This window comes from Rattus rattus, chromosome X, assembly GCF_011064425.1.
Source record: "Rattus rattus isolate New Zealand chromosome X, Rrattus_CSIRO_v1, whole genome shotgun sequence".
NCBI classification, from domain to species: domain Eukaryota; kingdom Metazoa; phylum Chordata; class Mammalia; order Rodentia; family Muridae; genus Rattus; species Rattus rattus.
The window spans coordinates 51,977,483-52,049,571 of NC_046172.1; the positions used below are offsets into that span (position 1 = coordinate 51,977,483).

The following is a 72,089-nucleotide window of genomic DNA, read 5'->3' on the forward strand; positions in this document are numbered from 1 at the left end:
GGGCGGGAAGTGTGGAATGTCTGCCACTTCCTGGCTCTAAAGCTTAAGGCAAGAAGAACTCATGGTGAATTCAGTCAGGCTCAGCAGGAACTCCAGGATAGAAAAATAAATAAACAAATCTTTAAGCTCACCCCAGAGAAAACAAGATGGGGACTCAACTGAGATGAAGAACTTTCTAGGTGCTGCTATAGAATACTGGAATTGTACTTAGAGAGACTTTCAAAAACTTCCTTGGAAAAGTGTAAGTGAGGGAAATCTATTATGAATGGTCACGGCCTTCTCCCTCATGGCATTCAGTTTCTAAAGGAAAAACATTCTTCCTGCTACAGCTCCTGGGTTTCCTTTATTGTAGAGAATACACAGGAAAATCGACCAAAGAGGAGAGTTAAAAAAAAAATCTCTGCAGATTCCAATTGGAAGGAAATGGATGAGGGGGCCGGGGTGGGGTTGCTGCACAGATGAGATTTCTGAGGGGCCTTCAGGAGGGTTCCAAAGTAATGAATGTGGGAGAGACTTTTCAGAGAGAGAAAAAGAGAGAGTATCAGTGGTAGGAGACTTTTGAAAAGGTGGCAGGGGAGGAAGGGACACTGGAAAAATTAGTTAGAATTAAAAATGCATTTCTTCTTAGTTCTTCTCAAGAGATTAAAATAAAGCTAGAAAGACCTGTTAAGAATTTTAGCCGCTGACCTAGATTTCTTTGGCTGAATGCCTTGCAATAAATGAAACACATAAGGTCCCGACTTTTATGAATGTTCTAAAGAGTAAATGTAGCAAGTAAAAGATGAGTTAGAATTAATTATAACTAAGATATGGAGAAAGATTAGAGAGGCTATCTCATCCACAAAGCAGGAATCAACTGTTAAGGACAAACCTATTAAGACAGAAAATAAAGTTTTGATTATCACAAACTCTAGCTGAGGAAGAGTTTTTCTGAGTCACTTTCTTGGAACATCATGCAAACAGGAAACAAAGGGGATTAAGACGTGAGAAAAGTTGAGGGAGCAAGCAGAGACTGAGCACTGCCAGAACCTCACTAATGCTACTTCCAGGAAAGCTAGAGAAAATAAAGGGGAAAAATAATGTTTAAGTGAGATGAACAAACATACCCCAATTTTCCTATTCTGGAGTCACTCAGGGGTGCTAGACAGACACATGTTCAGCAGGTAAGAGTGATCTTTACTCTTGTGTAAGACTCAGGTTTGGTTCCCAGCACCCATGTCTGGTCACAGTCAACTTCGTGGGATATCTGATGCCCTCTTCTAGCCTCCTTGAACCTGTACAACACACACACACATGTACACACACACACACACACACACACACACACACATACATGTATACACAGCACTTGTACAATAGTAAATCTTTAAAAAGTCAACACACTAAACACACAAATACATCTATAAAAGTAAAAGTCTAATTCAAGGATTAAAATATAGGGCCAATGAGATGGGTAAAATGCTTGCTGACATTAGTTTGATTCCCAGAACCTGCATAAAAGCAGCAGAAGAGAACTAAGTCCAAAAAGCTGTTCTCTTAACAAATACATGTAGGTAAGGCATGTGCCCCACACACACATACATTACCCATACACACGATAGTAAATTTTAAAACTTAAAAATATAAATACGTGCTTCCAGTTTCCATCTGCGCCTGGAGCTGACCCTGTGCCACAGCAATCCATATTCAAATGCCACCAGGAGAGAGCTGGGCATCCAGGAGTGCTAGCACACTTAAGAGCACAGGTGAAATCACCACTTCTGCTCACATTTCTGGTCCAAGAGGAGCCTCAGGACACAGAACCGAGGAGCAAAGTTCGGCCAGGATCCTGAGCTGACCTCCCCTGGGTCACAGCCCCTGTACCAAGATCCCACTAGAGAGAACTGGTCTCCCAGGAGTGCTGACACATAGTCTTACAAGAGGGTCAAGCCACTGTCAGAGACAGCAAGACCAGCTAACACCAGAGACAACCTGATGGTGACAGGCAAGTGCAAAAACCTAAGCAACAGAAACCAAGGCCATTTGACGTCATCAGAACCCAGTTCCCCTACAACAGTAAGCTCTGGATACTCCAACACACCGGAAAAGCAAGATTCTGATTTGAAATCATATCTCATAACGATAATAAGAGGACTTTTAAGGAGGACATAAATAAATCCCTTAAAGAAATAAAGGACAACACAGGTAAATAAGTAGAAGGTCTTACAGAGGAAACATAAAAATTCCTTAAAGAATTACAAGAAAGCACAACCAAACAGATGAAGGAATAGAACAAAACAATCCACCATAAAAAAATGAAAAAAAAAAATAAAAAAAAAAAGAAATACAGGACGGGCTGAGAGATGGCCTTTCAAGTAGTTAAGAGCACTGACTGCTCTTCCAGAGGTCCTGAGTTCAAATCCTAAGCAACCACATGGGGCTCACAACCATCTGTAATGAGATCTGATGCCCTCTTCTGGTGTGTCTGAAGACAGCTACAGTGTACTTACATATAATAAATAAATAAATCTTTAAAAAGAAATACAGGACAACACAGGTAAACAGGTAGAAGTCCTTGAAGAGGAAACACAAAAATCCCTTAAAGAATTACAGGAAAACATAACCAAACAGGTGAAGGAATTGAAGAAAACCATCCAGGATTTAAAAATAGAAATAGAAACAATAAAGAAAGCACAAAAGGAGACAATCCTGAAGATAGAAAACCTAGGAAAGAGATCAGGAGTCATAGGCATAAATATTACCAACAGAATACAAGAGGTAGAAGAGAGAATCTCAGGGGCAGAAGATACTATAGAAAAAACATTGACACAACAGTCAAAGATAATGTAAAACACAAAAAGCTCCTAACCCAAAACATCCAGGAAATCCAGGGACAAATGAGAAGATCAAACCTAAGGATATGGTGTATAGAAGAGATGAAGGCTCCCCAGCTCAAAAAGGACCAGTAAATATCTTCAACAAAATCATAGAAAAAACTAACCTAAAGAAAGAGATGCCTATAAACACAGGAAGCCTACAGAACTCAAATAGATTGGACCAGAAAAAAACTCCTCCTGTCACATAATAGTCAAAACACCAAATGCACAAAACAAAGAAGGAATATTAAAAGCAGGAAGGGAAAAGGTCAAGTGACATATAAACAGACCTATCAGAATCACACCAGACTTCTATCACAGACTATGAAAGCCAGAAGATCCTGGACAGATGTCATCACAGACCCTAAGAGAACACAAATGCGCCAGGTTACTGTATCCCTGCAAAACTCTCAATTAACATAGATGGAGAAACCAAGATATTCCATGACAAAACAAAACTTACACAATATCTTTCTACAAATCCAGCGCTACAAAGGATAATAAATGGTAAAGCCCAACATAAGGAGGCAAGCTATACCCTAGAAGAAGCAAGAAACTAATGGTCTTGGCAAGAAAACAAAGAGAAGACGAGCACACAAACATAATCTCATATTCAAATATGAATATAACAGGAAGCAATAATCACTATTCCTTAATATCTCTCAACAACAATGAGCTCAACTCCCCAATAAAAAGACATTAGATTAACAATCTGATACTCAGTGAGGACCCTGCATTCTGCTGCTTACAGGAAACACACCTCAGAGACAAAGACAGACACTACCTCAGAGTGAAAGGCTGGAAAACCACTTTCCAAGCAAATGGTGTGAAGAAGCAAGCTGGAGTGGCCATTCTAATAACGAATAAAATCGACTTTCAACCAAAAGTTATCAAAAAAGATAAGGAAGGACACTTCATATTCATCAAAGGAAAAATCCACCAAGATGAACTCTGAATTCTGAATATGAATACCCATGACACAACTCACAGACCACATGAAGCTCAAGAGGATAGAAGACCAAAGAGTGGATGCTTCAGTCCTACTTAGAAGGGGGAAGAAAATAATCAAGGGAAGTAAAGGGTGGGAGGGACTTGGGGGGAAGAGAATAGGGGGAGGGGAAAAGAGGGGCAGGATTAGGTATGGGTGGAGATGGGGAGATGTACAGAGTTAGGAAATTGAACAGAGGTGTATAGGAATGGGGGTGGGGAACTGGGGTTAGCAACCAGAAAGTCCCAGATGTCAGGAAAGCAAGAGCCTCCCAGGATCCCATGGGGATGAGATTAGCTGAAATATCCCAAATAGGGAAGGGACAACCCATTTAGACCATATCCAGAGGTTAGGCATGCCCCACCCCCATTTGAGGGATGAGACCACCCATTCATCTCCAAAATTTTAACCCAGAATTACTCCTGTCTAAAGGAAATACAGGGACAAAGAGTGGAACAGAGACTGAAGGAAAGACTATCAAGAGACTGCCCCACCTGGGGATCCATCCCATCTGCAGACACCAAACCCAGACACTGTTGCTGATGCCAAGTAGTGCATGCTGACAGGAGCCTGATACAGCTGTCTCCTGAGAGGCTCTGCCCAATCCTGACCAATACAGATGTGGATGCTCAAAGCCAACCAACCATCAGACTGAACACAGGGGCCCCAACGGAGGAGTTAGGGGAAAAACTAAAGGAGCTGAAGGGGCCTTGTCTGGCATCAATGGGAGAGAGGTCCTTGGTCCTGTGAAGGCCCGATGCCCCAATGTAGGGGACTGCCAGGGTGGGGAGGCAGGAGAGAATGGGTAGGTGGGGAAGGCAGCACCCTCAAAGAAGCAGGGGAAGGGGGAATGGGATAGGGGGTTTGCAGAGGGGAAATCGGGAAAGAGGATAACATTTGAAATGTAAATAAAGAAAACATCCAATTAAAAAATATATAAATACTTGAACCTACATAAGTTGAACATCAAAATGCCAAAAATAAACAATAATCAAGTATCCGAAGAAGAAAAACACATTAATTGTTTCAAAAGAAGAAAATTATCCATAGATTTTCCCTCAGTATTTCCAAATGCTGTAGGAGAACTGGGATAATGTATCAAGGGTGGGAACAGTGCAAAGACATTTTCAGACATGAAAGGGATTAAAATTTACCTCCCCAAACCCTTTTCAGGAATTTAAAGGATCTGCTCCAGAATGTGATGGGACATGTAACCTAGAAAGAGAAAGGTGTAACAGGACAGAAACAGTCCGTGCAACCAGGAAACAAGAATTCAAGGAGAGCAGCTGCAGAGAGGAACTTGGAAAGATATCAAGATGGTTGGAACAGGAGAACGAGAAGGGGGGTAGGGGGAGCTTTGTGAGCAAAATCCACCCAACCAAATATTGAATCACAATAAGGAGCCAAAAAATGAAACAAACAAACAAAAGTTGCAGTGACCAGGGATGAACATTTTACCCGTATAAATTTAGAACTCCCACCATATGACTGTGGAAATTAGGACCACAGCAGGAAATGCAACAAGAAAAACAAAACAAAACAAAACAAAAAACCCAAACGTTGCTTTTTCTATTTGCTGCAAGAGTGAACTGAATTCTTGCATACCAGCTCTCCTGCTAAGCACAACCAGAACAAACAGCCAAGCAAGTGTTTTAAAATGTCTCGAGGAGTATGAAGCAGGCTATCAATCCAAAGAAGCCGTGAGAGCCAAGATGGGACCTGAATCTGCTGCTGCTTTTCTCTCCATTTAGTGGATGTTAAAATGCAGCTGAGAAGCTGGGAGCTTAGGAGCCGGTGGTGACTCATACACAGGAACTGTGCAGCACTTCCAATGGTCTCAAAGGGACTGGGAGGTGCTGTGGTCTGATGTTCCCTCCAAAATTCATGTTGAACTGAATTGCTTTCATAACCATATTAAGGAGTGGGGCCTTTGAGGGGTGGTTACATCACGAGGGCTCTGTCTTTAGAATATCCAGACAAAGTCCTGATAGCACAGAAGTAGATTGGTTAGTTCTTGTGAATCTGAGCTTCAGGATTCTGTCTCTCTCACTCACTTGTACTCCCCCCTCTTTCCCTTTACCCTGCCCCTCCTTTTCTCTCTCTGTCTCCAACTCTCTTTCATGTGATACTCTCCACATTATAACAGCAAGTGTGGCCCCTCTATCTTGTACTTCCGAGGACAAGTCAAATAAAGGCCTATTGTTTATAAACGACCTAGTCTGCTATTCTGTTGCAGCAGTGAAAAACAGGCTGAAAACAGAAAAATGGTGCCAAGAACTGGGCTTGTTACGGTAGCAACTATTTTCTTTTTTTATTTTCAAATATTAAAAACTTGGCCAGGTTTGGTGGCTGCCTTTAATTCCAGCAGCAGGGAAACAGAAGCAGGTGGGTCTCTGTGAGTTTGGAGCGGGTCTGGTCTACATAACAAGTTCCTAGACCAGTCAGGGTAACAATGAGACCCTTTCTCAAAATGGTTTTTTTTTTTGGGGGGGGGGAGGGTTACTTAGTGAGACCCTGTCTCAAAAAAATGTAGAAAACAGAACAAGATCATCAGTAACACAGAAATGTTTGTCAGTCAAGATTGTTTCCGGACAAAAAGGGGGGTGAAAATATCCTATTTTAACATTTTTAAGATTTATTTATCTTGATTTACTGTGTGTCGGTGTTTTGCCTGAATATATGTCTGTGCACTGAGTATATGCTGTACCAATGGAGGCCAGAAGAAGGTTTAAGATTCCCCGGAAGTAGAGTTACCGGAAGCTAATAGCTCCATGTTGGTGCTGACTATTGAATTCAAGTCCTCTGGAAGAGAAGTAGCAAGTGCTTCTAACCAGTGGGCCATCTCTCCAGCCCCTTTAACATTTAATGTTTCCAATTATTGGGGGGGGTGAGTAATGTGCACATGATCGCAGGTCCAGGAGGAGGCCAGAGGCTTTGGATGCCCTAGAGCTTGCTTATGTTACACATGGTAGAGCTGCAAGACATGGGTGCTGGAAAACTGCACCTTGGTCCTCCCTCTGGAGGAGCAGGAAGTGCTCTTGAAAACTGAACAGTTCTCCCTAACTCATATCCACACTGAAATTCGAAAGGCTTCTAGTCTAAAGGCACAATTGAAATTGATGATACTATGGTAAAAATAAGTAGGTATGTGGAAATATGAAATTATAAATAAATCAGGGCTGGTGAAATGGTTCAGATGGTAAATACTTGCAGCCAAGACTGACAAACTGAGTTTGATTCCCAGGACCCACATGCTGGGGAGGGGACTGACTGCCATAAGCTATCCTCTGACCTCCACATGCATGCTGTGGCACACATTCACATGTACCAAATAAATGTAATATACATGAGATATAGCAGTAGCTTTTCTCTATACTCTAGCAGTAGATAGCTCTAAAAGTTATCATGAACTTGTGAGGAGGATATGATCTACACAACTAAGCATTAATATTTTATGAAATAAAACTGAACTGAACTAAATGGAGAAGCAGATGTGAGGACAATATGATGAACATGTCAGGCTCGATTTAATACTAAAAATTCCCAATGGCCTTTTAAGGGAACCAGTTAAACTATTTTAATGTTCCTTTGGAAGAATGTCAAGAAAATGATGAAAGAAATGATAGAACTGAAGGTGGTTGTCTTCTAGACATGAAAATCCACCATAAAATACCGAGGGTAAAGCACTATGACATAAGCATAGAAAAACAATCAGACTCTTGCTCCTGCTTCTCTTGCTCTCTTTCCCCCTTTGTCCCTTCTCTACCCATTCCCCCCACTTCTGCCCAAGTGACCAGAATTCGGTCTCCTCCTCCTCCTCCTCCTCCTCCTCCTCCTCCTCCTCCTCCTCCTCCTCCCTCCCTCCTGATCCTCCTCCTGATCCTCCCTCCTCCTGCTCCTCCTCCTCCTTTCTCTATTAACTTCCTAACTCCCCTCCCCATGCCCTAAATAAGCTCTATTCTATACTAAGAAAAGAAAAATGAAAAATCAATCAGAAAAATAAGTGTTAAAAAATACAAGTTTGTATATGGACTCACAAGAGCGTTGTTTCAACTCATGGGTAAGGAATGGCTTGCTCTTGCACAGCATTGTAATGGTCAGCTCTTTGTCAAAAAAGAGACAAGACCTCTATGGTGGGGGTAAGGGGTGGGGTACAAATAAATGAAGCTGGAGAGAAGACTTAGTGGTTAATCAATTATACTGTTTTGCAACGGGACTACAGTTCCTTCCCCAGCACCCATTCTGTGAGACTCCATGTCAGCTGTAACTCCAGCCCCAGGGCAACCAATGTACTCTTCTGGCTTCTGTGGGCATCAGCATTTATGCATACACAGCCACACACAGACAATACATATAATTTTAAAAGATCACAATAACTTTATATTAAGTTAAAATAATAAAAAATATTAAAAGCCAGGCATGGTGGTATATCCTACAGAGGAGAGTCATGGAGTTCAAGGTTATTTCTGGCTAAAATTTCAGGCCACCCCTGGAATATGGATCCAGTGTGGCAAGGGTGAACCATATCACCAGACAGAAAACTTGGTAAGGTTGAGCAGATTAAGGAACCCCAGCAATTCTCATCATTGAAAAGGCAAGCATTTCAATCTACTCCTGACCATGTTCCTGTCCTGGAGCACACGATCATGACAGCCCAATAAGAGGACCATGACAACTGATCACATAGCGTAGAAACCCAGAGTTCTCCATGCTAATGAGGTATCTAGATGGGCCCTGAGGGTTTAGCCAATAAGCTTCGCTTCCACAGCATTCTTTCCTGAGTAAGTCCTATGCATCTTTTTCCACCATGAATAAACAGTTGGGGGGTTGGGGATTTAGCTCAGTGGTAGAGCGGTTGCCTAGTAAGCGCAAGGCCCTGGGTTCCGTTCTCAGCTCCGAAAAAAAGAAAAAAAAAACAGTTGGGATAAGCAAGGACTGTCTCCTTCCTCCTTCCTCGTGAAGGGAAGCCTTTATCAGACAGATCCTCATCTAAGTCTCTGGCAGAAGGCACTCCTGGCACTCGGTCTGAGCTAAGCCAGATTCCCCCAGCCCAGGCTCATCCCAGGCCCTCAGTCCCCTATCCTCAACTCTTCCAAGGTTCCTAGCAACATCTGGGTTCCCAGGAGTTTGAGAGCCAAGCCTCCATCCCAGCCCCCACCATTTCTCACTCAGAGAAACACGGGCTGGGGCCCCTATCATAGGCTGCATTTTATCTTCCCTGAGTGGGTGTCAGCATCCAATGAACCAGTCACCCCAACAGGGAGAATGGAATGTAACCCAATGCCTCTGTGTGACCTTCTGACACTCCAGTGGTGAGTCGGAAACAGAGAACCACAAGACCCAGTCTAAAAAAAAACTAGAAATAGAATAAAATAAGAAGAAAATCTTAAGGATATATTTGTAGAACTTTGAAAACAGAAAAGAACCTTTTAAAGCAGGACAAAACCCCAAAGAAATCATAAAAGAAAACCATAAATATAGTTGAAGACATAAGTAGTGTGTGTGTGTGTGTGTGTGTGTGTGTGTGTGTGTGTGCGCGTGTGTGTGTATGTGTATCTTGTTTCTATTTGATATATATGCTGGCCTGGTTTACAATGTGAATACAATGTGTTTCTATAGAATAGAAACAAGATAAACTAGACAATAAAAATGTGCAACAAGGGGAGACCAGTGAGATGGCTCAGTGTGTAAAGGGACTCCCTGCTGAGCCTGATGCTATTGACTTTGATGTCTGGGACCTACCTGATAGAAGAAGAGAACCCACTTCCAAAAGCTGTCCTCTGACCTACACACACACACACACACACTCATACACACACACACACACACACACCTGTACACATGTACACAAGCACACACAAATAAGGAAATGTAATAAAAAAGTTTTCAGGGGGTTGGGGATTTAGCTCAGTGGTAGAGCGCTTGCCTAGGAAGCACAAGGCCCTGGGTTCGATCCCCAGCTCCGAAAAAAAGAACCAAAAAAAAAAAAAGTTTTCAGATGTGGTCTCACTATGTAGCCCTGGCTATCCTGGGATTAACTTTATAAACTGAGCCAGCTATGTACTCCGAGTAATCTCACTTGCCCCTGCTTCCCAAGTAGCATTGAGATTAAAGGTATGAGGAGGCACCATGTCCAGTTTCTTAAAAAGAAACAATGTACAACAAATACACTAGAAAATCAATAGGCCATACAAAGGATACTCAAGATCCCAAATAGAAAATGAGACTCGGGATTTAAACAGGCAGTTTATCAGAGAGACAATGCAAAAGATAATCAGATATGTAAAGGTATTAAACTCTATGCAGTCGCACCAAAGGGCAGTTTGCTGGCTGACTGATTGGCTAGAGTACTCTCTAAGTTTAAAGGAAACGGGCTCTCCTATACATGGCCATGGTAGGGTGAACTGCTCTAAGCCTGGAAACTTCAGCTAACAGGTTTCCAGCCCCTTCTCTCCACTGCTCTATCCTATGTGAACAGAAACAATCAAAACAACACACATCTCCGTATTCATTTTTACCTTCTAGAAGAAAATAGTTTGACAATATCTAGTACCATCTGGCAGCCCCATCTTGGGGGAAGTGCTCAAGAATGCACAGTTCATATACACAAGGGTAGTTTTTCATTATCCCTGCTCGCATGTGTGGACGCTCACACTCACGCACATGTATGGAGAGGCCAGAGGAGGATATCAAGTATCTTTATCACCCACCACCTTATTTTTTTCAAGACGGTATGGCCAGTGAGCTACCAGGATCCACCTATTTTTGCTTCCCCGGTGCTGCGATTACAGGCACGTGTCCATGTCCCGACTTTCCTGGGTACTCTGAACCTGAACTCGGGTACTCTTGCTTTCACAGCAAATGCTGTTACCTACTGAGACATCTCCACAACTCAAGGGGGACAAACTGAAGACAAATGTCTATCAAAGAGGACCTGCTTGATTAAATTCTGGTTGACTCCATGTATGAAGTTCCTCAGCTGTTAATGAAGTTAAGCCTGGCCCACTGCCCCAGAAAGAGTGGACCCGATATGTTAAATAATATGTAAAGATGCATAATTTCTAACCATTTTTGTCAAAAAGCAAACCCTTGAACTAACTGGGTGCAGTGGTATGTCAGTTCGAGGTCTACAAAGCAAGACTGTCTAAACAAATTCAATAAACCTTAAAACCAACAGGAACTCAGCAGATGTGAATACAAGCTAAGAAAGACCTGTGCCAGACAAAACCCCAGGGTGGATGTGGGAGGAGCTCCCAAGGTCCTAGCTCCTGACCTCCATGGTTTGGGGGAGAGGGAGAATAAAGTTTTTCCAGGTCCCTGAGAGGCTGCCCAGGCTGTAGCAATTGCCCTGCACTTATGAACATACTGGCAGCCCTAAGTGGACTCCGTGGGTTTAAAGAAAAAGAGCCAAGCACAGTGGTACACACTTAATCCCTGCATTCAGGAGACAAAGGCTGAATCTCTACGAATTCATGGCCAGACTGGTCTTCACAGCAAATCCAGCCACGGCTACATAGCAAGAAGGCTTTGTCTCAAAAACCCCTAATAATAATTAAATAATAATATATTTTGGTTGTGAGCCTAGCCTTTAACGGCTGAGCCATCTCTCCAGCCCAATTAAATAATAATAATTAATAATAGTAAGTACTAGTAGTAGTAACAACAACACAAGAAATTGTGGGGGTAACAACAACACAATAATTGTGGCAAGAGAGTAGGGAAGGGTTCAGAAGAGAGGGGGTGAGGGCAGATCTGATTAAAATACATTGTTCAAGGAAATCAGTTTGCTGGGGGCATAGGAGTAAGATCATTAAGCTATTTTTAATACTTGTTCTGTATTGTGTAATAATTGTTCCAATAACATTTAAACATTCTTTTGGAAAGGCCCCATGCAACTTGGGCTGGCCTTAAACTCCCCATGTAGCCAAGAATGACCTTGGACTCCTGATCCTCCTGCCTTTCTCTCCATGGATTAAAGTGGAGCTCTCTCTGTGGGGGCTGGGGGCGGACATGACACCATGGCATGCATTTGGAGCTCAGAGGGCAAGCTTTTTGGTAGTTCTCCCTTTCCACCCTTCCACCGTACTGAGCCTCTAATGTTTCTGCTGCCCTGTGTCCGTACTCCGGGCTAGCGGGCCCACAGGCTTCACCGTGTGTGTAAGGGTTTCTCCTGTCTTCATTCTCATTTTGCTTTAAGAGCTGGGATTACAGGTACATGTCACTGTGTCCAGATTTTCAAAATGTGGGTCCAGGGGGTCAAACTCAGGCTGCTAGGCTTACACGGCATGTGCTTTTACCTGCTGAGCCATCTACCCAGAACAACAGAGACTTCGTAAAGGACAATTGTGTTCTCGGTGGAACTGGCACTGAGGGGACAAAGTTGTTGTTGTTCTGTTGTGTTGTTGCATCGTTCTGTTATTTTCCATATTTTCTCCAAAAGTATGTGCATTTTGTAAGTGTCTAAAGGCAATCAATGGTTGTAGAAAGACAATGTTTGATGTTAAAAAAAAAATCACTGAGTCAGGAAAGGTCACACTCGTGCACAATCCTGACATTTGGGGGACTGAGGTGAGAATGAGGGGGTTTCTGTTGTTTGGTTTTTCAAGACAGGGTTTCTCTGTGTAGCTCTGTCTGCCCTGTATTTGCTCTGTGGACCGGGCTGGCCTTGAACTCAGAGATCCATCTGTCTCTGACTCTCAAGTGCTGGCACTGAAGGCATGTGCTGTCACCGCCCACTTTAGGGTCGAGTTTGAGGCAAGTCTGAACTACAGTGGTTTGAAGGCTAGTCTGGGTTCAAGACCTTAAGGATGTAGCTCAGTGATGGCACTTTCAGTGAGCATGGGCAAGACCCTCAGCTCTTGGCAAGTGCTTGAAGGTCAAAACAGAAAAATAAGGAGTCAGCCATTATGCTCAGGCTCACACGGTTAAACAAACTGTGGTGGTGGTAGTGGTGGTGGAGGACCCTAGGTTTGAGGCCTTAAATTCAATCCCCACCTCAGAAAATAAGGAAGCAGGGATGGGGAGGGGAAAGGGGGCGTGAGAAGGGGGGAAGGGAAGAGGAAACGAAGGGGAGGGAATGAAGGAAAGGAAAAACGGGAGGGGAGAAGGAGGAAGAGAAAAGAAGGAAAGGGAAAAACAGGAAGGGGGAAGGGAAGAAGTTACTGAACATAAAACAGAACCAAGGCTGTCATGAGAAGTTGGACAGGAGATTTATGTCACGGTCTAAGATGGGAAGGTGGCTGGGCTGACAGGTCTAGACAGGAGAGTATTTGCTTAGCACGTATGGAAATGGAGCTCTGTTTGACCCCCAGCACTGCATAAAGCTGGAAGTGGTGGTCTGAAGTGGAAACTGGAGGGTTTTTTGGAAAGTCAGTTGGATGGTGTTTTGCTGTGGCAAACACCTGAAGGAACATTTCGTTGAGGTAGACACAGACATGAAAGGCTAAGGAAGGTTTGGCTGAAGCAGATACCGCTTCATGTGAAAGGACACATGATGAAAGATTCTGTTATTGACAAGCATGTATTGGTGTGCCTTATATTATGTGGTTGTATTAGACTTGTCAGGACACTACAGAGAAAAACATACCAAGAAGCTTTTGCTGGTGCACTATAGCTTCTTGTCACTTTCTCAGACTGACTGGATACATGTGCTGAGACAAGACACACGCTGCGGCAAGGCACCTGGAGGACATGTGATGTGTGGAGGGTATAAATAAGACCTCACAGAGATGGTGTTTGGCTTGTTTTGAGTCTTTGTTGATCTTCACCTTCCTGACAGAGGCAGAGCTGAGAAGTTTGCCTGGTGTTGTTAGTCTCTCTTATTGATTTACTGAGGCTGAGGCCGGGCTGTGTCTGCTAGGTCATGTCACCACTGTTGCTAACCCCGACTCTACCAACCTGAACTGCTAGTGTGTCCATGAAGTGTTTGTGAGTGGATCGAGCTGCCGCTGCCCGCTAACCTATGAACTGAACTGATGATTTCAAGACAAAACAGACATAAGTGTTCTAAAGAACCTTTTAAAACAGGTCCACTTCTCCGTATCTTTTCTTTTCCACTATCTCTGGAGGGTGGTGGTTTACAAGAAAAGTTACAGTGGTCCATATCAGTAATTTCAGCACTCAGGGAGTAGAGACAGGTGAATCAATTCAGTGTCATCCTCAACTGGACAGTGAATGAATCTGAGACCAGTCTTAAGAGATGGGGAGAGAGGGGAAGGAGGAAGAGGGGGGAGAATACACACTGGCTATGTAGACCAGGCTGGCCTTAACTCAGGCAATCCTACTCCAGCCTCCAAATGTTAAAGGTGTGCACATTTAGGTCTGTCTTATTTATACCTGCCCATGGTGTGTGTGTGTGTGTGTGTGTGTGTGTGTGTGTGTGTGTGTGTGTGTGTGTGTGTGTGTGTGTGTGTGTTTTACTGCTAGGATAAGTCCCCAGCCCTAAATTTGCTCTTTGTGGTTATTTTTCTGCCAACTGTATGTCTGTAATCCCAGCGCTTAGCAAGCAGAGACAATGTGTTCTTAAATTTGAAGCCAACCTTGGGCTCAATGGATAAGGCATTTGCTGCTAGATCTGACGTTGAGTTTGATCCCTAGGACCTACCAGGTGTGAAAGAGACAATTTCTAAAAGTATATGATCTCCACATATACAACGTGTTATGCACATACATGGCCACCAATAAAACGAAATAAGTTTGTATTTAAATTGAAGCCAACCTACGTGATATATTATATAAATCCCTCTGTCAATGATTAAAAAAACAAAATATCTGATGAACTATCAAAATATGCTGCTTACGAGAAATAGGAACTAAACCTTTTAACCCACCACAACCACTAAGAGTAGACACAAACACACTTGGCCAAAAGGGAAAACCCTGCAGCTATTCATATGCTAATGCCAGGGGAAGAACTAGAATACTGGGATGGCACAAGGGAACCCTCTCCATCTTTCTGTCTTAGTCAAGGTGGCTAGAGCATGCTGTTTCTACAGGAGGTGACAGCCAGTCTTTGACTCAGTGTGGAGGGTGGGTTCCATGCCTCCAAGTGACTGGCCACAATTAGGGTTTCCAATGGGTAGAAAAGCTCTGAGTCTCCCAACTCAGCATCACTACACTGTATCTTTTATTTTTATGTATGTATATGTATGTATATCTGTGTGAGTAGATGTCATGTATGTGTTAAGAGCCCTTGGAGGCCAGAAACAGGTATCAGATCCCTGGGAGCCAGTTACAGCTGCTGGACATGGGGACCTGAACTCAGGTCATCTAGAAGCACTCCAAGTGTGCTTAACCACTGCGTCCCGTTCTCCGGCCCCAACATGTGATTTCTTGTGCATGTTCCCAACACAATTAGAACTTAAGAAGGGAGGACAGATGTAGCAGAACTTCCAAAACCTCAACATAGATCTCTATTTCCAAGAACCTCAGGTAAAAGAAATGGGCTCTGCATTAAGTCAAACACAAACATGAAACAATGAAACTGCCTCCTTCTAGAAAGTGAATTCACACAAGCCTAGTACCACACTACTGTGTAATCTTTGCCAAAGTTCAGAGATTTCTGTGGAAGCCACATAGCTCTATGTCGTCTAGAACTCATGCAAAGGGTCTTGGGAACAAGGAACCCTAGTGGCCTTACAGTCTCAGAAGGTCATTAGTGGCAAATCCTTGGTCTTTTCCAAAACCAGCAAGACAAATAAAATAGGAAGGGAAAACCAAGCAAAAGAAAATAATTCTTGATTTGTACCCTCAATTTGACCAAATATTTCCATCAGAGGTCTGAAAACTATTTTAAAACCCAAATATGGATAGGGAGAGGGCCGCCAGTAAAGTGCTGCTGTGCGTTCGTGAAGCCAGGCGCCCAATCACCAGCACCTATGTAAAAATCCCACAATGCCACATGCTTGTGATGTCAGTATGGGAGAGGCGGAGTCAGGAGCATCCCTGGGGTTTGCTGGCCAGTCAATCTAGCCAAATAAAATGCAAGTCGGCACAGGTACTGTACCTAAAGCATCAGTGGTCCCCTTGACGGTGAGAAGTGCTGAACTGAAGGGGTCACAGCACACCGGGCTTGTAAGAGGGTAGGGATTGGTTTGTGACCCAAGTCATTTCTGTGTGCATGTATGTGATGTGTGCTCAAGTGTTCACGTATGCCTTGTCTATAGCCAACACTCCACTAGGGTAACTTAAAAACAAAATAGGAATTTATTTACAATAGCAAAGATGTCAAAAATAACAGGAACAATATATAACAAATCCAAGAATTATTTTTATGAAAAAGGCAAACAATATATACATGAAACAAAAGATAAAAACAAAATTCATAGGGCAAACTTAACTTTGACCTCCTAAAAAGTTGTAAAATGCAGCAAAATGTCCTTTTAATATGAATTACCTTAGTAACTCTGGGCCAATTAAACACACACAAGAACACACAATTTTCAGTCCTTCTCTTTACTTATCAAGTCTTCCTGCGTTTGAGGAATGCAACATTGGGGGCTACGTAAGAGTAGGAGGTACAAGCTGTTCAGATGTGCACTGAAGGATGTACTTAGTGACTGACAGGACTCAAGACTTTTACAAAAACGGTAAAGCCAAAGTCTCTGGATTCTAACTTACTCTCACTGTGCCATCGCTAGCTGCTTTTGGTGAGCTTCCTGACTACTACACGAACCATCACCTGAGTAATCTTTAGGCTCCTCAAGTGCTCTAAGATCACTGTCACTGAAGTTGAGCAGGCAGCAGAATCACAGGCTGCCGGGGCTCATGCCTTGTCCCAGTTCCCTGAGGACTGGACTAAGAGGGCAGACTACCTTGCTGACAGGCATTATTCTGTCATGGATTCTCTTTAAGATGCTGACTGATCTTGCATTTCCTTACACAAACGTAAGATTTTTGCAGGAAATTAATACAGAGATCCCCAGCGACAATAGGGCAGCACATTTTAGCAGAATGGGTGAGATCAGGTTTTCTCAGACTCGTGACTGACTGACTTGACTGACGTCCACCACATTCTCATGGACATGTACCTCAAGTTTTGGCTACTTGTCATCTCAGCTCTCTTAGACCAACACTAGTTTCTGGATTACAGAATCTCATAGTTAAAATTGAAGTGCTGCACATCTCTCAGGATTCCTGACTTTCACTACCACAGTGACCATCCTCCAAGATTTGAGTCTACTAGAGGCATCTAACCTGGGCACAAATGGGGAACTTAAGGTAGGACCTCAGACTAAATGTGTTATGAATTGATAATAAAACAAATCTTAAGTGCTTTCAAAACCCACTTTATGGATGGGCAATTTATAACAGGAATCAGATGCTAATAAAACGAACCATTTACAGAGATAAAGGAAAAAATGAATTTCAAGGACATGCTCATCAAAGGACTCACCAATCACCTCTTAACTTCTCAATGTTACTTGCAAATTCACAGGACTGAAATATCAGTATTTGCATCCAAGTCACAAAATTCAAAGCAACCAAGCACTTTGCATTCCACTGCTGCATAAAAGGAATTAAGAAATAGGGGATGAAAATAATCCACTGCTTTTGATGTTTATTAGGTTTACAAAAACTGTACATTTTCTTTCTTAAGAAAAAGCTTTAACTTAGTACTGGTATCAAATAGACTGAACATTCGGTAACAGGAAAATATTCTGATTTTTATTTTTGCACGTTATTCTCAAGTACACAATTACAATAATGTCACACATCCCCTATATGATTTTCTTTTTATGTATTTTACTTTTTTTACAAAGTATACAGAGGGAGGGACATACAATATTTAATAGGATATTTCTACAGAACAATAACTTATATTATGTCCTTGTAAAAATCTGTACCTCTTTAAAACATTTAACTGAAACATCCTTTTTTAGCTTTGCTAATCAAAATTGTTTTAAGAATTAAAACTAGGTTGTAACTAATGTCAGTACATAACAGTGACTACTTCATTTTCTTTTTATACAGACACATTTTCTATTCACTTGACCAAACCCTTAAATACCTTTTAAAGGCTTCAATATTGTGCTTTAAAAAGAAAAGAACTGCGTGTGGTTCCAGATTATGTAAAGAGAAATATAAAGTATGTAAAGTGTTGTGTTCCTTATTTTTCAGTTTATTTAAAAAAATATATGTTAAATAGTCCAATCATTTGTTCTGTACTGATTGTAGATGATTTTTAAATTTCATAAATTTCAATGTTAGGTGTTTTACGTTACTTCTGGGGAAAATAATAAAGTAGATTTTAAAAGTTCTCACAAGAAAAGGACAGCTTTCAAGAATAACAGGGCAATAAAACAAATCATAGTTATGATGTATTTTTTAAAGCACATTGCAGAGGCTACAAAGGCAAAATGATTCCCTTATCAGATGGAAAGTCTAGGGAATCCATGCCTTGGCATTGACTGGCATTGAGAATGGAGTTCATACCAGCCGTAAGAATTTGATTTAGAACTAGACTAAATCAATCTAGCACTTCAGAGGTTTGCCAAACACCAAATACTCAAGACATCTAACCCCAAAAATATAACTTTTGAATACAAATCTTGATGACAGAGAGAAGGATGGAAGGTAAAAACTAACGGCACGAAAGGGATGGAGCACCATAATGAGGCAGCAAGGCAGCTATCGAGTGGGAAGAAACGTCTAAGTTTCCCGTGATGTGCCAGACCCGTGTGCCAACAGCCAATTCCAGGGACTCTAGAAACTGTTTTCCAAAAAGACATCTTAACAAAACTCTTAATGTCCAACTTATCTTTACAAATTTCATCAGCGATCAGACCTGTATGTTACAAATTGCCAGCTCTCAAAAGCAAAACTGTGAAAGACTTAGTGAGGATCCGAGTGAGGCCTCAGACTGTTCACGCACTTGGACTACACCTCTATCATGTAATCCAAGACAAGCGAGTGTTAAGTTTTTCAAGTTAACTAAGAACTAACAGAGCAGGCTCAATTAGCCAAGTCTAAGTCCTTACTAGCACCCGTTCTCTGGTCCATGGAGCCATCACTCCCTTTCTGTCTCCCTCGCTTGGTCAGACAAGAGCTCTCTCTCCGGCTTATCAGAGAGAACTGGGGGATTCATGTCTGGATACCCATTAGCTTTTCAGAAAAATATAAAGGCATGGAGTTGAAACTGTATGAAAACATTGTATCTATAAACATCTTAACCTCTATTTTTCAATTATTTTTCAATTACCAAAGATATTTAAAAGAAAATACCTTTACTCTTTAAAAATACTAGTGTCCTTATTTTCCTTCTAATTCTTCACCTGAGTAGTCTCTCTGAAGAGCAAGACTTACAAAATGCTCTCTCGTGCATCCCTGGATCTTTCACGTTTCTGTAAATTTAATACTTTTCATTATAGATTTTAAAGAACTACTACTGGGGGTTGTGTGTATAAGTATGTAAAATAAGCAATACACACAGATACATGTTACATATATATGTGTATATATAGATAGATATATATAATTCAGGGTACATTTACATATATAAAGTTGCAAAAGATCCTATGAGCCACAAGTTACCCCTAGGAGATTCCAAAATGCAGTCTTCAGTTAAATTTCATTTGGAGCACACAACCATTCCAAGACAAAGCAGCACAGATAAAATAATCAAAATACAACAAGATCAAGCAAAAATTTCCAACAAGGTTTTCTAAAAGTTTACTACACTGACAAAAGATGTAAAGAATCTAAAGAAAAAAAAGTATATTTTCTCCACTAAAAAGAAAAAAAAATCAGAAAGAAAAGTAAACACAAACCCAGCCACTGCTCTTTTACGCAGCGATGCTGGGGACACAAAAGTTCATATGAAAACTTTCATTGTCATACAGTCTACAATACTAAACAAGACAAGTAAATGACTTCCATGTTACTATCATGAGACCTCACCATACAAAAATCTCCCATTCCATTAAATGTCTCTGACGATTTAATTGTGAGAAATTTGTGAGACAAAAAGTCCACATGAATCCTTTCAGTTACCACTGCAGAGTTACCATGAGTTAACTGGTCTTACAAGAGTACCATCAAGGTAAGCAAGGTAAATATTTTAAAATAAATATAAAACTTCTAAGATAGAAAACTTCAGTATAGAATCAGGGATTACTTTAGTAAAAGCAACTAACTTGTTGCTGCTTTTTCCCATGTATTAAACAAACTGAATAGAATTCAGAACACACTATTGAACAAAACGTAAAAACGAAGTCAACTAGAAGCAATAATCCTATTTGTACACAGCATAAATCAATATACAGTATTGTAAGTGAACAAGACTGATTGGCTTTTAAATGAATTTTCTGTTTCAAGGCCAGTTTCTCTACAAACAGCTGTGAAGAGTACTGTTAGGGCAGGCCAACTTCTTTATGATGTCGCATTATGTGCTGGTTCTTTTCCGAGGGTCTTCGGAATCCTTTCTTGCAGTACTCACAGCGGTGAGGATAGTCTTTCGTATGAATGGAGATAACGTGCCGCTTAAAGCCTGACGCATCTGTAGTGCTATATTCACAGTACTCACACTGATATACCTTCCGCCACTGTAGGTCTTCATATGCTTTTTAAGCTCACTTTTGTTGCCGAAATCCTTTCTACATCTCTTACACCTAAATGGAAGGTCCTTTGTATGAACCGAGAGAATATGGCGACTTAGTACAAACGGATCTGCAATCTTAAAGTCACAATGTCTACACTGGTGCATTTTTTTACCCTTGTGGGCAGCCACATGTTTCTTGAGTTCTGAAGGCCTGTGAAAGCCTTTATCGCACATGTCACACTTATGAGGATAGTCCTTAGTATGAACTGAAATGATGTGTCGCTTCAAATCACTTGAGTTTGAACTCTTGTGGTCACAATGCAAACACTGGTGAGTTTTGCTCTCTTGATGGATAAGAGCATGTTGTTGCACCTCTTTGGTATCTGAGAAAGTCAGAAGACAAATGTCACACTTGAATGGCATCTCTTTACTATGCTTAGTTTTTACATGTGTTTTCAAGTTAGAAGAATCTGCGGACCTGTATTCGCAGTACTGGCATTCATAGGGCTTTTCTCCAGTATGGATTCGCATGTGCTTTTTGAGCTCTGATGGATGACGGAAACCTTTGCCACACTCTACACAAATATGAGGAAAATTCTTGCTGTGGACTGCCAAAAGGTGGCGATTCAATAGGCCTTGTTCAGCTGTTTCATATTCACAGAACTTACACTTGTGCATCTTGTTGGCTCCTTTTTCCTTATGCACCATTTTATGAGTAAACAAAGCCCCAGCATGAGAGAAATGCTTTCCACACTCATCGCATTCTATGGCTTTCTCTGCCTTGCTGGTTAGCTTGTGGCTCTCCAGGTGATTGTGTAAACTTATCTTCTTGTTGGTAGTGTAATCACAGTCAGTACAGCGGTACTTTTTCTTGGCAAGGTGTTCAGGATGGTTTTTCATGTGTCTTTTTAAGAAACCTCTCGATTTAAACTTCTTGCCACAAATCATGCAAGGGTAGACAGTCAGAGGATGTCCATCTGGGCCAATAATTATTGCTAAGAAAGGAAAGGAGCATAAGTGATCAGAACATGCTGACTTACTGTCTTCAAAAGTCTGAATGCGTGCATGCTCTGAACACTACCGTCAAGGGCTTATTTGCCTACATGCTATACATTCTTTTCTCATTTTCAATCTAAGATACACAACAACCTGGCCCTAAGAACTTGGACTACACAACTAGCCTTTGCCGCTTTAACAAAATTAATAAATATGTAATTTCTATTGAAAAGTGAGTAAGCCGTAATTTAGAAACCTGTGGGAATTATTCATATAAAGTTTTTTAGTTATAATTCCTGCTTTATTAGAAAACATTAATCTATGTCAACTTAATAATAAAAGTTAAATATACCAATAAGTCTTAATATGCAAACTGGTATATAAGAAGTAAGCAACATCATACAAACTCACATACTTATGTTGCTATATCAATTAGGCCCATTCTATATTGAAATAATCATTATTTTTTCAAAACTGAACTGCCAACATGGATGAAAGGACTCCTTTTCATTTTCATATAATTCAAGTTTTGTACATTTTTCATCCTTGTTTGATCCATTCCCGCTCCTTTTTAGTCAATAAAATCATTCATGAATATCACTGAATTCTGAAATTCAATACACAAAAGCAACATATGGTCTAGCCACTAAAATGCCATCGCGATCCCCCTGTGGATGCACACTAGCACTTCCTGAGAGCTTGCGGAGCGAGCACGCTGCACCGTGAACGCGCGCCCTCACCTGTTTGGTACTGCCTGGAATCAGGTCTTCTCCTTTTCTTTGGTTTTTGTTTAGCCAGTCTGCCGAGGCCAGCAGACTCATCTATGTGCAAGAGGGCACTTGCAGTGCCATTCCGGTTTTCAATTCCATCAGAATTATTACCTAACAATGTGTATTAAAAAAAACAAAATCATACAGTATTATAAATTATAAAGAATTAGGAATTGTTTATTAACTACAACAATGAAAAACCATGATACTCATGAATGACAGATATACCCCACTCTAGAGTTTTATGAGCACACTCATTATAGTAAGACCACTGAAAATGCCTACCTTCCAAAATTAAAACATGTGTCAGAATTTTCCCCCAAGGGTCCCAGGCTATGTCCTAAAATTTTAAAGCCATGGACCTGATACAGTTAAGCTGAAACATTCCAGCTTGGAAGCCTGTATACTTCATATGGTATATTCTTTCTATATCATGTAGACAGGAGGAAATGCCTGTTTAAAGTCAGGACAAAAAACAGGCTTTATAATCCTCCCCTACTGTTGTTTCAATCAAATAATCCTTATACAATAGTATTAACATTTTAGATTTCTAAAAACTAAAACCACAAAAGCTATTTTTCAATCACAAATTTATGTCCAAAGAGCGGCTCTATGACTTACCGTAAGCAGCTGCCCACGCAATCGGCATGAAGGTTTTCATTTCGTTGTCCTCCACTTGCTGTTCATGCACTGCGGCTGCGGCTGCGGCTGCAGCATCCTCCTCTCCAACGATCACTTCCATATAAACTTCATCGGCAATTTCAGCAACATCTAAGTAGAAAATTGTATGAACTTTTCTGATCAGGTTCTCAGAGCTCATAGGAAAGATACTTTTATTTGAATTCAGCTAATATGCAAATGGGAAGAAATCTAAACATCACCTGGAATACAGCTTTTGTAAAATAAATACCCAAACGCTTGCTCAATGATTTTTTTCTTGGTTTTCACCATAATTTAGTTTTAAAGTAGTAAACATTGTAAACATACGCGTCAATGCCTCCCTGAGAACATGACAGCGTAATAATTTCTAAAGTGACGTACTTATTTCCTTCAAATACTGACCATTACAGAGAGTAAACACTTAAAAACACATTTTCTCCCCAGAAAGACCATCTACTTACTCAATTCTTCCTCTTCTTGCTGAGCGTCGTTAACAGCCATATAAACCATCTTTTCTCTGGGAACACGCATACTGTTGTTTGGATCAAGCAGTTCAACCCCATGCTCGTTCTCAGGCTCGCTTTCCACAATGTCTACAGTTCCACCTATCAAGGAAAACAGCAGCTCTAAGAATTTATTTTAAAATTTCATTTCCATGTCTTCCTTTTTCAAACACATTTCTCTGATACTATACTAAACTTATTTATCTTCAGAAAAGACTTCGTATTTTCTCAGTCTAAATAACCCAAAAATAATTAGACTGAAGCACTGCTCAGCACTGCTCACCTAAGTCATCTTCTCCAGGATCAGCTTTAAAAATGTACACCTTGATGACTTCAGGGCAAGTGCCATCCACTTTACAAGGATCAATTTCTGTTTCGTTGTCCATAGTCAGTCCAGATGAACCATCATGTTCTATTTTACCAGCATCATCCACTAAGCAAGCAGAAAATACATCTCAAGTAATAATAGAAAATGCTTAAACAGAAAGTTACTGTTTGAGTTCTGCTAACAAACATTCTCTTTCACTTGAGTTACATAAAATTGGATGATTTTAATCTAGACAAGTAGAAGGTTCAATAAAATGCCTTTCTAAAGACTTTTAAAACTGAGATCAGATATTAAAAAAAGTATTACAGAAAAAAAATGCCTGGGAGCCTAAAAACTGTAAGTAAAAGGATGTATTTAGCCTTTGCTAAACACATCTTTTAATATTTAAGATGAAAACCTTTAAATAATATTCTAGTAGTAAAATGAAAAAGCATGGTCTTCATATGAATATTTCATAAACTCTACTTTATGGCTACTATTCTTAAATATTATTTGATGTTATCTATTTTCATCAGAATAATATGTTTAAAAATAAAGTAATCATGACTGGCAGAAAGGCTGGAGAATGGAAATTCTAATTCAATCTACTTAAAACTTATAAAATGCTGGGCTCAATGGCATATGCCTTTAACCCTAGCATTCAGGAGTCAAAGGCAGGCAGATCTCTATGAGTTCCAAGGCCAACTTGGTCTGCACAGGGAAACCTTGTCCCCCAAAAGAAAACAAAAACAACAAACAAAAAACAAAACAAAAACCTAAACAAGCAAAAACCTTGTAACACATCTTTTATGTTAAGTAACACATATATACAACTTTAACTTATGACTTTAAGTCAAAGTCCTTGGTGGTAAATACTACAATATATAAATTCAAACACACTCTGATATACCTATCTGCCCTCTTGAAAGACAAAATAAGAGGGGCCATAAGAAAAAGAAGAGAAACAAAACAAAAGAAGGTAAAAGATAGGAAAGTCTTAAACAGCAAACTACACTTTTAAAGGCTTTACAGAAGTCACCAAAGAAATCAGTGTTATGTATGATTTGGAAAATAAAACACAAGAAAAATGATGTCAAACAGACTCTAGATCTCAAAAAAAGACCAAAAATGTAATTGCCATTTTAAGTAGCCTTATATTTATTTAGGGGCATCTCTGGCAACACAGAAAGTGTGGTAAAGGTTAATAAAAACTCAGCACCTAGGACAACTTATCCTAAAAAGTTAGACTTATCAATGTTAAGTCATGACTTGGATGTGGTGGCACAAGCCTTTAATCCCAGTACTTGGGAGACAGAGACAGAGACTCTGTGAGTTCCAGGCCAACATGATCCAGAGCAAGTTCCAGGACAGCCAAGGGGCTGTACAGAGAAACCCTGTCTCACAAAAAAAAAAAAAAAAAAGAAAAAAAAAAGGAAGGAGAGAGGAGGGAGGGGAGGGAGAGGGGGGAGAGGAAGGAGAGGGAGGGGAGAGGGAGAGAGAGAGGAGAGAGAGAGAGAGAGGGAGAGGAAAGAGAGAGAGAGAGAGAGAGAGAGAGAAACAGTTCTTTCTGCTCTAAGCTCTGCTAGCACTAGTGGCCTAGTTGCCTTAAATGGTCCAAGGCCTAGAAAAAGAGACTTTTCTGGTACCAACAAGTCTTTTCCTTTCTCTTTTTAGTTCTCTTCCTGATGATCTCCCACATATATTTGTTTTCTTTCTGGCTGGACATTTATGTTTTACTCAATTCATCAAATGGGGAATTGTAATTGTATATTATTAAGAACTTAGGATAGGTATTGGGAAATACTAATACGACAGAGTAAGACTGCACTCCAGTGGGAGAGCAGACAAGTAGTCAAACGACTATTTTAACTGGAGCAATAATAAAAGTAACTACTGTTTACTGACTAAGTACTACTTACAACAACCTTGTGAAGCAGATAAAGTACTGTTGACATTTTACAACAGAGCAAATAAAGTCCAGAAAGGTTGTAGTTACACAGAATTTAAATCTCAAACCACATGAGTCATGGTCTGTGTCTGTTAACTTTTGGTCTCTAGAGTTTGAGATGGATACGGGCAAAAGAATTACATTATATCAAAAACTAGTGAATGGTGTAACTACCTAAAGACGGCTTTCACCAGAAATGAGATTTACATATTTATGACTCTTTGGGCAAGGCTAAATGGCGCTGGTTCTGATCACTTGTAACACTTTAAATTCAGGATCATCTTTTAGTTGTTTACAACCAATATTAATTAAAGCAAGACACGGCTCATGACTGTGGTGCCATAAAGTCCTGTCATGTTCTCAAAACCTGCATTTACCTAAACAAAGTTCTTATAAACAGACACACACAACAAAACAGCAAAAACAAAAAATTTAAAAAAGGCAATATACTGACAACTTTGTCAACCTGATTTCTGACTTACCTAGAATTAAAGACCAATTTAAAAAAAAATACTTTAAAATGATCTCTTTAACAAAACCAAACACAAAGGCCTGGCATGTTGGCACATGCTTTTACTGAGTCCCAGTACTCAGGAAGCAGAGGCAGAGGCAAGTGCCAGCCTGGTCTACAAAGCTAGATCCAGGACAGCCAAGGCTACACAAAGAAAAACTACCTTTAAAAGAAAATCAAAGACAGCCAGAGTTATATGTGAGATTCTGTCTCAAAAATGACTAAAATACATGTTTACGTGTATCCTTTTTGTTGATAATTATTTTGCTTTTCCTTGTGTCATTTAAAGTAACTGAAAATGAAGGTACCTTACAGAGAAAAGGCAAACCACCTGTTAACTCACACTATAGGAGGAAACAGGCACTAAGCTCTCTGATGCAACCTTTACTAAGAAGTTCATATAGAACATGAAAGAGGATCAGCATCCAAAATGATAGTGCTTCCCTGTACACTAAGAGGTGCTATGTAGACAAAGGAAGGATATCTCACTCAGACTGGAAGAATGAGAAGGGCACTTCATTCAGGTAAAGGACAAACTATGAACACAGGTACAAAGACAAGAAATGGTAGGGAAGGACCGAGGGCAAAGGCATGGTGGGGAACACAACCAACTGCTAAACTGAAGTCAGATCACAAAGGGTATCCTGCACGTGGCAGACAGAGAGGCTCAGACTTGATCCTGGAAAGCTGGAAGTTTTTCAATCAGGTCAGACATCAAAATCTCTTGGGAAACTTGAGGGCAAAGATGAGTCTCTAGCCAAGCAACTCTATATAATCTAAATGTAGGGAACATGGGGCCTAGAAAGTGAAAAGGGGGGAGATTGATTTAGAAGGACCCTAAAGCCCTAATCCTGTCCAGAGGGGCGGGAGCATCTGCTGTTAAGTGATGAGGAATCTTTAAGCAATGAGAGCAGAGGCCTACTGCTATACCATCTTGCTGGCCTTGAAAACATGGATGGGCTAAACTCCATTAAGACACAAAGCAGGGAGAGCACTTATAAGTCTACTATAGTAGATGACGGACAAGGCCTTCAATAAAAACAACAAACGGTAGGAAGAAGGAAGAAGGCTAGGTTGGACACCAACTTGGGATACACAGGACTTGGGGATTTGTCTAGTACGCTACTTCAAGAAGAACAAAGGAACCAAGTCAGGGGTTTGATTATAAGTGGGTGAGAATGTAACAGAAAAGAAGAAAAGGGAGGACCTCTCTTTTATTTATTTGTTTGTTTAAGACAGGTTCTTACTCTGTAGTCCAGCCAGGTATGGAAATCTCGATATGGCCCAAGCTGGCCTTGAATTTGAGGCATTCCTCCTGCCTCATCCTCAAAATGTAGTACTGGCATTAAAAGTCCTGTGCTAGGCTATTAAGATGGCTCAGCAGGTAAAGGTGCTTGTCACCAAGCCTGATTTTGATCCCTGGAAGGAGAAAACCAACTCCTGCAAGTTGTCCTCATATTGTGGTACATGATATACACATGCACCCAGACCCAATCACACACAAAGAAATAGAATTTTAAAAAGTCAATAAAAACATGTGCCAACATACTCAACAATGAATAGTGTAATTCCTTTAAAGTAGTAGGAATTTAAATAGTCTTGCAGGGTGGTGGTGGACACCTTTAATCTCAGCACTTGGGAGGCAGAGGCAGATAGGTCTCTGAGTATGAGCCCAGCCTGGTCTACAGAGTGAGTCAGAGGACAACTTCGAGGAGCTACCGGAGAAACTCTTGTCTCAAAAGGAGGAAAAAGGAAAAAAAAACAAGCGGGGGGGGGGGGAGAGAGGATTTTAAATATTCTCACAATCTAGATAACTGAACCAATGGTCATTTTCAACTTTCAAACAGTGGGTAGCCCCAGAAATCTCACCAATCTGTGTAGAGGAGTCCAGAATACAGGGCACTTACTTTAAACAGTTCAAGATTGATGAAGTTGATCTAAACTTTGAGCAAAGTTTCAAAAACCAATACTAGGCAAGGCACTCAAAAAGCTGAAGCTACGTAATGCAAAACTGTCTCAAAAATGAAAATCAAAACAATAAAAAAATTGGCTGGGGAAACAGCCCAGTAGTTAAAAGTGATTGCAGCTCTTCCACGAGAGACAAGTTCGATTCCTAGCTACATCGGCTAGCTCACAACTGCCTGTAACTCTAGCTCCAGAGGATCCAACACTCTCTTCTATCCTCTGAGCACATAGGTAACATGCACTCAGACATACACACATTTTGAAAAGTTAAATAAAATCAATAAAAAAACAAGTAACAAAAAAATCCCACCTAATTTTAACTGGTACAAAAATGTCAGATGTCCTTCTGGTTCCAAAGAGCAAGGCTGGACTGGCTGTTTTGACATGTTAGTTTGTCTGTCAGGACCCTTATAAAACCTTCAATCATCTTAGAACATGCAAAATATTCACTTACAATTCAGAGTTTAAAAAATTTGTTTGCTTTCAGGAAAGATGGGAAGATGCATTTCAAATACACTGACTTCCCTGATAACGGCAATTTCTATTCTTATACAAAAGTAAAATTTACCTTCAGATTTTCACCTTGAGAACTCGCCCTACCTACTCAACCTGTGAAATTCTTCTGAATATAAAATATTCAGTTTTTTAAAGAACACTGATGATCCTGTTAAGAATTTCACTGTAATTCTAAAGCTACTATTAAAAATGAAATTTCTAAAAACAAAGAAAGCTTCAATGAAGTTGAGTCATCCTGTGTCTGATTTCTGCCTAAGTGTCTTCTTTACCAGTCATGAGAACTAGTACTTTAGAATAAGGCTTCTCCAAAATAGAAGTGCATAATTTTTTAAATTAACATTACTTCTAATAATAACTACCATTTGCACTGCATCTTGCTATTTCTTTCATGTTTCTATGAAGTTTTTTGCTTCATTTTCCAGAGAAAGAAACAAAGGCTCTGAGATGGTATATAACTGGTCAAGTCAGTTAGCTAGAGAAAGACTGAGGAAAGTGCAGGAACATGCCTGTCTTTCAAACTCAGGCCTTTATTTTCATTTCCTAGTAGTTACAGAAAAATGTTTAGTTTGTCTGAAACTCAGTATTTAAAAAAATGATCAATAATCCCAAGCCACCCAGGAATTCTCTCACTTTATTTTTTGTATTTTTTTTCTATTCTAAAAATTGAATCTAGCAAATCATCTTCCCATTTTGCCCAGCATTTGACCCAAAAACTGAAAAGAAATTTTGGTGAACAATCTCATTACTAATAACAAAACTCTAGCAAATATAAGCATGCTTTATACAGGTCCAAGGAAGCCTCAGTAAACCCATATGAAGATTGAAAACTAGGAAATGATCACTCGCAATGACAATGGATACTGTGGCATCTAAGGTCTGTAACCCATTAATTTATTGTGAATGCCTAATTTAGAATGCTTACACAACAATATTCCCCCTCCCTCCTTCTCAGAAAGAGAAAGAAAATGAATGTGTGTCTATTTCTTTATAGAGATGCAACTTAAGACCAATTCTACCCGTGAATTTCACCTATAAAAACAATTTTGAATAGAGGAAAAAAATATCTGAACAAGCTTTAAAGATGAACTTTTAAGGTGATTATAATAACAATGTTCTGTATACTTGAAAATCACTAAAGAAATAGATTTTTTTATCAAGACAAAGAAAATAACTATGAAGAGCAATGCAACTTTACTGTTCAATGCAATCCCCCGAAGTTCCTCTAGTCACTCACTACAAAACCTTTGCCATTCTTAAAGGTCTTAAGTCAATATAGATTTTATGTTACAATCCAGCTTTAATCTTTGCTATAAGATAGAAACCAAGAAAAAAAAACACTAACAATTCCCAAGACATTATAATGGTTTGGTTCCAAAAGTGGATTGTTGAGTTTATCTTTCTTTACTTTGAAGAGAAGAGATGATGATGAGAAGAGGGGACAAAAGTTCAAAATTGCCTGTACAATAGAAAACATAAAAGATACAACCAAAGCCACTATCTCTAAATCTAATTTTAATACAACCTAACTACCATTATAGCAATAGGACAGGAACATGAGCCTAGATACCTGTTTAAATTAAATGTACCTTTGCTTTCTTTGAACTTGTATCTTTTAACAAGAATAGAGTGAATATAATATTAAATATATTTAATATACATAACACATTAAAATATGCCAAAATAGACTAAAACAAGTTTATTTCTGCCTTTTTCAGAACCATCAATACTGACTTCAATCAGAATCCTAGGACCTAAAAGACAAGTAAATATAAATAACATTTTTTTAAAGTCTGGATTCTGCAATACTACACTTGGTATGTTGGTCTCAATCACTACTAAACTTATCTATTTTAAAATTTGTCTTCTAAAGATGTTCTTCTAGAAGAGCAATAAAGGTCAATCCTTACTCCTTAGTAAACCCTTAGAAGACTAGAAGGGTGAAAACCAGAAGGGCAGAAAGCAGAAGGAAGGCAGAGTGCTGTCTCCTTCACAATCTGGGAGAAAGCCCTATTTCCTCTAACCTTGGTGCTGGGTTGTCTAGTCTTGTTATAGAAAATCTGGCATTGGTATTTTAAAACAGCGTCTTGGGCTAAGATGGCTTAGTGGGCAAAGGCCACTATCAAGGCTAACACAATCCACGTTCTATGCTTGGAACCTGCACAATAGGAGTTGTTACAGGATATTTGAACCTGTTTCTTGTTAGGATGTGGCTCAGCCCTTAGCACACACCTTTAAATCCCTCTGTCAGACACACCCTTAATACACACTTTAATCCCAAACACTGAAGGTAAAGTTAGTTTATAGAAGGAAGCACCCATGTTTGAAAATGATGTTTAATTGTGAGACAGACAAACTGACAAATCAGAGAAAGATTTGACAGAATAGGATATGCCCCAGACTCAAGAAAAGAGAAAGGAAAGAGAAGCTATTTAAGAGAGAGATGGACAGTACAGGAAGGAATACAGTTCGGGGAATACAGTAGAGTTCATGGAGAATAGTTGAAATGAAGAGTAGAGCAGACCAGAGAGGAAGAGGGAGGCAGTTTTACTGGAGAGTTTTACAGAGACAGTCTGAAGAAAGAACAAGCTAGACACGGGTAAAAAATGGAACGAACCAGAGCATGAAGAGCCAGAAGATTAGAACATACTGCTAAAGTTAGTATGAGGCCAACTGGAGCCATTCAGGACAGGAGGCCCGACTGAATCAGCCAGCTTAGAAAGGAGTTTGAGCCACAACAGCTGAGTTGACCAACCAGCTAGAGCTCAGGAAGAGCTACAGAGGGTGAGTCTCAAAGACTGATAGCATTCTAGGCCTAGATAAGAATGTATGGAGGCCAGGAGCTTTCAGGACTAGGTTAGCCGACAGAAGCAGTAAGCCTCCCAGATGACAAATAAACCAGGCAAATAAAAGATACTCTTACGGGGTTGGGGATTTAGCTCAGTGGTAGAGCGCTTGTCTAGCAAGCGCAAGGCCCTGGGTTCGGTCCTCAGCTCAAAAGAAAAAAAAAATTGAGAAGATACTCTTACAAGAAAGAACAGACTTCCACAAGATGTCCTCTGACCTCTACACAGACGCCATGGCACGCGCGCATGCGCGCGCGCGCGCTCACAAATCCATAGTAACTTCATTACATACTTTAATACTTTTTCTGCAAGAACTCTCTGGAAACCACGAACCACTTCCATGAGATACTTCATATCTTTCTGTTACCTCACCCATTTCTCCTCTCTCGAAAATGTCAAATTTATATTTTCAACTGCCAAGAAAACAAGCAGGAAACTGTCTCCAACAAGGAAGCACCTCATATTTTTAGCAAATCCTAAATCATTCTTACTCACCAAACTTACTCCCTTTCTTGAATAATTATTATGACCCAATCTTCCAAGCTAGAAATCTTAGGGTTAAAAACCAGTTATCTTTGTATTATCTTTCTCCATCCACAAGTCCCACCTACCTCATCTGAGGCTAAATCTCGAGTTCAGCTCTCCTCGATCTTCTTTACTATCAAGGTCTTTGGGATATTTATTGTTTTGTTGAGAAAGGAGGTCTTCCTGGCCCTGGAACTCAATCTTCCTAAGTGCTGGGATTACAGAACTACACTACCACACCCCAACTTGAAGTACTCTTTCTTATACATGAACCACTTCAACTACTGTCTATCCCCAGCCTCTTGTTCATGTATTCTTAATCTCTACTGCTACAAGGATTATCTTACAAAATAAATTTAAAATTGAAATAAGCCACATCACATACTCCCTTGAAGACCAGCAAAAACTTAAACAGAAAACTACCTTGTATTGGTTAGAATATAAAAAAAATAATAATCTCATAACACAGGAGAACTTATTTAAACAAAACATTGAGGTAATATAATCAAACTTGTAAGTATGGATAATCTTTTTTAAATTTTTATTATTGTATGTATGTATGTGTATTTATGTGTAGGGAGCACACGTGTGGAAGACAGGAAAATTTTGGGAACTCAGTTCTCTCCTTCCACTGTGGGTTCCAGGGACTAAACTCAGTTCACTGTCAGGATTATACAGCAACACACGAATACTTTTGCCTGCTGAGCCATCTCACTGGTCCTAAATGTGTATACCTTGTAACCCAGTCATTCTATTTTTTGAAAATTCATTACAAGGAATAAAGCACAGAGATGTCAGCACATCTTAAGTTTCTAGGAAAGGCCAAGATAGAAACCACACATGAACAAACACAGGCACACAAAGAAACATAGCTACCTTTTTTATAATGCATGTGATGTACATAAGTGCATGTATGTGAGCACGTATGTGTCTGTGCCATGTGTGTGCGTGCAGATGGATATGCACATGCACGTGGAGACCCAAAGTTGGTATCAGGTATGTTCCTCTGATTGCTGTCTACTTTACTGAGGAGGGGTCTTGATGAACCTGGAGCTTATTCATTCCCACTACTCTACCTAGCCAGCTTGCCCCTAAGGAACCTGCTTCTTTGCCTCTTGTCTAAGATCACTGTTGGCCACTATGCTTGCCTGGATTTTACATGGTCCTGAGGCTCCAAACTCCATTCCCCACACTTAAATGGCAAACACTAATCCAATGAGCCATCCCTTTAACTGTCCCCAACCCTTTGTAAACCAGGTCTTACACTCACCCATATCCTTTTCCTTCATCTTGTAAAACTAAAATTCATCCTCGACAAAGGTGGGCTACTCTACTCTCCACAAGAATTCAGTCACAACTCTACATCACTCTGTCAGCTCCCTCCTACAGTAGATTATAAGCCTTTCCCCCTAGAAACAATGGCTTTCTGTACTTTATTTATTTAGGACTTATCAATAACTGGAGCACCTACCACAATGTAAACACATACAAGTCCTATAAATACTTGAGGAATGAAGGTTTCCTTTTTTCAAAGACCATTCGTTTCAAAAGTTCTATCATAACTTACTGAGATGGAATTTTATTTTGCAGCCTAGGCTTACTTCAAACATACAGAAGTCCTCTTTCCTCAGCCTGTTGAATGCTGAGACTACAGGTACACATGTACCACCACTCCAGGGTGAGAATATCTCAATAGCTTTAAAAAGATGGTTTACTATAAAATGCGGGTGGACTCCTTTATATGGCATACCAATTTCATGTATAAAAACCAGGCAAGTTTATAAATAATTTACCAGTCCTTATTTATGGGAGTTTAGTGCCTTAAGGAGTAAGAATATATACTGGGTTAGAACTCTAGTCTACCAAACCTAGAACTTGATAACTTGACATCTGAAAGTAGCACCAAGAAGACAGCTATTCTCCCAGATGCCAACTTAAAGCATTTGGAGGTATGTTCCCAAAACACCTTAGTTTGCTTCAGTGCTCTAATAAATCCATCATGCTTGAAATCATGTTGCAGTACTATGTTCTTTCCCATTCTGTTCCATAAACAATACGTTTCATACGAAGTACATTAAGTATTAATGTACACTCAAGAACATAAGTTCATACTTCAGGCTTTCTCTGACCATGCTTGTTTCCTGTACCTATAAGCATACAAGAATATGAGTGGTTTGGTCATGTTTTGTCTGAGACAGGGTCTCACTATGTGTAGCTTTAGCTGTCCTGGAACTCACTATATAAGCCGGGCTGGCCTCAAACTCAAAGATCTGCCTGCCTCTGCTTCCCAAGTGATGGATTAAAGGTGTGTACCACCACACCTAGACAATGTATCTTTATACACTTTGTGTGATGGACATTTTAGTTAAGAAAGTTTCACCCCTGGAGTAAGATAGATAAAGAGCCTTCAGAAGTACCTGTGAGAAACACTCTACCCCAGACTTACAAGAGATCATAAGGTAGTCCTCACAGTTGGCTTTGTCTTCATCCTGCTGGTTCACAGGGACCCCGTTGGCATCTATGACTGCTTCAGAGGCACAGTCTGCTACCAGCACTTCTTCCGAAACGACATCAGCGGTCAGAGGATCTGTGACGATTTCTGCTTCTACTACACTATCATGAACCACATGTTCAACGTGACTAACGTCAGACACATGTATAGATTCACTTGTCAAGACATGTTCAGGCATAGATATTGAGGCTGAAGTAATATCGGAAGCTAAAACATCATCTGGAACTGTGCAATGCGTTAAAGAAACTTCTTCAGTTACATCTGAATCCAGGACTTGTTCAGGGATGATGACTGTTTCGGACACATCTGCTTCGTCCATGATATCTGTACATTGGACATCTTCTATAACAACATCCTCAATAACATCTTGGATTACAACTGAGTCTGGGTCATCGGGAACATAGTTATGAACGGTTATGTCTGAATCCACAACATCTGACACATAAACCGTTTCTTGTACTTCCACAACAATTTGATTTCCATCCATGTGTGTAGCACCAGCTCCTAAAAAATAAATGAACTCATAAATAAGTGTGGTAGTTTGAATAAGAATGGCCCCTATAAGCTCATATATTTGAATGTTTAGTCACCAGGAAGTGTTTGAACAGATTATAAGGATTAAGAGGTTGTAGACTTGTTGGAGGGTGTGTGTCACTAGGGGTGGTCTCTGAGGTTTCAAAAGCCCATGCCAAGTGCCAGGCCTAGTGTGCACTCATGTGTGCACATGTGTGTGTGTCTTTCTCTCTCCTGCCTAACCTTCTAGCCTGTAGATCAAAATGTAAAGGTCTCTGCCTACGGATCAGGATGTAGCTCTTGGTTCTACTTCCATACCTGCCACCATGATGAGAACAGACTGAACCCCTGTTCAGTCCCCAATTTAAATGCTTTCTCTTATAAGAGCTGCCTTGGTCATGATGTCTCTTCCCAGCAACAAAACAGTAGCTAAGACAGTAAGTAAACAAAATCATGAATTTGAGCACTAAATAAATATTCTAACCAGCAAAATTATCATTCAATTTCTCCCAAGATACTACAGTAGCTTCTCAGTTTTCTCTTAGATTCCCCTGAACCTATTTTTAAATAAAATTAGAAAGACACTTTTTAGGACACTCTTACATATCTATCCCAAATCAATAAATAAGGAAAAACTATAATAATACAGTTGAGACAAAGAAAAATTTTCTCGACAGTAAAGCTCTAGGCATGCTAAAACTCAGTTACTTAAGGCCTTGTTATAAAAAATAATGTACCTATAGGTGGCAGGCAGATGGGTCAGTTTTCTTTATTATATGTGTTTTTCATGCATTTTTCCTCCTTGTTCTACCTTCCTTCCTTGAACTTATTTTTTCTTATTTCTATCTTTCCCATGACTCCTTTTTTTTCCTCCTTCACTTCCTTCTTTTGCTCTGGTATCACAAACATTCTCTACCTAGGACTATAGAATTTTAGAATTTGACTTCTATTCTGGGACATAAAAAGACAAGGGCATAAACAAAAAGAAGGCTCAGAAAGTTTGGCCTGTCTCTGCAGGAAGATCGTGAACAGAAGCGACACTGCTGAGGAGCAGTGGGATAAAGGAAAGTGGCAACAGAAGGAACCTCCCCACTTCAGCAGAGCACTGGATTCTTTCTAGCTGCTTCCCTGCCCTCACGCCCCAAAGCAGCTCCTCACAGTACAAGAAACTCTACTTGAGTCCATCTTAGTTGAAAGAGTGATAGGAGATAAAAATCAATTGTTATGTAAAGAGATTAAATGATTTAACCAAGATCATCACTTACATAGTATATGGTGTGCAATTAATATTGCTAGCAACAAATGCTGCAAATGGAGCAAATTATACATCTTTATGAGAAATACAAAATAAAATAAAACAAATCCAGTATCTTGGCTGCCAGTCCAGAGAACAACAAAGAAAGTTTTACAAGTCTCAAAAAACAAAACAAAACAAACAAAAACAATCTCTTCAATAGATCAATGCTTCTGTTTGGTTTTCAGAACAAGTTAGATCCAAGTAGGTACCTAATTCAATCACTATATCCCTACTCAAACACTCTATAACAAAACAAAACAACAAGAAAAATCAACAAATAAAACTAGCCTGGCTGCAGAGGAGGCCCACACCTTTATTCCCAGCACTCAAGAGGCAGAGGCAGAGGCAGGTGGATCTGTGGCCAAAACTATCCTAGAACACAAAAAGAAACCCTGTCTCAAAAAACCAAAACCAACCAAATGAGCAAGAAATGTAATTCACAGATGAGGATTAGACAAAACTTAATAGTTTTATGACTTTGAGCAAGTCACTGAACTTGAGTTTCCATTGCCTCATCAGGGAAATGAGAATAGTATGTGCCCTGCATACGTCACAAGATTGTGACCATCAAATCAGAGTATATGGGAAATGTTCTGAAAAACGTAATGAGACATTTCATTATTATCATGACATAGAAACGGAGGCCCTGACAGATTTAGTGACTTGCAAAGAGTTTGCTTAAGTGTTAATCAGGACCACAATGAAACAGTCTTTCACTCTACCACTCAGGGCATTAGCTAGGTTTCCTTGTCATAAGTAAGAGCAAATACACACTTTATTTTCCTCAGTTTCTCTTCCAAAAACAATAATTATGTTTCATGTTCTAATAAAGAATTATAAACTATGTAGTTATCATTATCAAAAGGAAATCACCAAACTTGAATGATTATCCTATGAAAAATGATGTCCTCCCTTATTAAATATTTAACCTTCTGATCAACTTGTTATTTAATATACTACAACCTGATCATTGAGAAACCAATGAAAAATTAGTTAATTTTTTCTAATAAAGACAACTCAGCTGTACCCACTTTAATGTTATAAATTCCCCTTCTGTACCCTGGGTAGTGAAGCAAAACTGTCTTCCTGAAGGAAGAGTCTTTGAGGGAACCTATGAGAAGGCTGTGAAAGTGGGCCAGTGTCTGGATGTGGAAGAGCTTGGTTTGTACTTTACCGGTTGGGTGATAGAAAGCACGTAGATCATATAATCTACAGCTGTGGTATGTATTCTGACTAGTGGGCTGGATTAAATAAATTCAGGGTAAGGAATAAATGTCACTGTCAACTAAGAACAACACAAGAGACTATGTGACAGTGGCGTAGATGTAGTCAAGGAATATCAAAGGGACAAAGCACAGAATTCAGTGGATAACTGAGCAAGAAGATAGTAACTAAGGAAACACTAAGAGGCTGATATTACTGTTGTCCAAGAGAAAATGCTTGAGACCAGGCCAGGCTGGGAAAGTGGCACACACCTGCAGTCTTAGAACTCAGGAGGCTAAGGTAGAAGGATAAAGAATTCAAGGCTCAACCTGGATTTTAGAGACTGTCTCAAAAAACTAAAACAAAATGCTTGAGAACAGGGGTGCTTAGCATAGCAGAGTTTTCACCTTTTAAAACAGTCATACATACACAATGTATCATTGGTAGAGATCCAAGTAGAAATGTAAAATTTATTTCTTTCATACACGCTTTACATAAATAGCCCAGGGGTCATTTTCTACAATGCTTGTTCATATGCATGTACCTTTACTTCACCCATGACACGACTTGTGGTGTCATGGCAGTACTCTTAAGTTTGGGGTTTTGGAGCATTTGGGATTTTCAGATTAAGGATACTCAACTTATACTGACAAGAATATTAAAGCTCCTTATGAAAAGACCCAATTTTTAAGAAAGGGATGATAATGTGCTCATTTTTTTATTTGTAGATTCTGAAATCCAAACATAAGTAACAATGTGAGAGTTTAGCAATGAGCCATAACAACCTCCCAGTTTGGTAGATGAAAAGTACAGCAGCAATCCAAGTCACTTTACCTGTTGCATCAAAAAATGAGTTTGGTGCTTGTGGTTGTAATTCAAGTCCATTTTCTTCCATGGCCTTTAAATTCTCATCAGCCAGAACACCTAAATCAAGAGACACCAGTATTAATTTTGGTATCCTTTTTTGATGTCACGTTTTCATTTCTGAAGGACTCAAGTTATACAACAGATGAACATCTGACATAAACATATAAATCTAGAGAGTCACCTTTATCCAGGCTCATTATAAATTGAGACACATGCCAAGTACACACCTATAATCATGGTATTCAGGAGGCTAGGCAGGAGACTCACAAGTTCAAGACCAATATGGGCTACACAGAGGGTTCCAAATCAGTCTCAGCTATATGATAAGACCATGTCCAGTGAGGCCCTATCTTAAATAAATAAAATAAAAATAAATTCAGGGCTAGATAGTGATGGTACTTTAAACCTAGTGCTCTGCAGGCAGAGGTAGGCAGATTTCTGCATTCGAGGCCAGCCTGGTCTACAAAGTGAGTTCTAAGATAGTCAGGGCTAATTAAAGAAACCCTGTCTTGAAAAAATAATCAGTAATCTTTACTGAGTCACTGCTCCAGATCTAAATACACACATATTGGTAAATGTTCACATATACGGAAAACCACCATCCCAGAATTCAGGAGGATTCGTAAATATCCAAGGCCAAACTGGGCTACTTAACAGGATTTTATGTGTTTCCCTCCCCTTCCCCCAAAGCCTTTAGCACCACCTAGAACCAAGATAAAGAGTATTTTCAGAACCCTAGCACTATCATCTGACTAAGTGACATCATCCTCTCACAGGATTACTTAACTACTTTTTTGTTTTGTTGTTGTTGTTATTTATGTAGCTCTGGTTATCCTGGAACTCACTCTGTAGATCAGGCCAGCCTTAAACTCAGAGATCCACTTGCTCTACCTTTCTAGTGCTGAGATTAAAGGGATAAGTGACCACTGCCCAGCAGCAACTGACTTTTTAAAGGTTCAACTAAATGCATTCTGTCATGGAAAATTTCTGCACAAAAGTTTTTGCATTACTTCTCTAAACTTATGCAGTGTTTCAAACACTATATTGAATAATCATAGAATCACGAAGTGCATAATTATAGTAAACACAACTGTAGTAAGCACCTTTCTTAACCTCCTGATTTATGCACATACAATTTTCAGTGTATTTAACTATTTTGGCCAAAAGTGATTAGCACTAGCTATGAAATGGTTAAAAAAAAACAGTTAAGTCCACTTTAGCCCAATAAAATAAAATTTTTACCCTCAAAAACCTAAAACTGTGTGAGCAGAAATCAGTTATCTGCTCCTTTCATGTAGCCCTTTCTTCCACTCTCTGCCTGCCTGCATCTCTCAGTCTAGGCCGCTAACACGGAACTGAGGAAGGTCATTTTCCCACTTTGGCTTAGACTAGTAAAATAAAGTTTACAAACAAACAAAAACAATCAATTTAATGTCCTGAGAAAATAGATAAAGCAGGAAGAGGTGGCTTACCAACAGATTTTTGGATCCTGAACACAGAACTTCCTAAGGACCCACTTTATCCTACTCCCTTGGGATCTTATAAGACATCCCAATGACCTTAATTCTCCTTTTTCTACTTTAGCCAAAAACAAATAAACCCTTAACATATCAACTAATATTATTTGATTACTATTTCAAAAGATCAAACATCACAGATTTTATTTGCCCATGTTCTAAATACTGCAGAAACTTCCTCATTGGTTTCCTAGTCTCTACTTTCTAATCCAAACTAAATGGAACTATTAGACACATCTTTCTTTGGCTTTTAATTTTTTTTAAAGAAGCATTTATTTACTTTATTTATATGAGTACACTGTCACTGTCTTCAGACACACCAGAAGAGGGTATCAGATCCCATTGCAGATGGCTGTGAGCCACCATGTGGTTGCTGGGGCTTGAACTCAGGACCTCTGGAGGAGCAGTCAGTGCTCTTAACCACTAAGCCATCTCTCCAGCCCCGGCTTTTAATTCTTTATTAGTAAATACTATATGCTTGTGAAAATTTTAACACAAATGTAATTTCTCTAAAGCATCGTTTCTCTATTCAAAGAAGATTCAAGCCCATACTATCTTAAATGCTAACTCCAAATTACCTTTCTATCACTGGCTCTCCCAACTTTATCCCAAGTACCTCTTACACATGCACACATTCTCCAAAAAATAAAAATGCCAGAACATCCCTTCCCCAGTACACTAGGGCCCCTCGGTAATTCTAGTACTCAGAGACAGACAGGAGGATTGCCAAATTCTAAACTAACCTGGCTATACAGGAAGACTGTTAGAAAAACAAACAAACAAACAAACAAAAACACAGACCTAACCTCTGTAGACCTCTTTCCTTGCAAATGTTCTCCCCTACAACTCCAACAAATACACAATATACAGAAATGTACCCTCCCTACCAGAACTTCCACAGCATGTTTTCTTTCTTAGTATCCTTTTTAACAATGGCTATTTTATGTCTAGCTTAATGTTTTGAATTGTACTTGTAGGTACTGAATTCATGCATGGTCATATACGTAGGTGGGCTTTGGTATGCATACAGAGGTCATCTCCATAGTCTTTGATTGCTCCCCACCTTGCTTTTGTTTTCTAAATTCTTTAGGTTTCCCCAAGGCTTTTACAAATATCCTTTCTGTATTTATCCCCAGCCCCCACTTCCCCCATGTGCAGCTAAAGTTTCCAATTTCCCATCAGGTAGTAGTACCTTGGCTTCTATGGTTACTTCAGGTTATACACAGAACTGTTAAGATATGATTCTAGGACCCATACTTCACCTTATTTTTTGAGGCAAGGCTTCTTACTGAACCCTTCCTGGCTTGGCTAGGCTGGCTGGCTAATGAACTCCAGTGCCGGGTCTGTCACCACCTCATATCAGACTTTATGGCAGTGTTGAGGATCCAAATTCAGGTCCTCATGCTTATGCAACAAGAGTCATCTTACCAAGAATCTGGCCCCTATATATCTTATTTTTATATGTTAAATTCCACATAAATATCATGAGAAACCCAAAACTTACATAATAAACGGTTCTATCATTTTCAAGAAATAGCTACGTTTGTGGTAAGAACTATTTGAAATGAAAACAAATGATGGCTAGATTAATAAACAAAAAATGGTTTAACCATGAAAATCAAGGTGTATATGTTCTAAGCTGTTACTACTACACCTTATAGTCACCTTTGGGTATAATTCTTTTCGCTTTCTTAAAAAAAAAATGCAACTGCAAAGTGATAAATGTATGTTAACCTTCTAAGCATAATGAAATGTTAGGTGAAATTAAGCCAACTAAGATTAAAAAAAGGGATACATGCATTAAGGTACATCTGTCAAGTCTCTCTATATAAGACTAATGCCCATCAATTCTAAAACTCCTCAACCTGTAAAGCAACTACTTAACTCAGCTCTAATCTTCCTTGGCTTTTCTACGACACTCTGACAGATAAGCAATTCCACTAATTCTGAAGTTCATTGCAGCCTATTTTTTCAAAGTGCTACCTTAGCTCCCTTCCCCCTTCTCGGTACAGTAGCCACCCTGATTCCCCTCACATTACAACAGAGCCAGACCTCAGTCTGGTACACTTACTCCTTCCTCTTACTGTTTTCTCTCTACTCCCCTGGTTTCAAGTATCATATGTACAGACCACCAAAATCTACATGCTCAGAGCACCATGCTATGCTTCCATCAGACTTAGGACTCTTTTGGCCACTCTCCTCTCTTCCTTCTTCCCCACTCATACTCATATCTTGTCATCTACTCCTCCACAGGACTCCTCAGCAGTCAATCCATCTCGATCCTTTATTATCTCCAGTCTTATTGTCTTTTAAACTTCCTGATCCCTGAGGCATGAAAATAGCCTCTTAAGTGGCCTTGCTCTTTTTGCCACTCCCATAACAAATGACTAGGAACCCTGAACAAGAGCTAGTGCCAAGGTCTGAGGTATTACAGCTATGTATATCTGTGGGAAACTAATCCTCCAACCATTGCTTTGATCAGGGCACTCCCCTGGGGTCAGAATACTTCAGCAGCTCTCCAACACTCAGAGGCTCTACAATATGAACCCAATATGCCATGACAGAATTATCTGTTGTTATTTTCATCTTCTTATCATAATCTAACATATTCTAGCAAACATGGAAGAAGGTCATTACAAAGCTCAATCAAGTTTGGAAAAAACAAAATTTGTACTTATGAGTAGAAAGAATATATATACCTAGGGCTTTGTAACCCCTCTGAGGTTAGACTTGTTAATTCCCTCTGACAATAAAAAGGAAACTGTGCTGTTAGAATGGAAACTACTTAGAAAATATGATCAAGAAAAGGGCCAGGCCAACAATGACACAGAAGTGTGTGCACTGGGGAGCAGGAACCAACTCCCCCCCCCAAAAAAAACTAGGCAAACAGAATGCATCAGAGCACCACAATGAAATACAGAGGAAAAGTATCACTGCTACTGCTTTTCTGAAACACCTCTGAGATTGTCAACCCAATTTGGAAAAATATCCCCTCCCAATACAAAAGTCATGATTCTGAAACAATTCAGAATGGAAAAATTAAGTATTAAGGGAAATATTGAATATCAAACCCAAACTTCTTTTCTTCCAACCTTTAAAACACAGCAACATAAATACCCCCACTAAGTCAGTAGGAAATGCACTGGTACCATCTCTTAGATTAGGAATGTGAGATAATTTACTTATTTTATATTTCTTTAATTTTTTCCCTGGAAAGAGAGAAAGACAGGGTCTTGCAAAATACAGTCCAGGCTAGACTCAAACACATGGCTGTGTTCTATTTTCGTATACCTACACACCTCCTTGTCTACTCTTGGACAAATTAACAGGATTCTTAAATATTCACATTACTAATATGGAAAATCACTTTTTGCTGGTGGTCCTCCAAAAATCTTGATGTAATAAAATATTATGGCTGACCAGTCTTTTCCCTGCCACACTCTGAGAACTAAATTGTATTATATGTTAGAGGAAATGTTTCAAACTTCATGAAGAGCAAACCTATCTAGAATTTTTTTCAGAAATTGAAACTGGTGAAAATTTGCAGCTATTAAAATGTAATTAACATTATTAATTAATAATAATTAATATCCCTCTTTAGTTAGACTTTGTTCCCAAATGTTGCCGTGCTGTTCAATGCTAGCCATCATTTCTCCAAGTATTCTCACTTCTACTAGGTTAACCCTCCAAGTCAGCTATTCTTTTTATTTTTTAAGACAGTGAACTATATAGCCCTGGCTGTCCTGGAACTCTGTAGACCAGGCTGGCCTCAAACTCGCCTGCCTCTGCCTCCTGAGTGCTGAGATTAAAACTGTGTCCGTTTTTTAATTTATGTTCACTGCTCTCACTGAGTTTTTACTCATCAGTAATCATCAGTTTTTACTGTAAGTTGTCATTAGTTTTGTATTTGTTTTCATTGTGATCACTCTAACAAGCACTTTTCAAACCATATCTACACTCAGTTGGCCCTTCAATCAAATTTTGCTTAAACAATGAACATCTTCTTGGATTTTTGGCACTAGAAACTTCAAGGGCCTTCAACAGAAAGCAAATATGTTCTATCTACCACTGATTGAATCTCAGTCATTCTTTCACTTTTGAAGCAATTTCACTAAGTTGTTCAAACTGGCCTTTAACGTACCCTATCATGCCAAGCAGGCCTTTAACTTTCTATCCTCTTGCCTCTCAGTCTTCCTAGTTGCTGGGATTATCGTGATGGTTTGTATATGCTTGGCCCAGGGAGTGGCACTATTAGAAGGTGCAGCCCTACTGGAGTAGGTGTGTCACTGTGGGTGTAGGCTTTAAGACTCATCCTAGATGCCTGGAAGCCAGTCTTCTACTAACAGCCTTCAGATGAAGATGTAGAATTCTCAGCTCCTCCTGCGCCATGCCTGCCTGGATGCTGCCATGTTCCCGCCTTGATGATAATGGACTGAAGCCCTGAACCTGTAAGCCAGCCCCAATTAAATGTTGTCCTTATAAGAGTTGCCTTGCTCATGGTGTCTGTTCACAGCAGTAAAGCCCTAAGACATATATCCATGTCATAAGGTCCAGCTAAGTTCTTTCATCTTAGGTATTTTCTTACCTCTACTCAGATATTCCTAATGCACTTTATTTTTTCAAAACTAAACTGATTCTAGCTAGACCTAGTCCATGTAGGGTTAAGTGCTTAGACCCCAGCTCCTTCTATTTTCTGTAGTTCATCTTTTTTTGGCTTTGAGACAGGGCTGGCTTGTAACTCATACAGGCCAGGCTGGCCTCAAACTGGTGACAATTCTCCTGCCTCAAACTCCTAAGTGCACTCTGCTGGCTTCTCTATCACTCATTAGAATTTCTATTACAGGGTAAGTACTCCTAAATCTGTCCTCTATTATCAGTAACTTTCCTCTTACTTGCTTTTAATTATGTATTTACATATGTAGGTATGAGCACATGAGTGCAGATACCCACTGAGGCCAGCTGTGAGATCTTCTGGAGCTGAACTTACAGGTGGTAATGATCTGCCTAACGTGGGAACTCAATTCCAGTCCTGTCAGTCATATGTGTTCTTAACTATTGAGCTATCTCTCCAACCCAACTTCCCTCTTATTCTATTTACCTTTCTACTAACTTCTATACTGGCTAACTTGATCATCACAAACCAGATCTTTTGTTTTGTTTTGGAGACGAGGTCTCTCTCTATTATGCTCTCTGACTGTCCTCGAACTAGAGATCCACCTACATTAAAGGCACAGGACATCACACCCAGCAAGAGATCCTGTTTTTGGTTCCTAAATAACTGAGGGTTTTTCCATAGCCATCTTTCAATTTTTTGGTGGACAAAAATGTTCTCCCAGACACTTCTGAGATCCCAATGGTTATCCTATAGCAAACATTACACTGTCTTCCCTAGTGTTTCATTTCTCAGTTGGATGCTTTGGATGCCTCTTCTAAACTGCTGCTTTTCCTCAAAAGCATTGTTCCTTTTGGTTGTCCACATTTACAGACAAGTTGCTAAATTAGTTACACTGACAACTGGGAAACTTTCCTCAGTCCCAGTGAAAAATCTCTGCTTTGCCAAGGAGTGAAGTTGTGTTCTAACAGTCACAAGCATCCTTTATATGCGTACAGAAGACAAAATATGTAATCAGTCAGGCTTTCCTTTAATGGTAGAAAAGTATTACACTTTCCAGGCCCAGTCTCATAGCCTGTAGAATTACTATAAGCCAACTAAAACACTGTCCCTTAGCTAGGTATGGTGCCACAAGCCTAATCCTACCTACTTGGGACATTGAGGCCTGACTACACTACAAAGCAAATCCAGCCTCAAAAAATGAAAACACGAAGAGGGTGATGCACATCTTTAATCCCAGCACCCAGGAGGCAGAGTCAAATGGATCTCTGTGAGTTTGAGGCTAGTCTGGTCTACAGAGTGAGTTCCAGGACAGCCTGGGCTACACAGGAAAACACTACCTGGAAAAAAAACCAAGATGAAATAAAACAAAATAAAAAGAGGTCTTGGAAAATAGCTTAGAAGTGGAGTACTTCGACTAGCATGCAGAAGATCTTACATTCAATCCATTCAATCTACAGTATCACAAAATTAAACAAACACTCCCCCAACTTTTCTTGCCAGGGCACCCATTTTATAAATCCATGTATAACTCCGCTAACTTAATGCACTTCCTGCTGCAAGACCACCAGAGGTAGACCTACCTACACTGACAGAGAACTGGCTCAGCTTTAATCACTTGACTATGGCCATGACTTTGCTCTTTCTCCTAGGACCTTTTGCTTTGGACATTAGTGTATTTATAGGATGCCAGTTTCTGGTATATGACCACAGATTCACTAACTCTCTTGGTTTTTCCCCTGACAGATTCTAAATTGATTTATACAAGGACAAAGTATTCTTATGAAAAGTATGTTTCAAGGTTCCTCGGCTCTGGATTTTTACTTCTTTTCCGCAACAAGATTTTGGAGAAAAAAAGAGCAAAGGTATTTGATATTTATTCTACGTTAAATTTAAAGTCATGATTTTTAACGTACCATAGAAAATAGCATGGAAATGTGTAAATAAAACAAAAATATCCATGAGACAAAAATTTTTATGAATCACTAGTAACACATTATAAACAACACTTAACAGAACAAATATTCTTAGACATAAGTAACCAATCAATTCAAACCCTAGTCCATTAGAACAGATTATACCAGATTACTTTACTTTCAAACAATCCTGTTCACCTCCTCTGTCAAAGGGAAGAGAAAATGCCTGCAGTTGTGCATGGAAGAACCTTGTCCTCCTTCTTTGCCCTGCCCCACTTGGAACTTTTGCACTCACGAATTAAGTCCAAGTTTTTGTTACAGACTAGCTTTTCCATAAAATCATTCTGTGCCAATTGGTAATTGCAAGGTTCTGTTTGCTTAAAGAGCCTGAACTTTCACAATCTATTAAAAATTGGCCCTAAAACGAAAAACCTAAAACCCTTATTTTTCCAAAGCCCCTATTCCTGCTCAGATTAAGAACTGCCAAAAATATCCTCTGAATTTAGCTATATTTGTAAGCTAACAATAGCACACTATGTTAAATGCTTTTAAGATTAGCCTGATGGTAGGAACAGTACAGGCTTGGCACTTGTTTTCACATATGTAGAGCAATAGAGCCCCCTTTATAAAAGCATTACCCTTTAAAGGCATGCAGTAGTTGACCAATCCACTTACCATAACATTCTACTGTTTATCATGATGGGACGAATATAACGACTCTTTGTTTCCCCCTTTTTGACTTCATAGTGACTAATTATAAGTTGCTTTGTAACTTTTGCTGGGATTTTCAACAGAAATCCTACTCACATGTCTCCTGAATATATCCTGTTTTTAGCTGTAGGTGTACTAGAGTGGAGTGTGTAAAACTAGGATAAAGACAGTATGTAAACATAATATAGAGTGGAGATTAATTTAAATTACATTAGACAAGAATATGCGAAATACAACCACTACAGGTGAAATTTTTAAGAAGTCGATTTCCATCAAATACAATGCAGGGTAAAGAAATATTTGGGGTTTTTTTGTTTTTTTTGTTTTGTTTTGTTTTGTTTTTTGTTGGAGCTGAGGACGGAACCCAGGGCCTTGAGCTTGCTAGGCAAGCGCTCTACCACTGAGCTAAATCCCCAACCCCTTGTGAAATTACAGGTGCTAACTACTGTATCTGCCTTACACTTTTAGTTTAATGTGGTCTAACTTTCAATTACTTTATTCAAACTAATTCTTTTCTTAATTGTCTGGTAACTAGTTTTTAAATTCATATATTATCACTCTGTACTTTTTAAAACATTCAAGATATTTTTAAAACATTCAAGATATTTATAACTATGAAGAGTTAGGGGTATAGTTCAATGGTAGAGTGATTGCCTGGCTTGTTTGAAACTGGGTTCTACACCCGATACCACAAATATAAACTATGAACATTCATTTATGTTTCTATCTATTATTTTTAATCGAATTTTTGAGAAACAATATCTCTATCGGTCCTAATTATTCTAGAACTACTATGTAGACCAGATTGGCCTTGAACTAGAGATCTACCTGCTTCTGCCTCTCTAGTGCTAAGGTTAAAGTCATATGCCATCGTGTCAAACTAACTATAAACACTGTTAATATCACCGTCCTACCCACTAATACTAAATAAAAGTAACTAATAGTGACTCCACGCTATTCCTAACCTACATAAACATAAGATTTCTATTACTGCTATTCCTAAATACATTATACTAACACCAGTAATGGTCTCCATGCATCATAAACATTGGTAAGAATATAATATTGGGCCTTTGTATAACTAGAACAACATTTTCTAATTGGCAGTTGCAGAACTGTAGGGTGTGTTTCTATACTGATGTTGTATTAATAGCAATAGGCTTTGCATATATAATTTAATAAATCCTTGAGTCATCAAACAAAAGAACGGGCTGGATTTGGCATACAAGACCAGCAATAAACATACTCCAAGCTGACTATCAACAAGTGCTTTTAAACTAATCAACTATTTTAAGGATGGAATTATCTAAGGGTTTTTTCCCTAAGAAGTATGAAGACAATAACTACTAACATAAAAATATAATTAAATAAAATATAAAAAATATAATTGAAATATGGAGAACCGATACAAAAAAGGGGGAAAAACTTCTAAGAAAACTGTAAATCAATGAGGAACATGTAAATTACCAGCACTTTGTTATACACAGAGGGGCAGCTCTATGGTAATGTGCTTGCCTATCATGTGTAGGACCCTAATACCTAATACTCAATCCCTAGTATTGGGGAAAAAAGAAAGGAGGAAGAGGAAGGAAAAATTAATCTAATTACGACAAATTTTTAAAAAAAAACAAAATTGTTAGATACAACCCTTTCAAAAAATCAGAGGCTGGAGAGGTGGCTCAGTGGTTAAGAGCACTGACTGCTCTTCTAGAGGTCCTGAGTTCAATTCCCAGCAACCACATGGTGGCTCACAACTATCTATAATGGGATCTGATGCCCTCTTCTGGTGTGTCTGAAGACAGCTCAGTGTACTCACATACATAAAATAAATAAATCTAAAATTCAAATAAAAAAAATAATCACAGGGCTGGAGAGATGGCTCAGCGGTTAAGAGCACTTGACTACTCTTCCAGAGGTCCACAGAGTTCAATTCCCAACAACCACATGGTGGCTCACAACCATCTGTAAAGAGATCAGTGCCCTCTTCTGGTGTGTCTGAAGACAGCTACAGTGTACTTACATGTAATAAATAAATAAATCTTTAATAAAAAAAAAATCACATTTTTCCCAAACTGGAATAAACTATGCCAGAACACAAAGCTTTATCAAATAAAATTCCCCATTTAAAACAAAACCATGAGGCAATTTAACCAAAATAGAAACTTGGCTATTTTGAACTTCAAGTCAAATATTTGTAAATAAGACCTATCATGTAAAAAGAATAATAGTGCTGTGCTTGATGGTGCACGCCTTTAACCTCAGCACTGGGTAGGAAGAGGCAGGTGATTTCTGAGTTCAAAGCCAGCCTGGTCTGCACAGTGAGTTGCAGGACAGCCAGAGCTACCTAGAGGGACTCTATCTCCACATACAGAGAGACATTAACACAACATAATCACCACAGTGTTAAAGGAAGGAGCCAGACAATGGTTAAGACTCATCATTCAAAACGGGAAGAAGGCCAAGTGCAGTGACGCTTGCCTTTTATCCCAGGACTTGGGAGGCGGGATAAATGTTCAAGGCCAGTCTGTTCTACAGAGCAAGTTCCAAGATAGCCAGGGCTACACAGGAAAACTCTGTCTTGGAAAAACAAACCAAAACAAAGCAAAAACCAAAATAAAAGTTACAGTATGTTTTGGATTTACTAAAATATATTATATGCTATTTGATCTTATTATAAATTATCCTTGTTCCTAAATTTGATTTTCAAGTTGCTTGCTGTTGGTATAACTACAACTGAGTTTTGTTTATTAGTCAATGTTCCCCAACCATGATACAATGAAGTTGGAAAAGAAAAGTCAGAACACAGGCACAGTGTACATGTCTGTAAACCCAGCACATGGGAGACAGAGGCAAAAGGATCAAGAATTATGGCTAGCAGTGAGTTTGAGGCCAGCTAGTGCTACATGAGACCGTCTTTAACAGAAAAATTATGAAAAGCACAATGCATTCAGAACCACTTAATAATAAAAATAAAGTATCAAAATCATAAGATCCAGTTATCAGAGGAAAAATTCCAAATTTCAATCCATGTAGTTTAAAAATCGGTTAAATACTAGTAAGCAGCCTCCAACTTAGCTCTTTTTAAATGTCAAATCATACAGAAACAAAATAGAAAGGAATAATAGTGCCAAAAATAGAAACACAAAACATCCGTAAAATGAACAGTTTGAAAAATCTGATTAGCACAGGCTAGTTATTAACAATGCATAAGAAAAAATGGAAATTAAAGTTAATTTTTAATCATCAAGGAAACTGTATTATGTCATAATATTTGAAAATTTATACTTTATTTTGTATAAATTATTCCCCCCCAAAAAAAACCTCAAAAGCAAAATGGATATAACTACAGGAGAAAGGGGGCTATTAATAATTCAAATCCACAATCTACAAAAAAAGAAGAAACCAAGTACAGTTTTACAAATGGAGTCTGTCTACCTTTCAGTGATCAGATACCTCTATGCAACAGACCTGTTTCAAAAAAGAGGGAATGCTCCCCAATTCATCTTACAAGGTTAGCTGGGCACAGTTATACGCACCTGTAGAAAAACAGAAAGAGAAAAAAACCCAATTAATAGGATATCCTATGTCATTATCTTGAACTTTCATTTAGACTTAGCAAAATAACTTTTGGAATTATTTTGGGTAGGGTTTTTATAGTGCTATGCGCACACACACGCGCGTGCGCACACACACACACACGCACGCACACGCACTCAAGCACGCACGCACGCACGCATATGTGTAAAAGAACTAGTAGGGTAGGTATTCCCAATTTACATTCAGGGTTCCACTGTAAGTTGCTCTTCTAACTCAAACCTGGTCAACTGTTTCTAACAAAACTATTTTGTCAGCAAGTGCTTGTATTGTAGCATTTCTTAGTAAGCTTTACTATTATCTATAGCATTCTTTCAAGGCAGATAACCATTTAGCAATCCTGTGTTCTGTTGCACTGTTTGGCAAGAAATAACATGCAACAGTGCACATATTCTTTAAAGTGATAGCAAAATATAGTTATGTGCCAGGCAGTGGTGGCACGCATCCTTAATCCCAGCACTTAGGAGGCAGAGGCAGGCAGATCTCTGTGAATTCTAGGCCGGCCTGGTCTACAGAGTCAATTTCAGGATAGCCAAATTAACAGAGAAACCACCTTAAAAAATTGTAACTATATAATGGCACCTGCCTGGGAAAGTAATTATATGATACTATCAATTGGGGCTCTATTTCAAAGATGTTAAAATGTAGGAAGTATATTTCAGAATCTATAACATATGGTCACAAGAGCTCAGCAATGTTGTAAAATGAATGCACATGCTGTTTATAAAAGATAAAATAGAAAGTTAAAGACTGGTATAGGTCTTTTATACAGCTGCAGAGCGCTTGTCTGGCTAGCATGCACAAGGTTGTGCATTCAGTCCTCAGCACCATTTGCAGGAGAGGTGGCTGGTAGCACCCAATTGGCTTACAATTGCAGAGGCTGAAGGAAGAAGAATCTCAAAATCTCGGACAGTCTGGGCTAAAGAGTGAATTCAAGGCCAACATGGGCAACTATGTGGAAAAAAATTAGCAATTAAGAAACCAGGACTGGGGGCTGGAGATGGCTTGGTGGTTAAGAGGACTCACTGTTCTTCCAGAGGTCCTGAGTTCAATTCTCAGCAACCACATGGTAGCTCAAAACCATCTGTAATGGGATCCAATGCCCTATACTGGTGTGTCTGAAGACAGCTGCAGTATACTCATATATAATAAATAATCTTTTAAAATAAGGACTGAAGAGGCTGAGGATAGATGTAGTCAGTTTGTTGGCCTAGCACACATGAAGTCCTAGGTTCGATCCCAAGCATCGCATCCATAGTGCTATCTAAGACTATCAAAGAACTTGGCATAATGGAATATGTCTATAATCTTAGCATTCTGGATACAGAGGCTGGAGGATCAGAAGGCAAGAGTTATTCTTGGTTATATACAGCTAGTTTGGGAACAGCCTAGGACACATGAAGGGGAGAAAAGGAGGGAGAGAGAGAGTAAAGACACAGCTTGGCGGAAGAACGCTGGTCTAGCATGTGTTAATCACTAAATTTAATCCCTGACAGCACCAAAGCAGGTTCAGGGTGGAGGGACAGAGAACAAATGAAAAGAAAACTGGGTTTACAATGGCAACAAAGATAACAAACTGAGATTAGTGTTTCCAATAGAGTTAAAGGCAAACACAATAAAAATCCAATAAAATAATCCTTTAAAAAATGAACAAGTTAAGATTTAATTATAAAGCTAGCATCATGAAATCAAGGTGGCAGTGATAGAACTAGCCCAACAGGTCAATAAAAACAGAAACAGAAACTAAAAGCAGATGTGGGGCCAATGAGGTGGCTCAGTGGTAGAAGGCACTTGCCATCAAGCCTGAGACCTGAATTCAATCGCCAGGACCCACATGGTGAGAGAAATGATCCCTGCAGGTCCTCATCTAACCTCCAGACACAGCCCCGCGAATATACATAGAAATAAATGATGCAATGTAAGTTTAAACAAAATTAAATGAAAACATGTGCAGATGTATGTAATGCAGTAATACCTCAGGGGAGACAGACTGAACTGAGAAATGCAAAAATAAATGAGATCCCTGCATCATCACCAGAGAAAATTTTCCAGATAAACTGTATATGAAAAAGCACACAGCCAGGCAGTGGTAGCACACATTGTTAATCCCAGAACTTGAGAGGCAGAGGCAGACAGATCTCTGAGTTCTAGGCCAGCTTGGTCTACAGAGTGAATTCCAGGACAGCCAGAGCTGCACAGAGAAAACCTGTCTCAAGAAAAAAAAAGAAAAGAAAAGGAGAGCAAGGTATCATGATTACCTTTAAGAATTTCTAGAACACCACACACACACACACACACACACACAGAGAGAGAGAGAGAGAGAGAGAGAGAGAGCGAGAGCACACAGCCCAAAAACTAGCTACCTTCACATTAAGAACTCCAACACAAAAAGTAAACAAAGCTACGAGAAAAGCCACAGAGTAGGAAGATACTTTTAGCATATATAATCACAAATCTTTAAGATCCACAATATAAAAATATCCATAAACCATAAGAAAAAGGCAACAGTCCAACACAAAAGTTGATCAAGGACGTATGCATAAACAATTCCCAGAAAACTCAAATGGCCAGTAAATCTGGAGAAGCAATTCAGCCAACTCTAATAGTAACCAAAGAAATGGAAAATAAACACAGCAAGGAGATCGCATTTATACCCAACAGATCAGGAAAACAGCAAAATCTAATCTTTTGCAATGTTCTGGTGAACTAAGCTCAGAAACAGCTGGTGAGAGTGTCAAATGAAATGCAATTTGGTGTTTTGGCAATTCCCAGTAAAACTGACAATGCACAGACTTCCTCAATACAGCAACTGCACTTCTACTACAAGGGGAACAACTGTTTGAGGATGCTCACGACAGCAAAGCTGGAAATTGCTCCAAACTGCCAACAGCCTAATGTGTCCCCCATAAAAATAAATAGATCGGCATTTTTATATATTGAAATACAGTATTAGTGAGAGCTTCCTTAGCACCCAAAAGGACCTTGCTCTGATACCCAGTACTGCTTGTCCCCCAAAAGTATGAATGAACTACAACAGTAGTTTTCAAACTTTTTGGTTTCAGGACTCTTAAGCTTTCAAAATGACATAACCATAAGATGTTTTTTATGTCATTCAGAGAAATTTAAACTAAGAGTACAGTATAATGGCACATGCCTGCCACCTCAGGACTTGAGAGGTTAAAAGCTTGATTACCAAGTTTCAAGCCCCTGTGGAACTGGGGCAAGATCTTGTCTTTTGTTTTTAAACATTTAAAAATATTAATTCATTAAAAATTTTAAGCATGAATAACATTTTACTATGTTAAGTTTTTTGAAATTGAAACTTGTTTTATTTCTGCAAATCTAATGACTCACTTCACAGAGGAAAGATAAATTCCAACTGTTTCTGCACTTACTCAAGTATGACATCATAAATCATGTACTCTCTAATGCCTGAATAATATACAGGTGAATGTGGATAAAAAGGGCAAGTGACAGCATTATGAAGCTAATTCTGACCTCATCAGCCTCCTCTAAGACCATTAGGGACCTGGAAGAATCCCTGTAGCACATTGGAAACCAATAAATTGGATCTTTAAAACTATGTTTGGTACTCTCAGGAGGTGATGGCACATCCCTTTTAATCCCAGCACTCGGGAGGCAGATCTCTGAATTTGAGGCCAGCCTAGTCTACAGATCAAGTTCCAGGACAACCAGGGCTACACATAAACCCTCTCAAAAAGCATGCATAAATAAACAAACAAACAAACCAGCAAACAAAGCATGTTCAATATATACAACAATGCACTATAAAGTTAAGACGCATAAGGCAATACCTGATATTACTTTAGTTACATACATATTGAACAATGGTTGCATGTAGAAAAGAGGAATGTGGCTAAAGGGGATGCATCCTTGAAGTTGTAAGCTGTGAGAGCATTTCATTAAAACATCACAACAAACTAAAATTTGTCAACTCAATATTTACTCTTTAACAATTCTGAAAAACTTCATAATTAAAACTTTAAACAAACAGCTAAATACATTAAGGCCATTTAGTTTCTTTAAAGTGTACTTCCTGCTGAGCAAAAAAAAAAGGTTTTAAGATTACATGGATTTTAAAAAATGCTGTCTGGATAAAGAATTTGGCAGGAATAGGAGCAGGTTGGCTATATTCCAATCAGATCTGGGGCAAGGATAGAGGTTACTCAGCACCTGGGTTTGACCTGTTGTCCTAACAAGATAGGTGTGCCTTAAAATGAATATCCCTTGGTCAAAGAACATACAGGATAGATAACTGAATTTGAATAGCTGGAAACTATTCAACAAATCAAATTTACTGAGCCCAATAATTTAGATAATTGTTTGGGAAGATGATGATCATATGCCAGGTACTGCTTGGGGACAAAGACAAATGAGAACCTGTGTCTACATTCTATTGAGAAGACAAACATACAAACATTCATTAAAACATTAAAGATTGAATGCTAAAGATGTCCACATTGTTCATGGAACAAAAAAGTAACAGCTCAGGAACACGGATGGTGTTAACAACAGAAAGAGTAAGAAATGGGAGTTGTTTGGGGACCCTGAGCTTTAAAATAATCCTATAAATAGTACTGGTCATCTATGTGCTGGATAAGTCTGTTTGCAGCTATGTTAAGACACACTAGACACCTCAAATGCTGGATTAGACACTAGATATGTGGGTATGGTAAGAGACATTGAACTAACAGAGAAGATTCCAGAGAGAGAAGCTAACAGATAAACCTTGAGGGAAACCCCACCATAGGAGAAAGAAAAAGCAGAGTGTGTGAAACAGAACATACTTGACAACATTAGCATGTGGCTGAAATCTCCTGACTTGGGAATTATTGGTTTTAGTAAAAGGTGAAGTGGAAAGTTAAAGCAAAGAAAGACAGGTGAGGTAAACAAAACAAAAACAAAAAACGTGTAAGGACAGGGAAAGGAACCAGCAAAGTTACAAGAGACCAAATTAGGCAAGGTTAATGCCAGCACTCAGAGGTGAGGTCAGCCTGGCCTACCATAATGAGTTCCAGGACAGCCAGGACTATTTACAGAGAACTCTGTCTCAAGCCAACCAAAAAGAAGGGACAGAGCTCCATCCCAAAGGAGGCAGGCCAATGTGTGTGCAGACACCAAGGCTAGATAGAGGTAAGGCAGTCCTTATACAGAGACAAAAGGCAAAGTGAAATGTATGCACGGAAAAAAACTCAAGACTAGGAAGAGACACAGACAACCAGGTAACTGGCTAGACTTTCAGTTAGGTTTAAAAAAGGGAGGGGAGGACTCTAAGCCAGTTGTGGTGATATGCATGCCTCAGGAAGCTGAGGCTGGAGATTTAGGAGGCTGAGGCTGAGGCTAGCCAAGCTACTTAATAAGATTTGGGTCTCAAAACAAACAAAAATTATATCTTTGATGAGGATGAAGGATTTCAGGGGCCTTTTAACTGTTTTTTTTTTAAGTTTAAAGGTGAATTGCCACTGTGCATAAGCATAATTAACACCTTATCATTAACAATGTTGAGAGACTAAACATTTTCAAGCAAAGGAAGGAGAAATGTCTTTGAAAGAATTTGAGAGCAGGTTTTTTGTTTTTGTTTTTGTTTTTGAAAAAAGGAAATTGCAAAAACAAAAAAATCACCATCTACCTTTTTTACAAAGAACCACTTAACTGTACCAATTAAACTTAAGAACTTCACACTGTATATTATGCATTCTGACTGCTCTCTGCCCCCCCACCCAAGAACTGCATCTTGAAAGTCTTTTTAAAGAGAATTTTTAAATGTGATTTTTCTTTTTAATTTTGACCTCAAACTCACAAAAACCCCCCTGCCTCCTGAATGCTGGAGTGAAAGGCATGTGCCAACACCACCAAGCTTAAGAAAACTTCTTTAATTAAAGTTTGCCATGGCCTCTAGGAAAACCACTCTTCAGGAGCAATATTTCCAACCTGTTGCTGTCTTCAGAAGTGAAGCCACTGAGAGTGAATAAATGTACAACTGTGAAGCACATTTCCCACATAAGCATCTCGATAAGTCAAATATTAATCAAAAATGCAGGAAGGCTTGCTTAGCAAATAACCTTAGTCAGCCTCTCAAACAAAACTCTCAGCAGGGAGAAAAACAGATTGCAAAGGGCAGCTGAAGGCCACTGCTTTTCAATAACCATCCTTCCAAACCACTTTACAAAACTGATTTCCTAAAAAAGTCATCATGGGAACACTCGTACGTTCTCGTACGTTCTCATCTTCTTCAAGAAGCACCAGTCTTAATTTTCAATAATAATAAATGAAATTATAGGAAACTCTACTGTTTACTAGAGAAACAACTCTGAGCGAAACGTTATTTACAGCGAGTAGAGAAAAAGGAGCAGCTAACGAAAATGGATCATTCAAAAATGTAATAAAATACTTTAAAGGGGTAATAAAATCTGGCTTCTGACCACTCTTTGTAATTACCATCACTATGAAAACACTGGTCAGCCTACACTACAATCTACTTCTCTCAAACTTATTCTGGCCAACCGAGCTGATAGCTATCAAGCACAGATCCGGGTGTTGTCATCCTTCGAGTCTGAGGGCTCCCCCACTGCTTCCCCACGGAGGATAAGCCCTTCCACCATTCACTCTGCAACCCATCTTTCCAAGCCTCCTGCATATACTATTCAGTTCAGCCAAACAGTAAATACTTAGCGTTCTCTAAAGAAACTTCACCCTTGAAACGCCCTTTGCCTGTCTGGGCCACCACCTAAAAACACCAGGCTTGGAACCTCAAAATGCACTTATTTCAGAAACTCATTCCTGATGCTTCATAAGGAAACCATGCGTCCTCTGAAACCCCACAGCAACTCAGTTGTAGCTTTCGCGCGGCACTTCTTACATTTCAACATTTGCTCTTCTACCTCTGAACAACAAGCCTCCTGCAACCACCTCCTACAAGAACCTCCTCCTTAGCATCTAGCACGGCTAGCATGGGATTACCAGAAAAGTTGTGCGGGGTGAGATCGAAAGAACTTTCAAGGGTGGAATTCCACTCTAAAAATCTCACAAACTACCACAGCGAATAAACGAACGCTAGATAATAATCACATTACATTGTTCGATAAGAAAATAACTTTCTGCCCTTTAATCTTCCTCAAGAAAAAAAAAAGAATATACTAAAATTTAAACACAGCGTCCCAAGAAACTTATTTCCACAGAAAGGAACACAAAAACTTCCCTCCGATACTTAGTCTTCCGCTTTCGTAGGATGCCTTTTCCCCCCTATTGGTCAAAAGAGTGGTGAGAACTTTCCCATCACTTTTCTTTCTTTATTCACAGACTCGTGAAAGCAACGATTGGCGGAGAACCACCGCACCAGAGTCACCCTAATGGCCATGTCTACCTCTGAGGAAATAAAGTAATAAAATGTCTCCGGCTCCACTACTGCCGCCGCTGCATATCAACCTGAAGCGGCAGCAAGCGCCAGGGAAAGGCTCGAAGCCCCGGGGCAATACGGATGAGGTGGCTCCGGCGCCAAGACAGCCGCGATGGCCGCCTGCGGCAGCTGAGCTGAAATACAGCGGAAACAGCAGCCAGTCACGGGGCTGTGGGAGGCTGGGCAGGAAGGTGGCGCTGCCGCCAAGCGCCTGGAATCCAAGTGCTCATCATGGCGACGAGGGCAATGGCCGCCATGGGGAGCGAACACGCCCCTGCGCGCACACTCGACGCCGCGCCCGGGCTCCGGTACCCGTAGCCAGCGCCGCCGCTGCCCGCTCTCACACCCCCCCTCACGGGCTGTAGCGGAATTTTCTCCTCAGACGCCGCCTTCAAAATGGCGGCTCCCCTCCAGCAACCCCTCAGTCGTACCCTGCAGCAGGCGCCGATCGTCCCGCCATCTTGTCCCCGTCCCTCTTTCCCCCTCGCCGATTTACATAGCGAAAATCGGCCGGGCCGGCCTGCGGCCTTCACCTCATGCCTGCAGCCTTAGCCTCCTCGCCAGGCCTCGCCCCCGCACGGTGCCCCGGGTCGGCCGCGTCGCCCACCTAGGACCCCTCATCTGCTTCCCCAACCGCCGGGCAACACTGCCCTGGCCCCCGCCCGTTTGCAGAGCGCGCCTTAACCGCCGTTCTGAACACCCGGGCGCCACCCCGGGCCTAACTGCGGCCTCCTCGGGGCCTGCTCGGCGTCGCGCGCCACGCCGCCCGGCCTAGCGCGGGAGGGCGCCTTGCGGGCCGCCGACCAGGCCGAGACCAGGCCGCCGCGCGCGCACTAGGCCCTACGGCCGCAGTGGCACCCCGGACTCACCGGACAGTCGTGCGGCGGTCGGCGACGGTGGCGGGTGCTGCAGGCCGGCCTTTCTCTGGAGCACTGGGCCGGGCTCCGGCTGGTGGGGCGGGCGGAGGGAGGGAGGAGGGGCCGAGCTCGGAGCTGACAAAAAGCGGCCCAGCTCCCCGGCACGGGCCCGCCGTCAGCACGTCACGTCACCGCCGGGGAGAGAGACCCAGGAAAATGCGGAAGGATAGATGGGCCCCCTCCTCCGCCCGGTGGGTCCCTCTGACGCCCCGGGTTGGCACCGTTCACGCCCCGCAACCGGGGAGCCCAGTGGCCTCGCTGCGGCGGGGTCTCGGGCGGCCTGAGTTTCCGTGACAGCGCCCCCCTTCTTTCCACCTCCGCGCTCCCGCCCGCCGCCGCCGCCACACACACGCCGCTGCCACCGCCGCCTCGGCTGTAAAGTCCACTTAGGCCGTGGTCACGCCGACCCCTGTCGAGGCAGGAGGCCCGAGGCCACCCCCACCATGTTTGGTACAGCCACCCCAGGGGCCTCCAGGAGACCTACCGCCTCCGCGAGGTCCTGGCCTGAGGCGTGCTCAGAGTTGTTTTACAGGCCCTCAGACCCCCCTCCACCGTAAATGTGTGTGTGTGTGCTGTGTGTGTATGTGTGTGTGTTTTCATCCCCGGTGCCTGGGGATGAAGATAAATTTAGCAACCCTCGCCGTCCCGTGTCTTCCCTTAAAAAAAAACAACTTTGTAACAAAATGAAAATGGGCTTGCCAATTTGAATGGTGCAGGCAAAGTGTTGGGGGGGGGGTGCCAAAAACAACTACCAAACCCCGTACTTTTTTTTTAATAAATAAGCTTTCTGTCAGGAAGCCAAATTGGTCTTTTTTTTGGAGGGGGGGGTTACATTTTGCACACTGCAGAGAAGAGAATTTTTAGTGGTATAGAAACTACACGTGTGTTACACTGGAAGTGTATGAATTATAACTTTAATGTATGTTTCAGTAATAATACTATACATTCTACTATTATCTGGAAGGTTTTTTTTTTAAATAAGATTCTTAAGTCTCTGAAACTTTAAGAAGATAGAGAAGGGAAAATTTCCGATTCGACAAAATATTTATAAACTTAAAAACAGGAATTTTGTGTTTTCCTCTGTCTAGATTACTACGTTACATTTTCTTTTTCCAAGACAGGGTTTCTCTGTGTAGTCCTAGCTGTCCTGAAACTTGCTTTGTAGACAAGGCTGAACTCAAGAGATCTACCTGCCTCTGCCTCCCAAGCGCTAAGATTAAAGGCATATGCCACTACCGCCCAATTATTACATTTCTATACTGGACTGGGGGCTAAAACAATATTAAAAAGTTACTAGGAAAACGTTAAATCATGTATTTTGTACATTAATGTAGACTCTAACATGATATAACTTGTGGTGTACTAGGAGGATGTAAGAATGTTTGGGATATAGTCCCAGGCTGACAATTTCTTCCTCAGCCTCCCAAGTGCTGGGATCACAGACATTTTTAAATATCAAAAAACAAAGATGATAAAGCAAATAGCATACTGGTGTGAAATGTCTTTAAACGTGGAGGTTATGTATTTTAATGCCAAATATGTAAATTGTTGTGTCAGACATCTTACAATCATAAAATTGTTTTTAAAAGGGAGATGAGCATGGTAACTCAAACCTGTAATCTCCACAATTCAAAGGCTAAGTCAAAGAGGATTTTGGCAAGTTTCAGGCCAGACTCTGTTTATTGGGTGAGATTCTGTCCAAAAAAAAAAAAAAAAAAGCAGGGGGGTGGGGGACTTTTGGGTAGAACTTATACTGAGATTGGAATAGAAATGAGCATGGACCCTGGAAAGAATGCCGTAAATCTGTGATGGGTTCCATCATTCCCTCCCTGAGGATCTACTAGAAATCTAGCAAATCTATCTAATAATCAGATAGTAATTTTCTTGTTGGGGTTTTAGCTTCCTGCCATCAAAAAAAAGTCTTTCAAATATAAATGACAACATTTTCACCATTTACAGGAAATTCGAGCTATGATACAGGGTATGTCCACATGAAAATAAAATTAAGCAAGAGTGCTTCAAGTAGAGAAATGAGAAAAGGTTGGGGGTGGCATATGCCTTTAATCTCAGTACTCAGGAGTCAGAAGCAAGAAGAAAATCAAGAGCTCAGACCAGCCTGGTCTTCTCAAAAAAAACTTGAAAAAAAAAGTTGCAGGCAGGCTCTGCATTTTTTAGATGTTTCTAGAAACGAAGAAGGAAGGAATCTTTGCAGTCTAAGACTTGAAGAGCAGCCTCACTTCAAAAAAGTATGGGGTTTTATGGTCATATTAATACAGTTTTATTTAATGACAACCTGTGTTTAAAGTACTTTCTAAGGTCCTCTACTTAATACTAGGTTTGGCCAGAAGGGAATCTACATCATCCACACAACCATAAACAGCAGGTTCAAAACAGAAAAACCAAATGTCAGCATTCTGGTCAGGTTTTCCCTTGTTAACCACCAACTCCTCTAGCAGTTGCTAAGCACTTAAGAAGAGAGTGTTCGAGGAGAATAAAGAAAGATGCTGCTTCAGTTTACAAGATCACACAAGTTATTGGGTATTGACAGTGTCAAAGAGCCCTTTGTGATTACTTGGCATATATAAAGAAACTTTGACAGGAAAGGGGAAAGAAAGGATGGCCTACTTCTGATGCTTAAATTAGACATATTTCTATTAAAGTGCAATGAGAATCCTATTGATGACTTCATACATAGAATCAAGTATTTTTTTTTTTAATTTTCATGTGACGAAAGGTAGCAGAGATATATAGCTCAATGTGTCTATCATGTGCTAAGTCCTGGATTTGGTAGCCAGCACTGCATCCAAAAAGGAGGAGGAAGAGATAGTGAACTATCATTAAAAAGCTACATCATTTATGAAAGTATGCTCAAACCTCTAGTGTACCTAAGATTACTGAAAAGCATTTCTGGTTTTTTTTCCAAATTTACTTATTATATATAAGTACACTATAGCTATCTTCAGACACACACCAAAAGAGGGCATCGGATCCCATTATAGATGGCTGTGAGCTACCATGTGGTTGCACTCAGGACCTCTGGAAGAACAGTCAGTGCTCTTAACCACTGAGCCATCTCTCCAGTCCCCAAGCCTTTCTTAATCAAGCCTTGGGTGATTAAGCATTAGACACCTCTTGCTTAATTTCTAATAGTGTTAATGACTATAGAACCTTGGGTATCAATTCTCTGCCTTCCGGATAAAACGGTGTGTAGATTCTTGGTGAAAGGAAGCAACAAGGATGCAAAGGTTACCCTTACAAAACATTTTTGTTGTTTTTGTTTGTTTGTTTGTTTGTTTGTTTGTTTGAGACAGGGTTTCTCTGTGTAGCCCTGGCTGTCCTGGAACTCACTCTATAGACCAGGCTGGCTCCAAAATCACAGAGATCCACCTGCCTCTGCCTCCTGAGCGCTAGGATTAAAGGTGTGCACCACCACTGCCTGGCTTGCAGAACTTGGAAAAAAGAGGCTGTGTAGAGCGATAAAAACATTCTTGAACTTAACATGATGCTGCAGACTTCTAATCTCAAGCAATGCTGAGGCTGAGGCAGGAAAGTGCTGAATTAAGGCCAGCCCAGGATACATGGGTAGACTCTGTCTCAAACACCTAACAAAAAACACAGTCTTAAACTGCTTTCATTTTTTCTCAGCTAAGTAAACACAAAATAAGAGGAAATTTTATCTGAAGAAACGGAGAGCAGAATATTCCAAAAGCCTATATTAGAAATATAAAATGACTGACTTCAAAGCACTTAATAGAATTTTGACAGTATGCTGATATGTATTTGTTCCTTCAGAGCTGTTCATTTATGTTAAAAAAAATCCAGTCAATTTTGGAAGTTTTAATAACAGAATTTCTGACATGCTTATTTATGCTTGAACCAGAAGCCATATGAGGCCTTTGGATCATTTCCCCGAGAAAGATTAGTTCAAAAAGATTTGTGTTCCACAATGGTCACTAGTAGGAATCCAAACAAGATGGTGTATTTCTGACTTATTAGTAAATACAGACTTTCTTTTTTTTTGTTCTATTTTTTTTTTTTTTTCGGACTGGGGACCCCAACCCAGGGCCTTAAACTTGCTAGGCAAGCGCTCTACCATTGAGCCAAATCCCAACCCCAAATACAGACTTTCTCTTGAATAAAGTTGTGATGATGCATTTATTTTATATCCCAACATTTAAATTTTTTAAAATTTCCCCTAGGGAAGCTATATCTTTATCTGAGCATGCCCTATAAAAATTAACCACTTGTCTGATATTTCATACTTAAGTATACTTAGCATGAGCAAGTTGCATGTTCTGAAGAGTTCAGTTGGATATAATTAGTGCCAAATAAGAATTTTTAAGTCTGCAAGCTGTATGCCTTCCCTGAGGAAAATAAGTGCAAAGTAACGATTGAGAAGAAGGTGAAGTTTCAAGCAATGTTTTTCATATGAATCATTAGTTGAGTAAGATATTGTATAATTCCCAAAACTCACCAATGGGCAGATTGTACCTCAGGGAGTATAAGTAACAGGACACAGCAGACCGAATAGCTCCATTGAAGAGGGAAAAATCAATACAGTGGCCTAGAAACAAACAGCAGTAATCGGGAACACCCCTGGTGCCAGCGTTCAACCTCCACTGTTTCCCACTGAAGAACTCAGGGCTCCTCAGAGAAATTACTGAAGACCAGAAAAGGACACAATGAGCCAGAACACCTTCTCCAGGAAAGCAAGAAAAGAAAGTGGCTGACTTTAATAATAGTGTGTGGAAAAGGTCTTGGGGACCAGTTCAAAGAGCCCGGCTGGCTAAAGTTCAGAAAAGGCGAACATCTGAAGGATACTAACTTCTACGGATCGGAATGTACTGGATATGGTCATGAATTTATGAGGCCTTAAAAAGATCAGTTAATGGCGATGCTTGCACAACTTGGAATAAATGTAAAGAACTAGTAAATTCTACAATTGAGCTATATCCCCAGCCCTGTTTTTTGAGATGAAGCCCACTATATTGGCCTATAGGCTAACCTGGAGCTTAACCTGCCTGTCTTTACCTCCTGAGCTATGCTATCTATCAGGTTCACCACCTTAAAATGGTGATTTTGATGGTATGCAAATTATATCTTCCTTTTTTAAAATGATCACGTTTGGAGAATGCTAAGGGACCCACTCATTACTCTGAAAGCTAGCGAAGGGAAACATGAAGCACTTGCCCCATAAGAACTGTTCCTCCAATTGACTAAATGGTTCGCCAGGGAACTCTTTAAGCAGAAATATTCCCACTAATATTCAAAGAACACTTGATAAAATTAGACTATCCCCACTTTGTAACCACCAGGCTAATAATAGATCTTGGCAACAATAGTCAAGAGCTGCTAAGCAAACGGCCTACCAGATGTATACCCCATGATGGACATACATTGCCGATTCACAGCAAACACAGAGGACAAAGAAATAGAACAAAGAGAAGTCTGTGATGTGACCAACAACATATAATTATTGAGAAAGTCTAGAAAACAAGCGGTCTGCTTTCTCCTACAAATTATAAACCATCGAGGAGAAAAACAAATCAGGGAACCAGCACCGGGGAGGTAGAGACAGGAGGATCAGGAGTTCAAGGTTATCACAGCCTACATAGACCAGACTGGACTACATAAATTCCTATCTCAAAAACAAAGAAGAAAGAAAGAAGTTAGAAAAACTTTGAAAAGTGGGCTGGAGAGATGGCTCAGAGGTTAAGAAAAAACAAACAACCCTTTAAAAATGCCAACTAATTGCAACGAATGAACTCCAATTGTTTCTTGGTGTCATGTTTGTTTTGAGACAAGGTCTATGTAATCCAAACAATCTTCTGCCTCTGCCTCCTGGGTGCAAACCTTACAGCCATGCACCACCATCCCCAGCGTTTTCATTTCAACCTTGACTCAAACAAACAAATCAAAATACAGTTTTAAAAATTTTAAAGGAGTTGGGGTGGGGGGCTGGAGAGATGGCTCAATGGTTAAGAGCACTAGTAGCTCTTCCAGAGGTCCTGAGTTCAATTCCCAACACCAATTTAGCAGCTAATAAATATCTGTAAGTCCAGTTCCAGGGTATCCAATACCCTCACACAAACATGAATTCAGGAAAAACAAAAAATATGCAAAAAAATACAAATAAATTAATTAAATTAAAAACTGATGAAAGAATTGGAAAAATAATGATATACAGCTTATAGAAACAGATTATGCATTTGTTTAGGTATGATGATATCATTTAGAGATACAAGGCCAAAATATTTTCAGGTAAAATGACACACTATTATGGGTGGCCTTCAAAAAAGCATGGGGTAGTTTGGAATGAAACAAAGACTGAAGGTAAAGTGAGTGGCTAAGTGATATTAACAGAGGGGAGCATGACCACACATGGTTGAAGCTGAATGACAGACAAGAAAGGATTTCTTAAATTATTCTCTCTCTCTCTCTCTCTCTCTCTCTCTCTCTCTCTCTCTCTCTCTCTCTGTGTGTGTGTGTGTGTGTGTGTGTGTATTCTTTTCTTCTTTTAAGACATGGTTTTACCTTCTTTTAAGACATGGTTTTACCATGTAGTCTTGGCTAACCTGGAACTCACTATGTGGTTCTGGCTGTCCTCAGTTCATGGGAAACCTCCTGCCTCGGCCTCTCATTTGCTGAGATTACAGATGTGAACCCCCAGACCTGGCTTTAAATTTTCCATAGCAAATTTAAACCCTATATGTATACAAAGAAGAGAGTTAGCTTCCAATTTCAAAGCATCTTTGACGCAGGCAAAGCCATTACATATATCACTTTTCTATGGACCAATGAATATTGCTTATGACAAAAACGATCATCACGCTTAAGCAATTAAGTGACTAAAACTGTACTACTTATTACTAAGCAAGCCATTAGTGATGGGAATACAGCTTGGGAATAGAGGGCTTACCTGTCACCAATGAAACCCTAGGATCAATCTTCAACACAGACAGAACAAAAAGGAAGGAAGAAAAAAGGGAGGCAGGAAACAGTAATGTTTTCCAAACGTGTAAGAGACCACTTTGGTAAAGAGGAAGAAGCCTGGGGCCCATCTTGCAGAAACTCTAGACAAGCAATGAACTGGAGCCCCAGTTTCCAAATTTGTTTCACTTTGGCTTTTTTTTTTTTTTTGAGACAGGGTCTCATTAGAAATTCTGATCTACCCTTGTATAGTAGTGCACATGTCTTTAATCTCAGCACCCCAGGGGCAGAGGCAGTGGATCTCCGTGAGTTTGAGGCCAGCCTGGTCTGCATACTTACTTCCAGGTCAGCCAAGGGTACAAACTAAGACCTTGTTTCCAAAAAAAAAAAAAAAAAAAAAGAAGAAGAAGAAGGAAGGAAGGAAGGCATACTTGAAACACTTTGGAGGTAGGAGCAGATCACCAAATACATGGTGAGATGGTTCACTGGTTAAGAGTACTAGTTGCTTTTCCAGAAGAGTGGATTCAGTTCCCAGCACCTACATAGAAACTCACAACCACTTGTACTATAGTTCAGGGGGGACACCACGCCCTCTTCTGGCCTCTATGAGTATTGTGTGCCCATGGTACACAGACACACAAACACCCACACATATAAACTGAAATACCTCATCGAATTCTCAATTCAGCCCAGTGATTTTTTTCAGGACTTATAATTTGATTTGGCTTGGTTTGGTTTGTTGAGACAGACAAGGGTCACGTTATTTTGGCCCTGAATTTTTCCCAGGCTGGCAAAAACTTCATGATCTTCCTGCCTTATCCTCTCCCGAGTGCTGGGATTACAGGTGTTCAACACTACCACCCTCCCTCATTCTCTCGAGTGCTAGACTGCAGCTCGAGCAACATGCCAGATATTCAAGAATATTTTTTCCTTTCCACTGACCTTCCCAAGGGCAAACACCGGATCTCTGTTGTTCCTTTTGCCCAGGGTTGTATCACCCCTAACACTAAAACAATGACCGGAAAGTAATGTGGCAAGATAGGCTGTAAGTGCAAATGCCTGCTGCTTAATCACGGAAGGCTTGATTACCAAATGCTTTCAGTGATTGAGATGCCCTGAAGGCCCTGATGTACTTTCCCTGATGATGCAGGTTTTAATTGTATATGAGCTCCACTCACTAGGATTACCAGTGTGCACTACCACCCTTTGACTTGGGTGGTATATTTTGTTTAACTATGTTGAATGTATAGGCTACTTAGAAAGAACATTTGCACTTCGTGAGCCTGGCATGGTGGTGCATGCCTATAATTCCAGCACCCGGAAGGTGGAGGCAGCAAGGTCAGAAGCTCTAGATCCTAAATTACCTAGCAACATGGAAGCCAGCCTGAGCTACGTGAGACTGTGTCTCAGAAATCCAAAAGGAACAAACTCAAACTACTTAGTTTCCCAGCGCCTGGTTATTCTTTTCTTTAATCTATGTTTCATACAAGCTGGAGCTGGGAGAGTGGAGAGAGTTGAGAGCTGGGTGGGGTTTCCAGCTTTTTCTGCAGATGCCGCCTACAGAGCAACACCCTCCATGCACACACACCTGCTTCTCATCCTAGCCTTAATTGGCTCCTTTTCGCACATGAATTGGAAGCTCAATACATGACCTTCGTGAGGAAAAGACACCTTAACGGAACTATTTAGGTTTTGACTCATCGTTTCATCCTGTGTGCTGTACATAGCCCACAGGTGAGAAAGAGGAGCGAGGCATGATTTAATTCTTTTTTAATGATTAATTTTTTATGTGCATTGGTTATTTTATGTGCTTAGAGGTATGTCTGTGGGAGGGTGTTGGGTCCCCTGGAACTGGAGTTACAGATGGTTGTGAGCTGTCATGTGGGTGCTGGGAACTGAACCTGGGACCTCTGGTAGAGCAGCCAGTGCTCTTAACTGCTGAGCCATCTCTCCAGCCTCTGGCTTAATTATTCTTATTATTGGATTTTATTTTATGTGTATGGGTGTTTTCGGCAGCATGTATGTTTCTTCACCATGCCTGTGTCTAGAGCTTAAGGAGGTCAGAAAGGGGTCTGGGAACCCTTGGAACTGGATTACAGGTGGTTGTGAGCTCCCAGGAGGGTGCTGAACTGACCCAGGAATTGAACCTCTTAAACATGGAGCCGTTTCTCTAGCCCCAAACTTCTGTTTTTATTCAATTTTGTCTGAGTTTAATACTGTGAATATGGAAGCACGGAAATTATCCCCCAAAGTATTTCTCCTTTTCCTTCACAATGAGGGAATTTTAATTAGACACAGGGCTTTGCGGCTAAAATATACACTTCCTGGCCCCCTTTGCCACTAGCTGTCACCACATTAATATAGTACAGGAGGGAGGGATGAGGCCTTGCTCTATTCTGTATTATAAAGAAACATTTGTACTCAATATTACAAAAAGGAATCTGCACGTACATGTTATTAATAGCTTAGAAAGTATGCACTGTTAATTGTTGGCTTGTTTTGCATTAGCCCCCCCTCCCCCAACCCAGATGTCCTGGGAGGAGCACCAGGTTGATACCAGCAGAACCTAAGAAGACTCAGCCTTTCAAGTGTCTGGGCTCAAACATCCACCAGCTAGAAGAGTACACAGGTTGGTAACAAGGGAAGCATGGGCAGATAGCCTGAGTCTTCAAAGTGACACTAAGTATCTGAGCAGAAGGCCAAGACTGAGGGCTGCAGAGATTAGCTGATTCCCTTTGACCTCCCCTCCCCCTATAACCCAGGGCTGGCTGCAGAAGAGATAGAAGGCAGGGGTTGTTGTGGTTTTTTTTCTTTAAACATGTTGACCCCTGGTCTCTGACTAAAGCATGACGTCAAGATTTAATTCTTATCACAGCTCCTTGGCCTGTGGGGTTGAGAGGCTTGAGAATGCAGGCACTCAGCTTCCCAGACAACCAAGTTCATACCAACAGAACTGGGGAAGACAGGTTAAGTGCCTCTTCAGGGCCCCTTTAAAACATGATGTCTGCACTCTCTTGGGCCCTTTTCCATTGTCTGATGGCTTGGACACGACAGCGGGCTGACAGTGCTACTTGGCCTATGCAGATAAGAGGCTCCTGTTGCGTTTGGCATGGATTCCTGCCAACCCGGACCTTCCACCGCCACAAGATTCCTTTGTGGAATGGGAATACAGTTAAATCACGCTAAATTTCTGTGTTTTGAGAACTCGTTGAGAAAAGTACTGAGCCTTACCTTTTTATCTTCTTGTTCTGAACAGTCAGATCATATGTTCTAAATGCTTCTCTTCTTTGAAATACACAGGTAAAATGGTAACTTCCTTCTTAGTACCCTGCCTGTACCACTCAGGTTTGGATAGACTTGTTTTGTTGCTGTCAAGTGCTAAACATTTACAGTTTTTCTTGCTTTAATTATCTCTCTCTCTCTCTCTCTCTCTCTCTCTCTCTCTCTCTCTCTTTTGGTGGTGGTGGTGGTGGTGGTGGTGGTGGTGGTGGTGGTGGTGGTGTGTGTGTGTGTGTGTGTGTGTGTGTGTGTTGTATGTATGTGTGAAAGAGAAAAACAGAGGACACACAGAGACACAGACAGAGACAAAGAGACTCATGCACACCATAGTACACCATGGGACAGGACAACATGCTAGCAGGAGCTGGTCCTCTCCTTCCCCTGTGTGGATTCCAGGATTGAACTCTGGTTGTCAGGATTAGTGGCAAGCACCTTTACCTGCTGAGCCATCTCACAGACCTCTCAACTTTTTTTCTTTTTTTAACCTGGTCATTATTTAGAAGTGCTTTTAAATGCCTCTACAAAGCCAGATGTGGTAGACTGTGTATGTAGTTGCAGTGGCTGGAGAATCTGGAACAGAAGGATAGCTTGAACCCAGTAGTTTGAGGCCATCCATGGCAACATAGAGAGATCCTGGGGGGAGTTCGGGACGAGGGGAGAAAGAACAGAGCAGAGGAAGGGTGGGGAGGAAGAGAGCCTAACAGAGGAGGGCAAGGTTGTTTTTATATTGTTCATATCAAATATGATTTATTTCTCTGAACCAAAGATTGTACTTGGCACATGGGTTACACAAACCATCTTTAGTGAAAGACTGGGGACTGGGGTTTTTGTTTTGTTTTGTTTATTTCAGTCAGATGAGGTAGCACAAGTCTTTAATCCTAGAGCTCCGGGTGACAGGATCAGGCATTTCTCTGTGAGTACAAGGAACTAACTAGTTTCAGCCCCGGCAGGGATACAGAGTGGTACTTTGCATGGTGGTTTGAATAAGAATGGCCCCCAAAGGGTCAAAGCTTAGACATTAGTAGTGGAACTCTTTGAAAGGATTTTAAGGATTAAGAGGTGTGAACTAGTTGGAGGAAGTGTGTCTCTGGGCAGGGGCTCTAAGGTTTCGAAAGCCCATGCCAGGCCCAGTCAGTTCAGTTTCTCTGTGTGTCTTGCTGCTGTCTGTCTGTCTGTCTGTCTGTCTGTCTCTCTCTCTCTCTCTCTCTCTCTCTCCCTCTCCTCTCCCTCTCCCTCTCCCTCTCCCTCTCCCTCTCCTCTCCCTCTCCCTCTCTCAACTATTTCTTCAGCACCATGGCTGCCATGCTCCGTGCCATGATGAGATGATGAGGAAGCTCCCAAATAAATGCTTTCTTTTCTATGCCTTCTCTTGGTCATGGCGTCTCTTCACAGCAATAGAGCAGTGACTAAGGCAGAAGTTGGTGCCAGGGACTGGGCTGTTGCTATGATAAGCCCGATCACGTTGAAGGAATATGGACTTTGGCAGCTGAATGTTTTAAGTAGGGCTTAATGGGTCATACTAGTAGGAGCATAGAAGACAGTGGTACTGAGATGCAACTGGTCATTGGCTACTTGGTGGGTTTTTCTCTCTTCTACCCTTCTCCACCCTTTTCTTCCACCCTTTCAACCCCTTAGTCCTCAAAAAGAGAGAATTAAGTCAGGGGTCAGAAAGGGGTGACATTATCATTAGACTACTTCCTGCTGATAGTCATTGAGTTCCTTGAGGCAAGTTTGATCACCATCAGAATATCAATTTTCTTCTTGTTGCTATTTCTTATTTGAGCACACTACCTTAACAAACTGTGACCAACAGTAAGCAACATCAACTAACAACCACCCACCTCTCAGAGCCCTAGCATTTATATACCCTCTGAAAAAGTTCCCAGAATTCTGGGACAATCTGAAGCAGCCCCATATCCCACACCTGGGATTAAAACAAAAACATATTCTTGTAATATACACATATTTTTTAAAGAAACCAAAATTACAAAATTGTCACTACACTGAGAGCAATGCAGATTATGATGGCCAAGCTCAAGAGATTTCAGAGGGAAAAAATATCAGTAAAGGGTCTAGAGACTGTTCCTGAGATATTCTGGCAGACAACACCACTACGTTTTGCCCATATCCTAAACCTCTATCTGAGGCTAAATTGAAGAGTTTTGGACTAACGTTGCTGGCAGGGATTTCAAGACAGGCTAATATTGACTGTGTCGTGTAGTTAGTAGCAATTAGTAGTTAGTTATGCAGATCTACAATGAAAAGGAGTGAGCTGGGGCTGGAGAGATGGCTCAGTGGTTAAGAGCACTGACTGTTCTTCCAGAGGTCCTGAGTTCAATTTCCAGCAACCACATGGTGGCTCACAACCATCTGTAATGGGATCTGATACCCTCTTCTGGTGTGTCTGAAGACAGTGACAGTGTACTTGTATATAATAAACAAATCTTTAAAAAAAAAAAAAGGAATGAGCTGAACAAGAAAAAATAGAAAATGTACAGTTTAGGGGAGAGAAAGGAGCACCAGGACATGTAATGAAGCTATGCCCAGTGCTCAAGGAGATGAAAAGTTTAAGGAAAAGTTGGATGTTAAATAGAATAAAGGGAGCGGTGACATCAGACCAAGAGCCCACCCGGCTAAGGAAATTCTTTATATTTCCTTTAATTCCTTGTTAGAAAGAATTTGAGGAAAGCTTAAGCAGTGAAGGAAACCATCCACGGCAGAAAGCTGGGGCGGAAGGGGCCAAGCTCCACTTCAGCAAGCAGCAGAACTTGGAAGGTCTGGCCATGTGACTCTGGCTTTAGAATCAAGGATGCAAGCAAGGAGTTATGAAATCTCCCTGGATGACTAAGGAAAGCCCCTGAGGCCAGGTGTGTGTCAGGA

General features: G+C 40.4%; 1 protein-coding gene across 1 annotated transcript; it reads right to left on the reverse strand.

Moving 5' to 3' along the window:
- Positions 1-16,024: 16,024 nt before the first annotated feature.
- Zfx (zinc finger protein X-linked) lies at positions 16,025-59,345 on the reverse strand. Its single transcript, XM_032889567.1, is given in 10 exon segments — positions 16,025-20,383; positions 20,386-21,375; positions 22,117-22,257; positions 22,768-22,917; positions 23,268-23,411; positions 23,593-23,742; positions 34,371-34,940; positions 38,284-38,373; positions 50,541-50,608; positions 58,953-59,345. Coding segments are annotated over 8 exon segments (2,397 nt in total). The 5' UTR covers positions 38,345-38,373; positions 50,541-50,608; positions 58,953-59,345; the 3' UTR covers positions 16,025-20,192.
- Between the last annotated feature and the right edge of the window lie 12,744 nt (positions 59,346-72,089).